We start from the raw sequence: 72,089 nt of genomic DNA, 5'->3' as shown, positions 1-72,089 counted from the left end.
TGTGCTACAAGTGTGGGAAGACCCATGGAGGGGAATGCAGGCAAGGGTCGAATGCCTGTTACAATTATGGAAAAGTGGTGCATTACGCTAACGAATGCAACGCGAAACCCGCCTGTTACAAATGTGGAAAGACGGGTCATATGGCAAGGGAGTGCACTGAAGGTGAAGCTAGGGGAAGCGGAGGAAAGGATGCTGAGCAGGCTAGGCCAAGGACCAGAGCCTACATGTTGACATAAGAACAAGCCAAACAAATCCCAGATGTTGTGACAGGTACATTTCTAGTAAACAGTATTTCTGCTTCTGTATTGTTTGACTCAGTTGCGACCAGGTGTTTTGTAGCTACCCAGTTTTGTAAAACAGCTAAGATGAAATGTTGTCGTGTGCCTGAAACTTTTATGGTAGAAACCGCTAATGATACCTCAGTTAAAACTATGAGATTGGTTAAGAATTGTAAGATATAATTGGAAGGACACGAATTCCTTGCTACCCTGTATGTTTTAACCTTAGGAGGATTCGATGTAGTATTGGGGATGGATTGGCTATCTGAATTCGAAGCTCAGATAGTGTGCAGCAATAGATTGGTAAGACTGAATTCTTCGGATGGTGGTACATTAACGGTTTATGGTGATAGGGAAAGTTTAGGGCTTTACGTCATTTTGATGGTAAAAGCTGAAGGTTTGTTAAGGAGAGGATGCAGTGCCTACCTGGCATATGTTGTCAAAGCTATGGCCGAGACGAAGGAAATGATAGACGTTCCTGTAGTGTGTAACTACCCAGAAGTATTCCCTGAGGACCTTCCGGGGTTACCACCGGAATGAGAAGTAGAATTCTAGATAGAATTGATACAAGGAGCACAGCCCGCCATGAAAGCACCTTACCGTTTGGCGACGTCTGAGATGAAGGAATTGATGTCCAACTGCAAGAACTCCTCGACAAAGGTTTTATAAGGCCAAGTGTCTCTCCGTGGGGAGCACCGGTGTTGTTTGTTAAAAAGAAAGATGGAAGCATGAGAATGTGTATTGACTACAGGGAGTTGAATAAGCTTACGGTGAAGAATAGATATCCGTTTCCACGGATTGACGACTTGTTTGATCAGCTGAAAGGTGCAAGCTGGTTCTCGCGAATAGATCTCAGATTAGGTTATCATCAGCTGAAGGTAAAAGAGGCGGACATCCCTAAGACAGCGTTTCGGACGCGGTATGGACACTACTAGTTCTTCGTGATGTCGTTTGGTCTCACTAATGCTCCTGCATCATTCATGGATATGATGAATAGGGTATGTCGGCCGATGTTGGATAAGTCGGTTATTGTTTTCATAGACAATATCTTAATTATTCAAAGAGCGAGGCTAACCACGCCAAGCATCTGAGAGAGGTATTAGAAGTGCTGAAAAAGGAGAAGTTGTATACAAAGTTCTCGAAATGTTCATTTTGGTTGCTAGAGGTACAGTTTCTAGGTCACATAATCAATCCCGAGGGGATTACTGTGGACCCAGCTAAGGTTGAAGCGATAAGGAATTGGAAGACTCTGCGAAAGCCAACTGAGATACGCAGCTTCTTAGGGTTAGCTGGCAATTATAGGAGATTCATTCCGGGCTTCTCTAAGATAGCCGCACCGTTGACCGGTATGACTCGAAAGACTGTGGTGTTCGATTGGGGTAGGTTCCAGGAAGAGGCGTTTGAAGAATTGAAGAAAAGGCTCACTCAGGCTGCAATACTTGTTTTGCCCGATGGTGAAGAAGATTTGGTAGTTGCACTAATGCTTCATATCAGGGGTTAGGTTGCGTGTTGATGCGTCTAGGCACTACTTGTATGGTACCAAGTGTACTATATATACATACCATAAGATTTTGAAATACTTCTTTGAGCAGAAAGAGCTAAACATGAGGCAGAGAAGGTGGTTAGAACTAATAAAAGATTATGACTGTGATATCAAGTATTACCCAGGAAAGGCTAATGTGGTTGCTGACGCCTTGAGCCAGAAGAATGCAGAAGATATCCCAGCAGTGAATAAGCTGATAATCAACTCAGACTTCTTTGAAGAGATCAGCAAGGTCCAGTCAGAAGTGTTGGTAGATGAAGGGTTGATGAAGAAAGAAAGGATTTTTGGGCAGCAGAACGAGTTGAAAGACAATACTCATGGCGTAAAGACCAGATTTGATCGGATGTGGATTCCTCGTCATGGGAATCTTAGAGATCGGGTATTAGACGAGGCCCATAAGTCTCGGTACTCGATTCATCCAGGATTCACCAAGATGTATCAAGACTTGAAGAAGGACTATTGGTGGCTGGGTATGAAGAATGAAGTAGTAGATTATGTCAGTAAGTGTTTAACTTGCCTACAGGTTAAGGCCGAACACTAGAAACCGTATGGAAATATGCAGCCGTTGGAGATACCGGAATGGAAATGGGAACACATCACCATGGATTTCGTAACTAAGCTACCGCGTACAGCTAGAAATCATGATACCATACGGGTGATTGTGGACCGTTTGACGAAGAGTGCTCAGTTTCTGCCTATATGAGAGGCTATCTCGTCAGAAATGTTGACAAACGTGTTCGTCAAGGAAGTAGTTACAAAGCACGGGGTGCCGTTATCGATTATGTCAGACAGGGATACCCGCTTTACTTCAAGATTCTGGAAGAAGTTCCATGAAGCCATGGGAACAAGACTGAACATCAGCACGGTGTATCATCTTCAAACAGATGGGCAATCTGAAAGGACTATCCAAACCCTTGAGGATATGCTACGTGCTTGTGTGTTAGACTTTGGAGGAAGTTGGGATGATCATTTGCACTTGGCAGAATTCTCTTACAACAATAGTTATCATTCAAGTATTGGCATGCCTCATTTCAAGATGTTGTATGGTAGACGATGTAGAACTCCTGTTTGTTGGGGAGAAATTGGTCAGAAGGAGATTGACAGTCTAGAAGTCGTGCAAGAAACCTCTTCAAAGTTTGATCAGATCAAGGCAAGGATGAAAGCTTCTCAAGACCGTCAGAAGTCATATACGGATAAGTGGAGACGGGCTATTGAGTTTGATGTTTGAGACCATGTGATGCTTAAAGTCTCGCCTTGGAAGGGGATTATTCATTTCAGGAAGAGAGGGAAGTTGAGTCTGAGGTATATTGGACCGTTCAGAATCTTAGCCCGAGTGGGCGAAGTGGCTTACAAGCTAGACCTACCCTAAGAGCTAGAAGGAATTCACTCTACCTTCCATGTCTCTTACTTGAAAAAATTTCTAGCTGACGACACATCCCATGTTCCACTGCTGGACATCGAGGTGGACGAACAGTTGAACTATGTCGAGCAGCCCATTGAGATAGTCGATCGCAAGGAGAAGTAACTTCGTCGTAAGGTTATTCCCTTGGTGAAAGTGCTATGGAAGCACCGTAAGGGAGCAGATGCCACCTGGGAGGTCGAAGAAGAGATGCGCAAGTTTTACCCGCATTTGTTTAGTAATAATTGTTAGGTTTCGGGGACGAAACCTCCCGAAACCTCTTTTAAGGAGGGTAGACTTGTAACATCCAACTTTTATTAAATAATAAATAACAGAAAGTTTTGTTATTAACCGTGTGTCGTTAAATTAGTTGTGTGTTAAGTGTTTGGATAATATTTGGAATTGGAATTGTGAGTGGGTTATGGGGCCCATAACCTCCCTGTATAAACCCAACCCCTCCACCCTTTCACCATTTCCTTCCTTTCACACACACACTAGAACACACATTTTCTCTCAAGACCCGAATCCGGGCTAAAGCAAGGAAGGTCTTGGTGTTCAAGTGTCTTCAAACAACAAGAACATGTCTAGATCTACGTAGTGTTCAGTTCCGAACCGAACCTGAAGAAAAAGGTGAGTTTTGGTTAAAAAGGTTAAGTTTTATGGTCGAATTCGACATGCAAATTGATAGAACGATAGATCGGGTTGTAAGATGTAAGAAAAACATAAACTTGGTGAGTTATAACCTCACGGGTTGTTATAGGAAAAAAATGTGATGTTCGGACCTCTTAAAACGCGGGTATGCAAAGTTGGTGCAACCCAAAACCCATAAAAAGGGTAAAATCGGGTCCTATGGAAGAGTCACGGAGTAAATTGGCTTAAAATGGCAAAAAATGAAGAAAAGGATGTATTTTCTCACAAGTCGATTTCGCATCGCATAGCAATGCAAAGCGAAATCAATATTTCGCATCGCACAGCCAAGTGAAGCGAAAAGTCAGGCAAAGCGAAATGGCCATGCGAAGCGAAATGGGCCAAGCGAAGCGAAATTCCATGAAATTCAACCCCAGTCAGGGGCTCTGCCCCTTGGACCCTGCTAGTGGCTGCCGCCCCTAGACCCCGCTACCAGGGGCGCTGCCCCCGGACCCCCGTTAGTTGAGGGATTGATTAACATAGAAGTAGGAAGTAGTAATAATAGATAATTGACACGCGTAATGTATTGTACAGTTAGCCGTGCACAACTAAGGAGGGGCATTACCATTAACGGCGATAGAAACCGACTCCAGGTGGGTTCTAGCCCCTTTATCTGTTATGTTTTCGGGGCTGTGTGCATACTCTTATGTGATTGCAAATACATTTACTTAATTGATAAGTGTATTTTACGTGTATGACCATGTATTGAACGCTATTATTATATGATAATTGTATGAATGAACATGTATATATATATAATATATATATATATATATATATATATATATATATATATATATATATATTATACATAAAACAGGTAAAGTATGCACGTACGATAAAATGTATGGATGCTCGACGAGACAGGTATAGTTGTATGCCTAATCGATACAGAAAGGACCAGTCCTTTATAATATCTGAGATGATAGGGACCAGACCCTTATAATATCTGAGATGATAGGGACCAGACCCTTATAATATCTGCGATGATAGGGACCAGACCCTTATAATATCTGAGATGATAAGGACCAGACCCTCATAATATCTAAGAGGATAGGACAAGACCCTCATAATATCTGAGAAGTTTTAGATAGAATAGCTTATGGTATACCATAGGGTGTTATGAAAGAAAGTATGTAAGTACGTATGCAGGTAAATAAAGTATGTATGAAAGAAGTGATAGTAAGTAAGGTACGAATACGTATCTTCGGAAACGTATGAGTAAAGATGTGAATGTAATGTATGTTAATTGATTATCTAGAACTCACTCATTGTAGCTGACTTTTAGTATGCACGCAGGCAAATAAGTTGAGGAAACTGGCTTGAGGAGGGACACATGACATGAGCTAGAGAGACTGGCATCTACGAAGAAGTGTCATGAATGTTTATGGAAAGACAATTTGTATGTTTAGACAAAAAAGAATGTTTTTTAATGTGATGTTTGAAGTTTTAAAATTATTCCGTGAAAGTTTTAATTAACTCTGATTTTGGAACTGTGTTTTATGAGTAAATCCAACACCAAAGTAGGGTTACCGGGAACGGGGCCTTATAAGTTGGTATCAGAGCATAAGTTCGAGAGAATAAGCACCCTTCATGCTTAGATTAGAACAGAGAATGAGATTTAAAAAAAAAGAAAGAAAGATTCCAGTCCGAGAATTCCATGTGTCACCTGAGCAAGCTTAGTAAGTTGATTGTGTTATGTATATTAAAAGAATTAGTAAGAAATTTAGTTTAATTGCTAGAAGTAGAATAATTGTTGATATCTGATGATGTGGGTTGTATGATGGGTTAACTATTATAAGTAGAACCTAGCACAAGTGGACTCACAAAGGGAAGTGTAAAGGACTCACAAAGGGAAGTGTAAAGACAAAAATGAATGTTTTGTAATGTGATGTTTGAAGTTTTAAATTATTCCGCGAAAGTTTTAACTAATTCTGATTTTAGAACTGTGTTATAAGTAAATCCAACACCAAATTAGGGTTATCGGGAATGGGGCCTTACATTTAATTGGGTTTTGAATTGCTTGTATGGGTTGGGCTTGCATTGGTTGGGCTTGATCGGCTTGAGCTTGATTGACTTGGGTTTGTGGTTGGATGGTTTGGGCTTGATATATTTGGAGTTGGTTGGTTTGGTTTGGGTAGGTTTGGATCTGATAAACGAGTTTTGGGAATGCGTTGCGTTGATGGTTTGGGCTACCACAATGATATCAGGCTCGTATGATTTGGAGAGTGGGGGGGGGGCATGTGTTCGGACATATGGTTGTTGGAGTGGTTTGAATAACGGGTTGTGGGATGAAGGGTGGTGTTGGGTATGCATTGGTGCTCAGCATGTGTTGGTGAGGTGACCGAAAAGATCACAATTGGAACCTTTTTAGGATTGAGCGGCAGTGGGGTGGTGGAATTTACACGTGTTACACAAAGGGTGTGTTCCCGTGTAAGGTTTTTTGTTAGGTTGGATTTGGGTATTTTGGGTTTTGGTTGAGTTTGTGTTAGTTAATGCATAGTTTTTGTGTTTTTAGTTGTGGTTGGTGTATAAGGGTTTGGATGACTCAGGCTCGGTTTCTTTTGGTTCGGGAAGTGATATTTCAGTGTTTTTTATTCGAACCCTTCATTGTCAAAGTCCCGACATGACATGATTATCAGTGAGGGTTGCAGCAATGTTAATGGCGTCACCGAGTTTTTTAGGAGAACTACTGAGGACACTGTCTTGGATTTCTCTTGGTAGTCCTCTAATGTACTTGTTGATGGCACACGAAACAGGGGTAACAAGATGTGGCACCAACACTAAGTTCATTGAAACGGGAGGTGTAAGCGGTGTGCTCACCACCTTCCTACTTAAGGTTCCAGAATTCTTCCTCCAAGTTCATGAGTTCGTTTGGAGGACAAAACTGTTGGGTCATCAGGTCTTTCAGTTCGTTCCACGGCAAGGCCATGGCAGCTTCAGCACCGCGGGTCGACTTTTCCTTGACCCACCATGTAAGAGCACCTTTCTCGAAAACACTTGAAACGAATCTGGTTGGCTTATCATCAAGATACTCAATGTGGAGGAACACGCTCTCCATCTTTTTGTACCACTGAAGTAGAGTAGTGGCACCTTGAGTTCCATCAAAGGCGCTAGGTTTAGCATCGGTGAAGTTTTTAAAGGTCACAATAGGAGTTGAAGGCATGGGAGGAGCAGGGTTAATGCTAACTATGATATTCTGGTGCATCTAGGTTATTATAATCTGGTAGGACCGCTGCCAGTTGCTTCGTGATCTGAGCAGTCATCTTGCTGCTGGAGGTTCTAAATGAACAATGCTGAAGGTGACGGGAAGCCATGCTGCGAACAAGGGTAACGGAAATCGTGAGACTCGGAATAGAGCATGATATATAAAGAAATACTTGATAAAGTTTGTTAAAATATGAAAACCATACTAATAATAAGTGTTATGAGGAACTTAGAGTTTTCATGAACCACCATGGACTCGTATGTTCCAACACAAATCAAAATTTTGAAAATAAGTCGAACCAAAGCTGGCTATTCGTCTCTCACCACGACTTGACACACTTTCGATTAAAACACATTGTAAAACATTGAGGATCGGAGTCATACGTCGCATGAATCACCATGACTTGTGTTACATCTTAAGAGTGCAACCATATCCTTATCACAAAGGGGGCATGGTCACGTTTGAAAGCATGAGGAGGCGATTTATGAGAAAGAAATATCGGAAAAACCCAAGTAAAAATCGATTTAAAAGTTTTTGAAAATCTTTGCTTTAAGCCTAAGCCTTGGAGTTTGTGTGTGAACATGTGTGCAAGCGACGCTTTGAAATATTATAAATATAATAAAAGCGAATGAATGAACTTGTAAGTACGGGCGCATAGCACATAGAATATACATGCAGTTTGGGCCCTATATAAACTATAACAATACTAGGCCGATATGTCTAACAACCTATCTTATAGTTACGGCTCTGATACCAATCTGTAACGCCCCGGGCTTTAAGCGGAATATGCCCGTGTGTAACGTACAGATCACTCATAAGCTCGTAACGCTATTAAAATGACAATAATTATATTTATTTCTTTTCATTTCATTACATCACAAATACCAAATACACAATTTGGCATCAATCTAGTAACTATACAATAAAGTTTGATTGTCGTTATGATATGTTTCTAATAACCTAATGGTCTAACTAATCTAGTCTTCAATATTTAAAATTCAACTTGTAGTACGTTTAAATTATATATTTTGTCAACAATAATGTTAGTGAGAATTCATAAAGTTTTGCATGTATATAATATGAAAAGTGTAAAATTCACAAGTGTAAGTGTATTGTCTCAATCATAAAGTAAAAGAAAAGTAAATACATGATATTCCCGCTCGCTTGACATAAGTCAGATCTACTAAGGAACCCTCGTTTTCCAAGCTACTTGGAGTATAGAATATGATAATGATACCGCCATTTATTAACAACGGATGACACAGGTACGTCTCGTCGGACCCTCCAACTTTGACTATGTGTATGAGCCTCCACCAACAAAACAATAAACAAGTAGCACATAATCACATAATTTACAAGCAATATGATTCGAAACAAGTACATGCAAGACACGCATGTGAATTTTAGTTTGAAACATGAAACAAAGTTTGGAACGTACTAAAACCTAAAATGTGTAAAAGAAAAAAAATGGGTTGTGAAAATTCACCTTGAAATTGAAGCTCAACTTGAAATAAAAAGCGAAAGCGCGCTAACGAAATCAAAGCAACCAAACTTCACGAACTATAATTGAAAAAAAATAAAAATCTAACTAACGGGATTGCAAAGGTTGTAAATATTTGGTTAACGGAGTTAAGCATTATTTAATGTAGCTTTTATTATTTTATGGAATTTTTATATTGTAATAATATTTTTAAGCTTTAATGGGTTTTAACGATTTATATTATTTCAATATTATTAAATTAACACTTTAATATTAATATGGGAGAATAAGAAGCACGTATTAGAATTAATAAATTAAATTTGATGAGTTAAGGCTAACGGATTGTAATATAATCTATTTTTAATGATTTAACGAAACATGTTAATTACTTAAGAAAATGAAAGCATTTGTGTAACATCCGTATTTGGAGATTAATAAATAAAAGAAAATTTATTATTACATGTGTGTCGTTAATTGATTGTGTGATAGTGATTTGATTATGTTGGGTTTGGGCTTGGGAAAGGTTATGGGCCCTAGAACCCATGGACCCTATATATAAACCCCAACAACTCCTCATTTCTCCATTTCATTTCTTTCACACACACTTAAGAAGCACACACACACACACACACACACGCTCACCCAGATCCAGATACGAGCAAAGAAATGACGAGTCTCGTGTGTAAACACCATCAAACACCAAGAAGCACCACCAAATCCTCGGGATAGCCCATATCTGAACCGAACACAAACCAAAAGGTGAGTTCGGCTAAAAGGTTAAGTTTTTAAGGTTGGTTTTGACATGCAAACTGATAGAACAATAGATTGGGTTGCGAGATGTAAGAAAAACATAAACTTGGTGAGTTATAACTTCATGGGTGTGTTATATGACAAAAAGGTGATGTTTGGACCTTGTAAGACACGGGTATACAAGTTGGTACAACCCAATAACCCATAGAAAGGGAAAGATCGGGTCCTAAGGAAGGGTAGCGGAGTAAAGTGGCTTAAAAATGGCAAAAATGAAGAAAAGGAGGTTCTATTCACATAAAACGATTTCGCATCGCACAAGTCATGCGAATCCATGAATCCGCATCGCTCAGTCATGCGAAGAGAACTTCCATGCGAATTTTTTCGAACTGTTCTGAAGCGTGTCCCGATTAATTTTCTGATGGATTTTTGATAAAGGGCCTATTAATGGAAATAAAAATTTTCTAAGTTGACCTGGAAAATCGACCACAGCCAGCTGCCCCTTGGACCTTGCTAGGGGCTGCCATCCCTTGACTCCGCTACCAGGGGCGCTGCCCCCGGACCCCCGTTAGTTGAAGGGTTCTTTAACATAGATGTATGAAGTAGTAATAATAGATGATTGATGCTCGTAACTTGTTACACAGTTCGCCGTGTGCAGAAAAGGAAGGGTGTTACCATTAACTCCGAGAGAAACCGGCTTCAGGTGAGTTCTAGCCCAATCTCTCTTGGAAATGTTTTTGGGGCTGTGTGCATACTTGTAAGACTAGTAGAATTTACACATGCATGATTAATGTGCATAACTGATGTCAGAATGAAGGAAAGTCGTAAGAACTTGTATGTGCCTAGTTTGTTAACTCATCATGATTGTAAGAGTATAGAAAGAATGTGATGTAAGAGTCAGGGTGGCAAGCCCTTATAATACCTAGGCAAGAATAGTAAAGAGTCTAATGTAAGAGTCAGGGTGGCAGCCCTTATAATGCCTGGGAAAGAATAGAGTTGCCGATTCTTCGATATCGGTGCAAGAGGTCGGGTGACAGACCCTTATAATATCTGTGCAAGAGGTCGGGTAGCAAACCCATAATCTGTGCAAGAGGTCGGGTGGCAGACCCTTATACTATCTGTGCAAGAATGTAATAATAACTGTATGTTTGTAAGAAAGTGTAAGAATAACGTATGAATAATACAAGTAATAATTGTTTGTACATAAAGGAACGTGTAAGAATAATTATTTGTAAATGAAAGAATAAACTAATGTGAATGTAAGACGAAAGGACATAAGGACAGGACAAAGGTAAGAACGGTACCTACGGGTACAAATGTGTAAGAATAATCCTGTATCTTGTTAAGCTAGAACTCACTCATTGTAGCTGACTTTTAGTATGCACGCAGGTGTGTAGGATGAAGTAGGTTGCTTGAGGAGAGACGTGACATAGATATGCTAACCACTAGACTAGAAGTGTTTATTTGTTTTAGAACAGAAAGAGAAAACATATGAATTATAATGTGACTTCATCTACTTCCCAAAGTAAACCCTAGAATTCTTAATCTGTTAATCGGTTCCTTGTTTATTAATTTACGTTAGGGGTTTTGCTTTTCGGCTAAAAATGAATCGAAAGCACGTATTAATTACCTGGTAAGGTGTTGGGATGATAGTGAACTCGGGTTGGCCGGAAATCGGACTTCGTCGGATTATTTCGTGATAAAAGATCGTATGTTTGATTGATTTGAGGGCTGATATGAGTTTACACGAAGTATTAGATATTATTTATAGGCTCAATTGGAGTATTTAGGGTTTAAATGCATGTTATTGAGTTTTCATCAAATCCGGTGGTTTGTCCGGGTATGATTCGTGCGTTATAATTCGTTGTAGTGCGATAGGGTCGTTGATTAGGAACTACCGTTATGGTCTAAGGTCATTATAGCTATTAGTTTGGATTTATGAGCAAGTTTTGATGGGTTTTTAGTGTTGCCGGAATATGCGCGAGTTCGCCGCCGACCATGGCCGCCGGAAAACCGGGCTGACGTGGAAGGGGGGCTGGGTTGAACATGGTATAATTAAAATTTATAGGTTTAGTCCCTCCAATTTCATACTAGTTTAAAATTAGAATTAAAATAGAATTTGAAATTTGAACCTTGAACTTTTGAAATGTTATCTAAATGTAATGATAAATTATAAACTTTGTATGTTTACGTAATAAACCCGAATAGGTTGTGAACTGTGTAAACATCACAATATTGAAATCCCGAGGTTTCGTTAGTTGAATAAAACAAATAGAAAGACGAGCGAACGATGATCTTTAAATCTTCGGGAATATTATATAATAATAAATGGATAATACATCGAAATGAAACTTTAGAATCTATATATATATTATATATATATATATATATATATATATATATATATATATATATATATATATATTGTTGAACTCGGTCTGCCCAAGACACATATTATAATTGATGTGGCTAGTACGTTGTGGTCCAAGTGGGGTCATACCCAATAACAAGCTAGACAAACATCAATTATATTTGTTTATATATGATATGATCATAAGTAAATAAATATTGACACTTATGTTATTTGGAAAGGGTTTCTAAATACAATGTACTTGTGAAATGAATAAATCATATGGATGATTTATACTTTGAGAGAGAGAGCATTCTATAGTGTTATTTAAGATGGTTAAGTAACAATATGTGAAAATTGTTACCTAGCATGTTACCTATAATGTGTTATATTTATAACACAATATATATATATATATATATATATAAGTTATATATGGAATGTTTGAAAAATAATAATAATAAAAGAAAGGAAGGGGGCCGGCCCCTCCCCTCTTTCCCTCTCTCCTTTCTTAGTTTATTATTATTTAAAAAGATAGTGGCTACATGCAAGGATACTCATTGGACCTTTGGGTAGTGCTTTGAAAGACCACAAGACTCTCCCTTTCACATGATCAATTTTTTCACAAGTAACAAAAATTTTCTCCTCTCCTTTTCTCTCAATATTTTCGGTCAAGAGGGAACCAAAAGGAAGGAAGAAAGTTTTGAACAAAATCCTAGCTAAACCAAGGGTGTTTGACAAGAGCTTGGGTAACTTGAGGAACTCCCCATTGAAGTTCTAGCCATCAATTCATCACCACCTTCACACTTTTCCTTGGTTTTGAAAGGTAGTCTTAACATGCATGGACTTATAGTGACATGCATGTGTTTGTTAGTATGTATTTCGTATATGGATCCGGGATTGCGTTTTGCATGTATAAAATTGGTTTTATACACCTTATATTAACAAGATTTAAAACTTTATTCCGCTGCGTTTTTCATAAAAATGGCATTTTATGACTTTGATAATCTTGTTAAAACCCAATAATGGCATCAACAGCCGCTTATACAAATGCATGCTTCATTAAACCCAAAAATTTTCGCGTTTATGGTGAGTTTTAACATTTGGCCGAAAATTTTAGGGGTTTTGGTTACCCCATGGTTTTTCATAATTATACTTTACATGCATGTGGTGATCTTGAAAAACCAAGTCATTTGGATGATTGATTGTGTTGTTTGGACCAAACCTGAAACTTTTGGTTTGGTTAATGTTTGGGTAGAAAGTTTAAGGGAAAGAGGAACCATTTTGGTCTTGTGATTATTGCATATTTGGATGTGTAATAGATGTTCATAACCTAGCCATGGCCTTGTGTTTGGTTGAATGTTTGTGTTGATGTGTTTGTTCATTCAAGTGGTTGTTTGTTCATTCGATATGGTTTTAATATTTATTTGGGTTTGTAATCTATTTATTTATTTCATCTGAAAATGGGGTTTTCAACTAAGTATCATTCATTTGAATGCATGCAAATGGAAGGTACGTAAATTGTTTTCCAATCTAGAATTTAGAAAACGAAAATCCCTTTTATAAAATAAGTCGAACACCATCCTTTTATACAACACTCGAATCACTTGAGAACTCGATATAGGATAAAGGTCACCTAACCACATTGGAGGAAACTTGTGAGTTTGAGGTGGGTTTACCATATAAGTGGGATAAAGGTCACCTAACCACTTGTATAAGTAAACTCACATGTGTGTATAAGAAGGACAACTTAAATTGGAAACCATGTGAATAGGGTCACCGAAGCATGTCGTATAATGGTGTTGATGGGATTAAACATGCCAACTAAACATAAGATGTTTAACCAATCCCATAAAATTAGAAGTTGCAAAGGGTTGCAATCGTCAAACGTTGACTACCTTGTTAATTTAAATAGTAAGATAAAGGTTACCTAACCACTATTTAAATGTAACGTTGGGTTCTAGATTTTAATCATTAATTGTCTAGGAGACATAAAGGGTATTAACGATTAAAATTAATTATTGAAATCAAAAATACTAAAATTGAGCTTTGTTATATTTGTAAATGGCCGCAATCAACAATCCACCTAACGTTATTATCCCACCCGTTAATAACCTATCACTAAGATCTATTCTCGATAAGGATTGTCTAAACTATAACAACTTTATGGATTGGTATCGAAACATGAGAATCATTCTCAAGCAAGCAAAGAAATACTACGTAATAGAGGATCCTATTCCCGATGAACCTAGCATTGACGATGCCGATAACTATAACAATTGGGTAAAACACAACGAGGATTCAGTGCGAGTTTCTTGCCTCATGTTGGGAACTATGATTCCCGAGATTCAAAAGGATTTTGAACTTCATGGGGCATACGACATGATCACCCAACTTAAGGAAATGTTCCTTACACAAGTTAGGGTGGAATGCTTCGAAACAGTTCGAACGTTTCATGCATGTCGTATGGAAGAAACCCAATCGGTTTCCTCCTATGTGCTTAAGATGAAAAGCCACATTGATCTTCTCGAGCGCCTTAATTGTCCCATCTTAAAAGAGTTAGCCACAGATTTGATCCTAAATGGCTTAACTAAGAAGTTTGAGACTTTTGTTATGAATTATAACATGAGTGGGTGGGACAAGAGCATTTGTGAGCTTCACGCAATGCTCAAGACGGCCGAGACGGGAATGGGTAAGAAGGTTTTACCCATTCTCACAATAAATGAAGGAGGAAATAGGAAGAGGCATCACCCGGAACCCAAGGCAAAGGTTGCGAAAGGAAAGGGACAAGTCAAGGGTAAGTTTAAGGGAAAGGCGAAATCGGAACCACCCAAACCGAAAGAAAAGAAGCCAAAGGTTTGTGCGGAGGATCCGTGCTTTGGATGTGGGGAGATAGGGCACTGGATGAGGAATTGTCCAACATATCTAAAAGAGTTGAATGCTAAGAGGGATGCGGGGCAAACCTCGGGTACAACTTTCATGATTCATGTTGATCTTAATATTTGTTCCTCTAACACATGGGTATTGGATACCGGATGTGGAACTCATATTTGCAACTTGTTGCAGGGGTTTAAAGGAAGTTATGGATTCAAGAAGGGAGATATTAGTCTCTTCATGGGCAACAGAGCAAAGGTTCTTGTCGAAGCCCGAGGGGACTACTTTTTGAAGCTTCCAAATGGTTTGGAAGTTATTTTAAATGATGTTTTGTATGCTCCTAGTTTGACTAGGAATATTATCTCCATTTCACTTCTAAGACAATATGGTTATGATTTTATATTTATGGATGATTGCATTTGTGTTTTCATGAATGATGCCTTTTATTTTAAAGCAATGCCGTCTAATGGCATTTATGAATTACTTCATGATAACACATCTTATGATAACACGTTGTACCAATCAAGCACCAAGAGATTCAATGTCACACCCCAAAAACCTTAATTAAACAGTGAAAGACTTAGTCAACTAATTTGGGCGGTGACATATGCCGTTTAGCCATCAACATTTAAGCACAACATTTTCACATACAAGTTGGACTATTATTCCGTATAAGATGTCATAAAGTACATGTGTCAGAGTACACATTTTTTTTAAAATGGAAGTCCAACATTCAAGTATTACACTCGTTTTTCCCACATCATCTTCACGAAGCGTTCACTTTTGATTTACCTGAAAAATACGTTTAAAAATTTTGTCAACACAAAGGTTGGTGAGTTCTCAATTTAAAAACCATGATGTAATAGCTTTCGACTTTTACATCAATTATTTCTTCATTTTAATCAATGAGAATATAATTTTTAACTTTAAATCTTGCATTTTAATTCATTTTTATTTCATTGAAACAAAGCTTTTCTTTGTTTAATTATTTCCGTAATTACCACTTCGTCCGTATGGACCGAAGGCAACTTTCTTTTTAATTGCGAAAGCGTAAGAATATATGTCAGGACCGTGAGTCGTGTGAAACCTTAGAAAAGATTGACAAAAACACAATGACTCTATAACCCAAAGGCCTATTGAATATCCCGGCGGAATCAGGATATCCAATAAGTGGGAACGAAGGTGTGAAATAACAATCACGAAAAAATAAATGATAATCGATAAGAACACAATGAAAGACAAAGATTCACTGCACTTTATATGTCATTTAATACAATAGTGAAAGGAATGTGAGGGTTTCGTGTATGATGGCGGCGGCGGCTGTACGAGGAAACAAATTGAATATTCTTTTGGAATGTTTCTCGTATTGTGTGCGTCATTATCTGTGCCTTAAATGGAAACCTAGGACCCTAATTATAGACCCTGACTTCTAGAAGTTCCTAATCATTACATAATGAAATACAAAAACAAATACAAGTGTTGAGTCCTCGAGCAAGGTAACAATCTTGCTCGAGCAGACTCACTATGCTAGGTGTGCTCGATGAATGTCCTCGAGCATACTTTACTTAGAATATCTTCAGTGATGATATTCTCCTCCAGCAGGCTTCATTCCTCTTGACCAATCCTTGCTTTGCTCGGACTAGTCCATCGAGCAAACTCATTCTTCTTGATGTCTTCAGTCTTGTCCTTAGACTTATTGAGAAATCTTTAGAATGCTTAGATGTAAATCTTGCTCGGGGAACTGAACTGTGCTCGAAGTCCTTGCTTTGATCACATGACATCTTCTTATTGCATCCATGCTTGTCCCCATGTGCTCGACCATCCTGTGCTCGTAACAGTTGGTTAAAACTTGTATGATCAAGCTGTTTGCTCGATTGACAATCCATGCTCGATAGAAGAATACTCTTGCTCGTTGAAGTGTAGCTTGCTCAAAGCCTTAACACTTAGAAGAATTAACCATTTAAGGTTCTGAAGACCTTGCTCGAAGTAGTAAAACCATGCTCAATCGTCTGGGCTTGCTCGAAGTCCATTCTTAGCCGTTTTATGAGGAGGTTGAGAAGATTCCAATCTTCCTTATAGAAAATCTGACCCAACAATATTCCCCCAGATTGGAAGAAGCTCAGATGCACCAAAACATACCTGCATAGACTTACACATGTACCAGACATCAAAGATATATCATTCAAGAACATGTCATTTCATTACATAATTAGGAATTCTGCCACTTGGGCATTACACATCAAATATTTACATCAAAATACAACTTAAACAAAATTACAAAGATAAACAGAAACCAAATAATCATCATTAAGTGTCTTTTCTGCTATCTCCTCCTCCTGCTCCTTATGTCAGATTTTTCTTTCTTAAGTTTGACAAGGTCTACCTTTTGTTTAATCATATCAAGCTCCAAATCGTCATAGGAGTCAATTGGAAACTTAGCATCTACTACGTCTTGGAGATCTCGAGGATGCATGAATTGAAGATCCCCATTATAACGGATTACAGCTATGGTTATCTCCGATTCATTTCTTAAGGAGATTGAGTCATTGTGCTGGTTGTAGCTGATGTAGGTGATTCTTCCATTATGTTGCACAACTGAATTTGGTTCTCTCATCTCCTCCCTCATAGCCAAGCTCTCCTTCAAAGTCTTTTTCTTTCCATGTGAGCTACTAGCTTGTGTTTTTCTTTTCTTATTCTCAAACAAAGAGAGTTCCAATGTATGTACTTCATTAATTCTCTTGTTTCTTTTATCTCTTTCTACTTGACTCCGGATCTCTCTTCTCCTTTGATTTAGAAATGAAAAGCCCTTTTCTGATTGTTCTTTAATGAATTTAGGGAGATCGTTTCGTTGCTTCCCTGCCATTTGACTTCTGTTTTGATTATCGTAAAGATCCAAGGTAGCCATCTTCTTTAATTGTTCTTTTGAAAAGTTTCTCAAATCATCTCTAAAAATAATAAGGGTTTCTTTTTTGTCTTCAGTAACAACCCTCAAGGTCTTTGATCTTTTATCGTAGTAGAGATGTTTGGGCAAATTCAGATTTTGTGTTGGTTCATGCCTCACAATCTCAGACCTTGGGGTTCGGCTCAAGCTTCCTTGAGTATTTGTCTTTGTCTGATGTAGCCCAGCCTCTTCATACCATTGTCTGATTGTCTCATCTGTTTGTACTGTCAATCTTGACATTTTTGCCCCTCTTTTATGAAGAGCACTCATCATTTCTGCTCTGACTTCTTCCTCTGATCTCTGCTTAGCTTCTTGCAGTCTTCTTTGGGTTTCCAAATACAATTTCTGCTCTCTATTGTATATATCAATCAATTGTTCATGAGGCGTGTTTGAAACTGTTCTTCGGTCATCCCTTTTTCTATCACCATCTCTTTCAATGTTTGTAACCTTTTAGGGTCTTCAAACCATCTTTTGACTTCCTCTTCTTTCTTCCTAGCTTCCTCTCTCTCCTTCTCCATTCTCATTCTTAACTCTTGTTCTCTCACATACTCTTCCTGGCTCTTCTTATCTTTGTGAGAATCTTTTACCAATTGGATTTTTCTTTTCAGTTCTTCAAGAGAAAGGTTTATCAAGGACTCATAGCTGTAGCCATGTAATTGAATAAACGTTATGTCTTTATGTTTTGCCTTTAGTGTTTCATATTCAGTTTCATCACTGGCTTTCTTTTCAATTCTCCTTTTGCTACTGTCAGATTCTTTCAACACCTGTTCTACGTTTTCTTTCTTCTTAGTCACCTTTTCAACATAATCTGAGATATCATTCACAAGGACATTCTTGAAAACTCTGTCTATTGTGTCAAAGGATTGCAAGTTTAGGAATGCAGGCTTGTGACCAGCCTTTATTAAAAATTCTCTTTGTGATTTCCTCATTTTCCACCCTTCAGCCTCTTTGGCTATTTCTTCTTTTGATAGCCTCTCAAGTTATCTCAAGTCATACTCCAGGCTTATTAGATAGTCTCTATCTTCATTTTCATTCTTCAAACCTCCTTCAACTTCTTCATCCAGATCAACTGTTTCGTCAAGGTCGTGAAGTGCTCCAATAATTGGTTCTTCAACATTTACGGATTGAGCCCTTTTGATTTCTTCAAGTTTAGCTAGTCCTCTCTTGTACACCATTACTTTCATCGATTTTTGTCTCTTGGATCTTGGTGTTTCAAGCTCAGCTTTTCCTTTTCGTTTCAGTGATTCTCTCACTTCAGGCTCTGGTTCAGATGGTTCGGATGGTTCAGAAATGGTAGCTTAAGTCACTTGAATATATGGTTCTTCAATTGGAATTTCTTCAACAATCGGTTTAGAGGACTTGGGTTCTTCATCAATGATTTCTTCTGTTATTGGCTCCTTTTCTTGAGTATCCTCAACTTCTTTAGTAACTTCATTGACAACAGGTTCAGTGGTCTCAACTGGTTCTTCAACCACTGGTTCTTTTTCTTTGCTCATGTCAATTAAATCTCTTTGTGCCTTTCTTGCAACCATTATTATCTCAGGATGATGCCCTTCTGGTTTGTTCAGAATGTCTATCAGATCCTTCATTATAACCAGTTTCACCATTGAGCTGGCAAATATTTCAATAGTTTCATCCTCTTCTTGATTAACTGGCCCTAGACCAAGTTCTTGTCCTTTATCAGTCTCAACCTCTGGATTTGTAGGTTCAGTTTCAGTTTCGGTTATCACTGGTTTAGATATGATTGGCTGAGATTGTGTGGGTTCAGGTTCAGCTTCCACAGGTTCAGTTTGCATAGGTTCAGTTTGCATAGGCTCTTCAGGCTCAGTTACCACTGGCTCATCAGTTTGTGTATGCTCTTGATCATCAACATTTTGTTTTGCTTTCAGAGCTTCCAGTGTAGCCTTGATAGCATCATCTGCCTCCTTCCTCAATCTCTCATTCTCCTCTTCTTTTTCTTTCATTTTAATTAGTGCTTCGAGCACTTCTTGAGGAATTTCATCATCTTCTTCTTGAGCCTTTTGGTTTAATGTATCCAGATCTTCATTCATTAGTCTCATTGCTATTTTGACAGATTCCACCTTAGCAATGTCAGGATCAATCAAATTATCCTTTTCTAAGATCTCATCACCAGATTTATCTTTATGGGTTGGAATAGGTTGAAGATCTTCTTCAGATAGAGCCACCCCTTTGCCTTTAATTTTTGGTTGGGCTATTTGCTTAGGGGTCTCTTCTTCCACTTCTGTCTCTTTCTCTCCTACCTCCCTCCTCATCACCAGAATCTCCATCCTTATATTCTTGATTTATCATGTTCAGTGCATTTTATGTTCCAACTTCTTCCACATCTTCATCGGTACTGGCATACACATCTTCAATTATCTTCAAGCCCTCTGTATCTTCATAATTCTCACCCTGTTTTGGTGCATCTGAGGTCTTCTCAACCTCAGAGTGCCCCTCTAGGGTTCGAATCTTCAATAACGCTTCTTGCAGTGTAGCCTCCAATGCCCTGTTTCTTGTTTCCTGGATTGCATTCTTCTCTTTTAACAACATATTTTCAAATTCCAGGTTCAAGTTCTCATTTATAAGATCATAGATGTCTAGACTGGATGGTGGAGTTTGTTGGGTAGGCCTTTGGGCAGGTTCAGAAAAAGGTTCAGATTCAGCTGTTTCTGGAGATGGTAACTTATATGGCTCAGGGTCTGTGGGAGTGGATTGAGTCGGTTGACTGGTTGCAGCAGGTTGGTCTTGTACTGGAGAGGATGGTGGTGTTGGAATATGTTTGTCTTGAACGGGTTGGGCTGGTTTGGAAACAGGTGGTGAGGTAGTAATAGGTACAGTTAATGGTGATGTTGGTGGTGAAGGGACATGAGTGTCATGAATTGGTTCAGTATCAGATAAGGCTGGTTCAGTGGTAGCAGGTGAGGAAAAGATGTTATCATTATCATCATCAACTTCCACAGAATCATTGTTGTATACCTCAGGAGGTGGTGAATCTGGTGGAGTGATCTTGTGTATGGTATCAACAACATTTGATATGACATTTGCTATAAATACATCATCATTTATAGGCTCAGTAGCCATGTTGCTCGGACCCACAACTGGCTCATCAGTTTCATCATTAATCTCCAACTCTGCATTATCTCCTTCATGAGTAGACTAATCAATCAAGGGACATCACCAACAACAACATCTTGGGCATGATCATCATTACCCACAACCATAGCGTTATCACCATCTGCACCATTGTCCCCTCCATCATTCTGATCACTATCATCATCTGCACCATCATCATCCTCATCATCACTGTTTCTTGGGGTTCTAGGCACATCAATTGCACCTAGAGCTGGCACAAGCAGCCATGGGAGAACATCCCAATCATCATTATCTTCAAACTTGCTCTTTGCATCTTTCATTCGTTTGCATATATTAGGATCTTGTAATCTCAAAATATCCCCTGTTCTTTGAAGATCTGGTAATAATCGGTTTATCAAAATCTGCAGGAACCTTGGATACATAAGGAACCTCTGATTTACTTCCTTCTCCACATTTGACACCAATCCTTGGAAGATGAATCTTGAAATATTGAAAGGCTGTTGGTACAAAATCACCACAGTAAGAGTGCCAAGCTCTCTGCTCAATAATGTCCAAGTCCATCTCCTTGGAGATAAAGACTGGATGACAAGATGGATCAAGAAATGGTATATCAGTGGAAAACTTCCCTTTTAGAACTGTCCCTCTTTCACACCGCCTTGGTAACCCATAGTCTCTTGAAAGAATCTTAGTAGTCTTGGGACTAAGTAAGATGGTTGAGCATCAAAATTGTCATTCAAGTCCAATGCAGCTCTTATTGAGGCTTCAGTAATCTCAATATCATGATTTAGGATAGAGGCCTCAATCCTCTTCCCATTAACGTCATTGACATAAGTAGCGGATCCCCAAAAATCTGAGATATGGTTCCTATAAATTGTGGGACTTTCGGTAAGAGCTACTCTCAGGTTGGAGTTTCTTAGAAATGTGATCATCAGTTCCAATTCTCTGTTATCATCGTCAAGCTCCAACTGAGCGCACATATTGTGACTCTTCTCGAATTTTAAGGCCATCAGTTCTGCAAAATAAGAAAATATGTTAGTACACAAAGTTGCAGAACTAATATTCGAGGATAGTTTGATGATAATAGCTTCTTCAATAACCTGTTCTGTAGTAACATGCGTACCTGCAAAAACAAGTAAACAATTAGTCCGTAAGTCAATTAGAAACCCTAATTTCAAAATCGGTGTGACGATTATCAAATAACGATGTCTTACCGAAGTTGAAACAGAGCTAATGGCTGTATTCGAAGAATAATTGAGCAAGTAAAGGAGTATTCGAGTAAGCAGGGAAAGCACGAGCAAGAGGGGTTTGCGTCTAGGTTTAAGAGAAGGAAGAAGAAATATGTGAAAAAGTTTCTAAGTCCCCCTTTATAACTAACGTTTGGGTAGTACAGTACCTCCTTTTGTCTTCTAGTTCATGACAGTTGTCATTTAATTCAAATTTAATGTACCTCCCTTGCTCGAGCAAACAGCCAAAATAAAAGCTGGCTCCCACTGTACTCGAGTACATAGTACAATCCTTGCTCGACGTACTTGGAATATAATACTCTAGAGCACTAGTATACTTGAGACAGTGTACTCAAATACACTTTTGCTCGATGCCTTAGCTAAATGTCAATTGAAAAGTTTGTTTGCTCGAGCATAGGATCATGCTCGACAAGAAGTGTACTCGACAATACTTGATAAAATTTTCTTAATGTATAAGTGAGAAACACTCATTACTGAAATTTACTTGAAGATGCATCATACTCGACACACTTAGAAATCTATCATGACCACAACATATGCTCGAGATACACCCTTTTAACAATATTGTAACTCTTGCTCGACTCACTTAGATTACTACAATTCAATGTGCTCGATGTACCCTTATGCTCGAAAGCCTTAGTAGATTTAATCCTTCCTATGCCTGTACTCGAACACACAACCTAAGGGTCTAGAAGACAAGTTTGCTCGATCTACTTAACAAATTGATCCATTAAGTTCTTAAGCTAGGGCCCTCATACCTAAGTGTCTAGCACACAACTATGCTCGAATCACTTAGTGGTTTTGTCACTTCTTTGCTAAGCTCGAAACTCACAGACCATAGTGTCTAGCACACAACTATGCTCGAAACACTTAAACGTTTCCTATCGTTTAGTTCTTTGTGCTCGAAAACGTAAGTTTGACTACTTACTATGCAATCATGCTCGAAACACATAACATCAATTTTCATATCATAGCAGGTGCTCGAATAATACGATGCATGCTTGAAACTCTTAATAGCAAAATTTCATATCATCAGAATGCTCGAAGGTAACATACATGCTCGAGATACATAGATGAGTCAAACAAGTCATACAGCATACTCGAAGCATTGTTATTACACAAGCAAGCAAAGTTTCTTTGCTCGAAACACTTAAATGATTTTCAGTTCAGATTTTGAAATCAACAAATCTTATGCCACAAGGTCTGGACATGTTCACTCATGTCCTTTACTCAAATTGCAATGTTGCATAAACGATAATCATTTCATAATAGTGAGCTAACCTAAGCAATTTGTTTAAGGTGAAGCAAGAGATCAAATTTCAGTTGAATATTCTTTTTAAAACATTTTCATAGAAAGATCTCAACATGGGATCAGATTGTTTAACAGCTTTCACACCATATCATGGTAAGCCTTATTACAATTTAAGTTAGGTTGACAGTAGGTAATTGCACTTAGCATGATTACCATGACATTTGTGATATACTTAAAGTTCAATTTAAAGCATAAGTGAAGAATGGTTACATTTTGGATTTCAGGTTGTTCCTTATCTCTTCTCAAAGCTTATTTAGCTTTCCCAATCACCCCAATTTGACTTCAACCCCTGATGCCTTGGTCAAAATTTGTTTTTATGAGCAGTTTATTTAGTAACTTATATATAGATATCAGACTATAAGGTTGAACGTTGGACTTACATTCCATCCGGACTTACAAGCCTTACATTCAGGGTGTTTAGGACTTACTTGAATGCCCCACCCCTGTAGTTCCCTTAGTGCCCCTTAAGTTATAATATATTATTATTTGATATACTATGTTGAGGCAATTTTCTTTTTCTGTAAGTTTCCTCTTTCTTTTTCTTCTTGATAAGCTTTTAATTATTTATACTTTCATATCTACTCGAATATTAAATAATTTTGGTGACCAAAACACCAACAGGCTCGTGTATGATTGGATAATCACCTTTCTGCCTATCATTCGGAGAGATATTCGGAGAGATATGCAAGGAAACATACCTTGGTCTTCAAATGAGTCACCACATCAGACTTAGCAATTTTATCATGTTTGTATCACTCATGTCACTACACTCATGAAAACATACTCAAAGCAAAATGTCAATTTACTGAACAGAAATTCTTTAAGCCTACATTCCATGGGTTAGAGGTTTTAAACAATGTACTATCATTTCCCAAAGGTTGGATGCAATTTCTATCCAAAAACCTTTAAGCTTCTATAAAGGTTATAACTGAATAATCTTATCATATCTCTTATGAGATCACCAAAAACAGTGCTGCTTAGTTAAAAACATTTCACAGTTTCAAAAACCATTTCTTTTGAAAAATTCATTTTAAGGATTGATTCTGAAAACAGTGATATCAGTCAAGCAAATTTAACAAGCACACACTCAAACTATGTCAAGCACATTCATTCAGACATCATAGAACATTCAAATAAACACATTAGTCTGTCGAGCATGCTCAAAAATTCATCGAGCATACTCGAAAGTCTATCGAGCAACCTTAAATTCTATCATTTCAGTGCTTGTGCTTTCGAAGGACTTAACTGTGTGCTCTAGCAGTAGACTTGTGCTTGGAATACTTGGAAAGTCTTCCAGAACACATCTCCATGCTCGACCAGTAATAACATAACATTTGTGCTCGAATTACTTAAGAGATCTCAAGTATGGTTTGTTTGTGCTCGAAGAACATCAAACACGCCATTAAGCACAGAGTCATGCTCGAAATACTTAAAAAATGTTTTTCAAGGCAAGAAACTATGCTCGAGCAGCTGAGCTATGACATCTGTGCTTGAAAGACTTAGAAAAGTCTTACAAGTACAACTTCTTGTGCTCGAGAAGCATCAAGCACAGATTCATGCTCGAAGTACTTAAATCCACAAAAATACATCATTCAAGCACATATCAAAGTACTGAAATTTGTAATTGACAATTATAACACAGTTGTCATACAAAAACAGTCACATACATGATTCATGCAATTAGAGTGATCAGTTAAGCATAGCAAATCATCATACAAACATTCAAAGTGAGTAACAAAGATAATTAGTAAGTACCTCACTAAAGCACACATCATTAATTAAACTTAATCAACATTTATCATTCCTAGGCATTTTAACAGAAAGTGAAACCTGGTTTTATTTAAAGGTTTGGCGAACAAATCAGCCGAATTATCAGATGTCTCTACCCTTTTCATTTCTATTAAGCATTTTTCTTGACAGTCCCTAATGAAATGATGTCTAATCTCAATGTGCATAGTCTTAGAATGTTGGACTGGATTCTTAACAATGAACATAGCAGCAGTATTATCAATTAAAATAGGAGTAAGTAAGAAATTCAGACCAAAATCCAGCAGTTGATTCTGAATCCATAGAACCTATGCACAGTAGGCAGAAGCAGTAATATACTCAGCTTCAGCAGTAGAGATGGAAACTATTGTTTGCTTCTTGCATTGCCAAGACACCAGCCTGTTCCCTAGAAACTGGCATCCTCCTGAAGTTGATTTTCTACTCATGTTGCAACCATCATAGTCACTATCTGTGTAGGCCATCAAGTCAAAGGAAGGGTTCTTTGGATACCAAATCTGGTTTTCCTTTTAGATATCTGAAGATCCTCTTAACTGCTAGCATATGTGAGACTTTGCGGTTAGCTTGGAATCTAGCACAGACACACACAGCAAACATAATATCTGGCCTAGATGCTGTAAGATACATCAGTGATCAAATCTTGGCCCTATATTCATGCTGGTCCACCGGCTCCCCCATCTCATCAGGTATCATTTTCTCATGTGTGTCCATTGGTGTAGACACTATCTTGAAGTCTTGGCACTTGAACTTGTTAAGAATCTCTTGTACATACATTGATTGATTGATGAAAATTCCATCAGCTTTCTGTTGCACCTGAAGTCCAAGGAAGAAATTCATTTCCCCCATTGAGCTCATCTTGTACTTGGATTTCATCACTTGCTCAAACTCTTTGCACATTTGTTCATTTGTAGCGCCAAAGATAATGTCATCCACATACACTTGCAACAGCAGTAGATCCTTGTTCCATCTTTTGTAGAGCAGGGCGTTGTCAATAGCTCCTCTACAGAAGCCGTTGTCTAACAGACGGTTTGACAACTCATCATACCAGGCCCTTGGGATGAACTGGATCTTCAAATCCTGGAGTTTGAGTAACATAAACTTCCTTATCAATCTTTCTATTTAAGAATGCAGACTTCACATCAAGTTGATAGACTTTTATGTTCATTGATGCTGCATATGCTAGAAATATCCTGATAGCCTCTAGTCTTGCAACTGGAGCAAAAACTTCTTCAAAGTCCACTCCTTCTTCTTGTAAGCATCCTAGAGCCACCAATCTTGCTTTGTTTTTTTTATCACTATGCCTCTTTCATCTTTCTTGTTTCTGAACACCCATTTGGTTACAATAGCATACTTGCCTCTGGGCTTGTCAACTAAGTCCCATACATGTAATTCTCTGAATTAAGCTAACTCTTCCTGCATAGCTTCTACCCAGCTGTTGTCCTTTAAAGCTTGATTGATGTTCTTTGATTCAACATGGGATAGAAAACAGGCATACATGCAGATGTTTGCTTTTTCAGAAGAGCTTCTAGTTACTCTCTCATGCAAGTCTCCTATGATATTCTCTGCAGGGTGATTTCTTTCAACAGAGGTAGTCTGCACACATTGTTGTGCAGACAATTCTGTCTCAAGATTGGTCATATTGAACTCAGCAGTTTCACTTTCAATTCTTTCTTGGTTTTCACCAGCTTCTTGAAGTTGATTAATCTCGGATTATGATGCTTCATTTGACCCGATTTGTAGAGAGGCAAACAAAGACCGAAACCTGTCTTCAAATTGATTTGTCCCTTTAGGCTGAGCAGGTTGCTGACTTTGAATGGGTTCACTCTCCACATCACTTGGACCTACATTAGAAACTTCATTTGCAGCTTCTTGTCCATTTACCTCAACTTCAGCTGCTCCTTGGTTGCTTTTCTCAAAGTTAAATCCTTTTGGTTCAGGAGCAACAGATGACCATAGCTTGTCCAGATCAACTTGTTTTTATTTTCCTTTATTTTCAAAGCTGGTTCTGTACATGCTGTCATCCAAGTCAAATAGCCATTTGGGACCTTCAACATTGTTAAAGTGGTTTTCATTGAATATTATGTCTGAGGACTCAATGACCACCATGTGCTCCTTCACATAGATTTTGTAAGCCTTTGAATGAGATGAGTATCCCACAAAGAAACATTCCAGAGATTTTGACTGGATTTGTTTAGATAGTCCTTTGTATTTAACAGTGAGCATCTACATCCAAAAGGCTTTAAGAATTTCACATAAGGCTTTCATTTCAAGATAACCTCATATGGAGTCTTATTTTGAGCCTTGTTTAGTAGAACCCTGTTCTGCACATAACATGCAGTGTTGATTGCTTCTGCCCAGAAAGTGACTGGCAGATTTGCATCAGCAATCATGGTCCTTGCAGCTTCAATTAGTGTTCTGTTTCTTCTTTCTGCAACACCATTTTGCTCAGGAGTTCTAGGTGCACTATATTGTTGAAATATTCCCTTAGAAGTGCAGAATTCTTCCATTCTTGAATTCTGTCCCATTGTCACTTCTAATGACTTTCACCTTCCTTTCAAGTTGATTTTCCATTTTCAGCACATAGGTTCTGATCAATTCTAGTGTTTCATCCTTGCTGCCCATAAAGTATACCCAAGTAAACCTTGAGTAATCATCTGTGATCACTAGGAAGTATCTCTTCTTTCCAATACTTGGAAAACTTACTGGACCAAACAGATCCATGTGTTGTAGTTCCAAGACCTCATCAATGGTATTTATCACTCTGCTCTTATGTGAGGATTTATATTGTTTCCCTTTGAGACAAGTTGTGCATTTTTCTTCAAGCTTGAATTCTTTTGTGGGAAGGCTAACAACATGTTCACCTTTCACTAGCATGTTCATGTTCTTCAAGTTGACATGACACATCTTCCTATGCCACAGTTTGGTCTCATTCTCAGTGGCTTTGGAAACAAAGCATGAACCACCTCTAGATGTAGCAGTACCTCTAGATGTAGCAGTATTCATTCTCAGTTCATAGAGGTTGCCATTTCTTGGAGCCATCATCATGATCATTGCAGTTGGAATCACAAACTCAGGCTTCAGAATTAGGCAGTGTTCATCATTGAAGGCTACCTTGTACCCTTTGTCACAAACTTGAGAAATGCTGAGAGGATTTTATTGTAGTCCTTCAACATGCAGCACATTCTCAAAGGATAACTTGCCATTGGTAAGTGTTCCTCCTCCAACAATCTTCCCTCCATTTTCGTCACAACCAAAAGCAACTGGCCCTTCATACTTTCTTTCATAATTGATAAGAGCACTCTTGTCACAGGTCATGTGCCTGGAACATCCACTGTCCATGTACCATAAGTCATTACTGATCAAGGACTGTTCCTGCACATACACACAAAAAGAGAATCAGTTAAATTCTTAGTCACAAACTGCATCAGTTTGTAATTCAGTTTCAGGTGAAGATTCATCAGGAGTTGGAACTGGAAGTGGAAGTGGGTCTTCAAAGACAACTTCACATTCTTCTTCTGAGTCTGATTCTGATCCAATCTTCACAACTTGTGACATGATTATGTTTTCAATTTGCTCAATCACATAGTCTTTCTTTTCTTTCAACTCCTTCTTAGTCTTCCATTGAAACCCTCTTGGTTCAAAACCCTGCTTTAGCAAGAACTTTTCATCCCCTTTTAGAACACCAGGTCTCATCTTTGCCTTTCCTTTGTCAGTTGACCTATTGTTTTTTGCAGATTTGCTTGATACCTTTGCATCATCCTTGATTTTAAAAACTTGTTTCAGTCTCTTTTCCAAAACTGATCTCTTCTCTTCATCACTTGAACTTTTCATTTCTTCACTCAGGTATCTTTGATACATCTCCTTGTATCCTTTCATGTCAAATCCACAAACCACATCCGGAACCACAAACTCTTCTTCTTCAAACCAACAAGAGTCAGTGTGATGACCATAGGCATCACACTTCTTGCACCAAACCTAGGCATATAGCTCCACATGGCTTCAAGCAATTGCTTGTCTTTAATTCTGTCACTTGGTTTGGGAAATCAAAGCCTAGGGATGTTTTTGGACATAGAGAGTTGCTGAAGTTCATTTTGATGGTTTGTTCAGATCAGGCTCCAGATGATATTTCTCTTTAACAAACACTATTGGCTTCAACTTGGATGGGGTTGTGGAACAGCTTCCTCCTTCTTCTTTACCAAATCTTTTCATTGGTACATACTCCACATCTCCAATGTCAAATAATTCATGATTTGAGAAGACTGGATAGATAGGAGGATGAGACCGATCATAAGAAGATTTCATTGCCACTTCATTTCTTCTCTTGATTTCTGGCTGTGATCTTGCACAAATGTCAAAAACTACATGTTCTTTCCTTATCTTTCATAGTGCTTTTTCAACTTTGGGGTCATTTTTGGCAGCAAAGGAATCTTTTCACTTTTCTTGTTGCTTGATCCCTTCTTTTTCTTCTTGCCCTCAGACGATCTGGTACTGCAACAACTTCAAGTACTTTCCTCACTGGAGTATTCACTCCACTTCTTTTTCTCACCATCCTTCTTTACAACTTTCTTTACTTCTAATTTCTCATTCTGCTTCACTGCAAACTCTCCATTCTCGTCAACAATCACATCATCATACTGTTTACAAAATCAGCTTTGTCATCAAACACATTCTTGAATTGTTTCAGATATTCATTTCTGCTTTCCTTGTCTACTTTTAAAGGATAGCTATCACAGAAAGGTGGTGGCACCTTTTTGTTCTTCTCTTCCTCTGTCATTTTATCCACAAATCCCACTATATTTCCTGTAGACACAAGGTTTTTCAAGAATTTCATTTGAATCAACAAATCAGCGTTCTTCAACTTCTTTTTAGCATACAACTTTTTCAAACCCTCAATTTCAACTGTCATTTTTTATTGGGTTCTGTATGCTTGCATACAATCTTCTTCAAGCCCCTTGATTTGATTCTCATAGGTTGCTTCACTGGCTTCATACACATTTAAGAATGCTTCCTTTCTTCCACATTCAGTTTTCCATTTTCCAACTTCCTGATTGAGTTCATCAATTGTAATAAGAAGATCAGAAATTGAAATATCAGAATGTACACGTGCATTAGAAGATTCTGGCTTGTCCTGCACTTTGGCAATAAAGGCAATATTTTCTTTCTCAATCTCAGTTGCGTGGTTACTCCAATCAAACTCCCCATCCTGAAGCACCCTAGTCACTTCAACGTTCCCTTGATCCCTAACCTGATTAACATTGTTCTGATTGACTCTATTCTGATTAGTGTGAATATGTAGTTGGTTGTTCCTTTGAGGCTGAAAGGGTTGTTGTTGGGTTCTGTTTTGGTTTTGATAGGGGTTTGGTTGATGATTTGATTTCTTTGATGCTGGAAGTTCTGGTTCTGATTTTGGTAAAATTGATTTTGATTCACTTGGTTTCCAGCTTGCTTAGGCATGTTGCACTCTCTTGCAAAGTGTCCTGGTTGTTGACAGTTGTAGAAGAGTGCTTTTGATTTGTTAGAACCTATTCTCTCGTTCGGTCCATTGAAGCTTGATCTTCCAGTTCTTTTGTATAATCTCTTGCTTCTCACATCTAACATGGCTGCCTGCCATTTTATGTCCGTATCCTCCAAGTCATCAGCATCTATTTGTTCAAGATCTTCCTACACAATGCTTGTGTTATTAGGTTCTTGGCCACAAATGCATGATATGACTCGGAAAACATGGAGAACAAAGCTTGGTAGTCTGTTCCTTGAGTTGTATTGTTCTGCATAAATGTTGACTGACCACTTGCTGTTGAGGCTACATTATCTTCTATCAGCTGACCATTAAATCTTGGCTGACCACCACATGTTGAATTTGTCTTAGACGGCTCTTCAATGATAGGTTGCTGATTCTTGATTGAGAGATTTCCCATTGGAGCTACAAGAGCATTGTTCACTTGAAAACTGGCTTATCTTCTCTAATCATGTGGTTTTCGATCATCTCATGTTCTACAGCCTTGAGAAATGCAATTACATCATCCAAATTAAAGTTGGGGAAACTCACCTTTTCCTTGATGAATTTGCTGGCTGTATACCACTCACCAGACAAAGATGACAAGAGCTTCTTGTTTAGCTCAAAATCAGAAATCTGCAAGTCAGTTGTTCTTATGTCATTAACAATCACCATGAACCTTTGTAGGACTGATTTTAGTCTTTCTCCATCTTTAAACTTGAACCTGTCGAGCTATTGTTTCAGTCTATCTTTCTTGATATCTCTCAGTTCTGTATTTCCCTCAAACATATCAATAACTAAATCATACATTTCTTAAGCAGTTTTGTGATGGTTGACGGTTGTCAGTATCTCCCAAGACATACCTAACTTCAGGATAGACAGAGCCTTATCGTCCCTTTTCTTCATTTTTAGCTCAACAGTGGCGTTGTTGTTCGGAGCAGTTGAAGGAACATAGTTTCCGTCAGTGATAGAAGTCCAAAGCTCTAGGTCGTTGTAGTTTACAGCTGCTTCGAAGAGCACCTTCCAGTTGATAAAATTTTGTTGTCCAAGAAATCTGGGAATTTTGTTGGTAGAAACTTCTTGATCTTCCATTTCAGTAGATCTAGGTTTTGCAGCAGAAAACAGAGTAAAGCTTCAAGCTTTTTCACAAACCTTCAGTCCTGTGGCCTTCAGCGAGCATCTAAAGCTTTGATACCACTTGTCAGGACCCTGAGTCGGGTGAAACCTTAGGAAAGGTTGACAAGAACACAACGACTCTGTAACCCAAAGGCATATTGAATATCCCGGCGGAATCAGGATATCCAACTGATGTGTTGTAAAACACACGTATTTTTCGCACCTTTTATCTACGTATTATATTATATTTTATGTATTTTAACTTATTTTATATAGGTTTTACATAGTTTTTATTATCTTGTAGGCTAAGGGTTAAATGGAAGAAAAACCGAGCTTTTGGAGCAGTTTACGAGCCTTTTCGCATACGTTTTCAAGTAAAACTCAAAGCCCGGCCCATATGCAATATGGACAAGCCCAAGTCTTGCATTATATTATATAATAAAAAAAAAATAAAACCCTAGCTGGGCAGCCCCCATCTGCGATCAGAACAGTGGCAGCAACAAAGGGAGAAGAAAACTTTTTTCGGCTAGGGTTCTTGGGGTTTTGACGGCTAGGAAGGAAGAAGAACACAAGAACAAGCCTCGGGGACGTTTATCATCGGTTTTTACAGCCAAGAGCAGCCCCGGAACAGCCCATATCCTTTCATCTATTTCATTGTTCATACACTTTGATTTTCTTGTTCAATTGTTAATGAGTTTTGCAATTGCTTAAGAGATTGAATTGTTTATGAGTAGAATTGATTGTTGGATGATTATTATGATGATTGGTATGAGTTATATAATGTTTTTATTGAGTATTTGCTGCTGTCCAAATAATATGCGAGGCTAAACTTGTTAGTTCTACCTAGGAATGATGATAATTGTTAATGTTTGATGAGCTTGTTGGATTGTTTGATTGATAGACATATATTGTTATTGTAAAGTTTGAATTAGACATGAAATAGGTTGTGTTTAAGGGCTGGAAATTTTGGGTAATTCATTGCTTAAACCCCGTGTGTCGGTTAATTAGTTTTGTGTTGATTGATCGGTGCATTGTTTGATTCTAGACTTTGTGTTTAGGGTTTGTTTGTGGTAGGAACAACCGTAGGGTTTCGTTGCATAAATTTGAGGTTAAAGTACAGTGGTTAGACACCTTCTTAGAGACCGAGAGGTGATAAGAAGTTAGGGTTGTCTCATTGCCTTTGTATGCTAGAATAAGAATTGCGCGAGAGCGAGTTCGTTTCTTGTCAGGTTTAGGTGTTTTGAGTGATTAGTTGATCTATTTTGGTTTAAGTTGAATTGTTCCTCTATCCTTGGTTGTGTAGTATTCATTGCCATTAGGGTCGAGTGTTGGTGAGACCGAAAGGTGAGTCAACATTAGAACACGTTAACAATTGTTTCCCAATTTGGTCGTTTTAACCGATTCTGAGTAGTTAAGGCTTGTTGAGTGAGACCGAGAGGTAATCCAGTGAGCCCGAGCGATCCTTAGTCGTGTCATCTTTAGGAACCGGTGTATAGATATCATTAAATCCATTAGCTTGTTAGGCCTACAATTTAATTCAGGCTTAGGTAGACGTTTTTCTCCATCCAAAAGTAACATAGTTAGTTTGTCGTTAAGTTTTCTATTTTAGGTTACTTTTGTCAGTCATTTTAATTAGTCCAGTTAAGTAATTAAAAATAAAAAATCAATTAAATATATTTCTTAGGTAGGTCTTGTCTAGGGTTATTGATAGTTAGCATCCTTACATGTCCACGTGTTTGATACTCGGACTTCCTAGGTCTATACTCTTCTTTTAGACATATCCGACGCACATCACCAAGAAGTGGGACCGAAGGTGTGAAATAACAATCACGAAACAATAAATGATAATTGATAAGAACTCAATCAAAGACCAAGATTAACTGCATTTAATATGTCATTTAATACAACAGTGAAAGGATTGTCTGGGGTTTCGTGTATGACGGCGGCGGCGGCTGTACGAGGAAACAAATAGAATATTCTTTTGGAATGTTTCTTGTATTGTGTGCGTCATTATCCGTGCCCTAAATGGAAACCTAGGACCCTATTTATAGACCCTGACATTCCTTCTAGAAGTTCCTAATCATTACATAATGAAATACAAAAACAAATACAAGTGTTGAATCCTCGAGCAAGGTAATAATCTTGCTCGAGTAGACTCACTATGCTAGGTGTGCTCGATGAATGTCCTCGAACATACTTTACTTAGAATATCTTCAGTGAAGATATTCTCCTCCAGCAGGCTTCATTCCTCTTGACCAATCCTTGCTTTGCTTAGACTAGTCCATCGAGCAAGCTCATTCTTCTTGATGTCTTCAGTCTTGCCCAGACTTATTGAGCAATCTTTAGCATGCTCAGATGTAAATCTTGCTCGGGGAACTGAACTGTGCTCGAAGTCCTTGCTTTGATCACATGACATCTTCTTATTGCATCCATGCTTTTCCCCATGTGCTCGACCGTCCAGTGCTCGTAACACTTGGTTAAAACTTGTATGATTAAGCTGTTTGCTCAATTGGCAATCCATCCTCGATAGAAGAATACTCTTGCTCGTTGAAGTGTAGCTTGCTCGAAGCCTTAATACTTAGAAGAATTAACCATTTAAGGTTCTAAAGACCTTGCTCGAAGTAGTAAAACCATGCTCGATCGTCTAGGCTTACTCGAAGTTCATACTTAGCCGTTTTATGAGGAGGTTGAGAAGATTCCAATCTTCCTTATAGAAAATCCGACCTGACAATATAACATTTTAATCCAAGGTGTGACAATTCATATTCACACAAAATTCTCTTCGAATTATTACGAAGGTAACCTTTAATCACAACTTTCTCAAAGTTTATAATATTAACATTTTATTTCTTTAAACAAACCGTATTACTCATAAGCTAGCTGAGAATATGACGCATGTATGACTATTAAATCAATAACCCGACACATACCATACTCAAAATATTTGCCCCCAACATTTAACCAGAGCTCCTGGTCGGCAGATAGGGGGTCACCCCGATAGATCTATCATTATTTCTGTGCCTAGACCAAGGTTAACGGTTATAACGACTGGGCGGTTGTTTCCTCACCTTCGCGTTCATACTGTATATAGGCAGTTGTTCCCTTACCTAAGTATTTCACGCCAATCTAATTTAACTCATCCCATTTAATACATTTGTAAAAATAAAATGCAATCCATGAAACGTGCTCGTCCCCCAAAACATTTATAATTAATTAAAACATTTAAAAAGTGGGGATTGTGAGAAACTCACCTTTGTCTCAGCACAATTAACACATACGAGATGATACACAACCAGTTGATGCAAGATCATAGTAACAGTCATCCAATGATAACTGGATTCCTATGGTTAATACAAAATATATTAACACATAACACATATACAAGTAGGAACGTATCCTAACTTAACTCGTTTATCCTCACGTGCCTTTTATTATAATTGTAGTGATTAAATTACGAAGTTCTATCGTTTTAGAAAATCCTAACCGAATCAGATGTTATTTAATAAAAAGTATATATATATATATATGTATATATATATATATATGTATATATATATATATATATATATATATATATATATTTATTGTAACATTATAATAACCTTTTATTTACCGGTTATATGAATAATTAGATAAATCATCTTATTGTGAGAAATGTAAGAAGTCATTCCAACCAATCACAAGTTTTCTTTTAGTTTTCTTATTTATTTAATATTGAGGGCATATTAGTCAAATGGTTTAGTGTTATATTTAGAAACTCATACTAACCAACTGATAGTTACAAATCAGGTTTTTTTAATGGATCTTTATATTAAAAGTAATTCTTAAGCAAAATTCTTTTTAATTATATCTTCGATGGCTTTCATTTTTATTTTTTCTTATGCATCACTCATATCATAGAAAATACATAATTTCCTATCCAGAAACAATATACGCAATTCACAATTTGTAACAAATATTGGGTACTAAAAAGTCACATATAATTTAACGAAATAAAGACAAAATTACATATATTCAGTTAATTGATTTCACTAGCAAATTTTATGTTTATCTAGTCTTCTTCGTTAATGCTATTTTGCATATATCATTATTCAAAATAAAAATAGGTGGTATAAATAGAAATATTTCGTGTTGAATTAATTTAAAGAATTACACCGAAGGTTTCATTGTTGTAATTTTATTACTTCAAAGAAACACTAAATAACAAAATAAAATATAATAAATAAACAAGTCTAATCTTACTACAAGGGTAAACACTTTAACCACTTCTTCAACACTTTCTCCAAATTGTGATTTAGGATTCTCTGACAACATGTAATGTTGGTAATCTCAGTCATGCTAAGTCATATCTGATTCTTTAGTTGTTATGTCTTAAATGAGCATCCCTTTTTATTCGGTAGCATTTTGAATGTTAATATAATGTCATTATGTTTCTTCAATAACACAAACCAAAGTTTTAAAAAGCATTAAACATGTCACTTTACTAAAAATATTATTACCAAACACTATAAACTCATATATACAACACCACCTACCATCCCCAAACCGACGGTCAATCTGAACGAACCATTCAAACCTTAGAAGATTTGTTTCGCGCTTGTGTGCTAGACTTCGGTGGAAACTGGGATCAGCATCTTCCACTAGTCAAATTTTCGTACAACAATAGCTATCACAGTAGCATTCAAGCGGCACCGAATGAAGCGCTGTACGGACGGAAATGTAGATCACCCTTGTGTTGGACTGAGGTTGGAGATACTCAGATTACACGATCTAACTTGATTCAAGAAACCACCGAAAAAATCCATAAAATCACAAACAAATTGAAAGTTGCCCGAGATCGACAGAAAAGCTATGCTGATGTTCGTAGAAAGCCGTTATCCTTTGAAATAGGCGACAGAGTTTTTCTGAAAGTATCCCCGTGGAAAGGCGTCATTCGATTCGGAAAAACCGGTAAACTAGCCCCGCGATACATTGGGCCATATGAAGTCATTTCTAAGATAGGTCCGGTTGCTTACCGACTGAAACTTCCTGTGGAGTTGAGTTCTATTCACGATGTCTTTCATGTTTCGAACCTGAAAAAGTGTCTTACTGACGGAACCGAAATCTTGCCATTAAGAGACTTAAACATAAACGAAAAACTGAATTTCGTTGAAGAACCGGTGGAAATATTAGAGGGAAAAATAAAACAATTAAGACACAACAAAATCTCTCCAATAAAATTTCGGTGGAATTCATAAAGGGGACTGGAATTCACGTGGGAGTGGAAATCCGAATTCAAAAAGAAATACCTGTCCCTGTTTCCAAACAAAGAAAAATTTTAATAATCAAATTTCGGGGACGAAATTTTCTAACGGGGGAGAATGTGACATTTGAGCCAAAACAAGGTACACCTCAGTACGTAATTACCGATTAAGCAAATAAACGCCTTTTGCGTAACAAACGAATGATCAACCGAACGGGTCGGGTTATGACCCAGAAATCTCGGGGGGGCCATTTATAAGTGATATACGATCTATACAAGCTAAAATATTAGAAATATGGTCTTAGTTTGATAGCAAACAAGTTAAACGAAAACATGCTCGTTTAACCACCCGCTATAGATTTAAACGCGAAAGATAGTTACAAACTAAGCATTGTATCATCCGTTAAGCCGAAAAAGACTTACCAAACACTTATTTGAAATGTTTTAAGCGATCCGTGAAAATATTTTTGATTTTTACAAACGTATAGTATGTTTTTATAATTTTACACAAAACTAGCCGAAAAACACTTGTTTTCGCGTTGTTTAACGCACCCGATAAGTTTTTCGCGCCAAAAACCAAACTCGAACTAAATTTGGACCGGGCTTTTCGTGTTTGGGCTTGAGAAATCAGAAACTTGGGCCAAAATGGGCCCAAAGTGGGCCCATGATGGTCCGATCACAGCAGCAGCCCCCCCCCCCTTTTATTCTTTCACATTTAAACTAGATACAAGATATTTTCAACATTATTTCTTGAAAATTCTGGGCATAAACTTCTTCTCCAGCCAAAAACTCAAGAAACCCTAAGGTAAACAACTTAAATAAGCTACTTTTATACTTGTTTAAACTTGTTTAATACCATAAAAACATGTCGTGGTTACTAAAAATCATTCCTAACTGTGTAAAAATCCTAAAAATGGTCCATAAACATGTTTTGATCATACATATGGTAAGGAACCTGTTTTTATAGTTTTTTTTTGCCATAAACACGGATTAAAGGGTTGAAACGACGTTTTTACGGTTCAAAAGTTCGTTTTTGTACACTAGCCGAAACCCTAACTTAAGGGCTGTTATGTTGATGAAATATTGCTTGGTTTGTGATATAGGACTTGTACCTAGCTTTCTTAGAAACACAAGAACCTGAAAACTTGATTAAAAAGTCAGAAACGAGCCAAACCCGCTAAGGTAATGCCGAAACACTCGCTTACGGGCTATTTAGGTTAAGGTTGTGATTTGCATATTGTTAAGACTTGAAATTTTCAGGGACATCAGGACCATGTCAATGAGTCCCTGTTCAAATTTGGTAATTTTTTTGACCATCCGAGAATATTTGGCGAATTTATTACCGAATTGGGATGTTTATTTGGGAAAAATAGCTAAAATACTTCAAAAACTATGAAATTTTTCTGGGAACTCATATTTGATGTATTTTGATCACATATTAATTTTGGGATCATTTGGAGAAGTTTAAAGGTGTTTTGTTTATTTGCGTTCGTGTGAATTTTTACAGCCGAATTTGGGCCAAAAGGAATATTGCACGAGCTTTTGACATTCTGGAATTGATACAGGTTGTTTTGGGACATGATTTTAGTATTCAAGAATTTTTGTAGAATTTTTGGAAATTTTTTGGGGTAAACGGACGATTTTTAGGCGAAATATAGCTGATAAAATAAATTTTTATAAATTAATAAATCAGTAAATAAATTCCAGAAATATTTTTATAAAAATCTACATATTTTAATTGATAAGTGGTTAAATTTTCATAATTTAATGATTAACGGTTAATTAATTATGCTAATATGAATATTAAACAAATTCAGTTTTTATAAAACCGGCAAGTTGCCGACTAGTGAATCTGCGGGAATAACAAAACACCAAGAGTGATCAAAAATCATATTTTTGGGCTAATAATGTAAAAATGAACTTTTCTATGAGAAACCTGGACAATCCGGGTGGATTGTGCGCGTTTCTTCTCAAATCAAACTGTATAAACGGGAAACGGGCCCCGTGGCTAATCTGGGACCCCAGTATGTGATCTTTCTTTATAACTTTATCATTTTATTAACCGATACATTTACCCAAGCTTATTTTCCCATAACTGTTTTCTGAACGCGTAAACGAACAACTTGGCCCAGCTGGGAAAACGGGAATCTGAGCCAAGTTCAGTTTTAAGTATTAGACGTTGAACAACATCACAACCTAAGCCTATTGCCACTTTCTGGGCGTTCCAGCTACACCCATATTAGTTATACAGCCCAGTTTAGTATTGAGATTATAATAATGTTAAAATATTAATATTATTATAATATTGATTATAGGAACTACTGATAGCGAACTGAACAAACCGCGAGTTGATACAGTACTGAATATCTACTAAACCGTGAGTTTCATGACCCCACTTTTAAACTGTTTTACGAACTTTTGGGGTGAAAAGCATGTTTGATTATATCTATATACTTATCTGAAAGATGTGATGATGTGAATTATCTAAGTGCTAACACACGAAAGTCCCCACGATCACAGTGATTAACTTCGAGCCGGTGGCTTGTGAATAGTACTATTGGTTTGAAAAACCCAAACGGAGCCGGCACGGTTTGCCGAGACACCAAAACCGTTTGCACCTGACATTAATTATACAAACACGCTATGTAGTGTTAGACATAGCTACCGGGGCATGTTGTGGGCGGAAAAGGGCCACAGTGGTTGATTGAGCGTGGGAAATGGAGGCACCAGCACGAAGAGTCCAGGCTTCACTGTAGCTTAGCATAATTACATCACATACATCATTTACATACATACATACTTATCTCATGATTACAAGTGCTGACTTGTGAATACTCATTACTGTTTTCTTGAAACTCGTGAAACTCACCAACTCTAGTAGTTGACCGTTTTAAACTACTTTTCAGGTGTACCTAAATCGGAATGATTGGGTGATCTGTCACGTGCCTGAAGTGTGTGGTTGATGCTATGTGAATAGAAGCAAGGGTGTTAGTAGTAAGAATGTATAGTTACGAACTAGTTTTGTTTGTATCGCCTAGACTGTAAAACAATGATAGAACGAAAGAAATGTAATATATTGTAAATTAGTTTGTAATGTTTCTTTATAAACAATGTGTTGATATCAGAGGTGTGTTACATTCCCGTTTTACGCTTCCGCATTGTGCTAGTCGGGGTGTGACAGTAACAATCAATTTGAAGACAGATTTCAGTCTTTGTTTGACTCCCTGCAAATTGGGTCAAATGAAGCATCATCAACAGAAATTAATCAAATTCATGAAGATGATGAAACTCAAGAGAGAAATAAAAGTGAAACTGCAGAGGTAAATTTGACCAATCTAGGGACAGAAGTGTCTACACAACAATGTGTGCAGACTACCTCTGTTGAAAGAAATCACCCTGCAGAGAGTATCATAGGAGACTTTCATGAAAGAGTGACAAGAAGTTCTTCTGAAAAAGCAAACATCTGCCTGTATACTTGCTTTCTATCCCAAGTTGAACCAAAGAACATTAATCAAGCTTTAAAGGACAACAGCTGGGTAGAAGCTATGCAGGAAGAGTTGGCTCAATTCAGAAACTTACATGTATGGGACTTAGTTGACAAGCCCAGAGGAAAGTATGCTATTGGAACAAAATGGGTGTTCAGGAACAAGAAAGATGAAAGGGGCATAGTGATCAAGAACAAGGCAATATTGGTGGCTCTAGAAAGCTTACAAGAAGAAGGAGTGGACTTTGAAGAAGTTTTTGCTACAGTTGCAAGACTAAAGGCTATCAGGATCTTTTTGGCATATGCACATCAATGAATATTAAAGTCTACCAACTTGATGTGAAGTCTGCATTTTTAAATGGAAAGATAGATGAAGAAGTTTATGTCACTCAACCTCCAGGATTTGAAGATCCAGCTCATCCCAACAAGGTTTATAAACTCAACAAAGCATTGTATGGACTGCATCAAGCACCAAGGGCATGGTATGATGAGTTGTCTAACCATCTGTTGGACAATGGCTTCTATAGAGGAGCTATTGCAATACCTTGTTCTACAAAAGATGGAACAAGGATCTGCTGCTGTTGCAAGTGTATGTGGATAACATTATCTTTGGCTATACAAATGAACAAATGTGCAAGGAGTTGAGCAAGTGATGAAATCCAAGTACAAGATGAGCTCAATGGGGGAAATGAATTTCTTCCTTGGACTTCAGGTGCAACAGAAAGCTGATGGAATTTCATTAATCAATCAAAGTATGTACAAGAGATTCTAAACAAGTTCAAGTGCCAAGACTTCAAGACAGTGTCTAAACCAATGGACACACATGAGAAAATGGTACCTGATGAGAAGGGGGAGCGGTGGACCAGCATGAATATAGGGCCAAGATAGGATCACTGATGTATCTTACAACATGAAGGCATATATTATGTTTGCTGTATGTGTCTGTGCTAGATTCCAAGCTAACCCGGCCTCACATATGCTAGCAGTTAAAAGGATCTTCAGATATCTAAAAGGAAAACCAGATTTGGGGATTTGGTATCCAAAGAACCCTTCATTTGACTTGATGCCTACACAAATATTGACTATGATGGTTGCGACATGAGTAGAAAATCAACCTCTGGAGGATGCCAGTTTCTAGGAACAGGCTGGTGTCTTGTCAATGCAAGAAGCAAACTACAGTGCCCATTTCTACTGCTGAAGCTGAGTACATTGCTGCTTCTGCCTGCTGTGCACATGTTCTATGGATTCAGAATCAACTGCTAGATTATGTCTGAATTCTTACTTACCCCTATTTTAATTGATAACACTACTTCTATGTTCATTGTTAAGAATCCAGTCCAACATTCTAAGACTAAGCACATTGAAATTAGACATCATTTCATTAGGGACTGTCAGGAAAAGGGCTTAATAGAAATGAAAAGGGTAGATACATCTGATAATTTGGCTGATTTATTCACCAAACCTTTAGATAAAACCAGGTTTCATTTTCTACTAAATGCTTTGGAATGATAAACGCTGATGAAGTTTGATTTAGGATGTGTGTTTATGTGAGGTTCTTACTGATTATCCTTGTTACTCACTTTGAATGTTTGCATGATGATTTGCTTTGCTTACCTGATTATTCTAATTGCATGAATCATGTATGTAACTGTCTGTGTGTGGAAATTTTGTCCAAACTGTTAATTGTAGCTTTTGGTACTTTGATCTGTGCTTATGTGACGTATTTCTGTGATTCTAAGTACTTCAAGCATGAATCTGTGCTTGATATTGTGATTGTTGCTCCTCGAGCACAAGCAAAGGTACTTGTCAGACTATTCTAAGTCTTTCGAGCACAGATGTCATAGCTCAGATGCTCGAGCATAGATTCTAGTCTTGAAAAACTTTCCAATTTTTTTTGGCATGGCTCTGTGCGTAATGGTGTGTTTAGTGTTCGTCGAGCATAAACAAACCATACTTGAGATTTCTCAAGTAATTCGAGCACAAATGTTACGTTACTACTGGTCGAGCCCATGTGCTCTGGAAAACTTTGAAGTATTCCAAGCACAAGTCTACTGATCGAGCATGGAGCTAAGTCTTTCGAGCACAACCGCTGAAATGATTAATTTTGAAATTACTCGGTAGACTTTCGAGTATGCTCGATGAATGTCTGAGCATGCTCGATAGACTTAGATGTTGATTTATCTCTTCTATGCTATCTGAATGAATGTGTTTGACATTGGTTAAGTGTGTGCTTGTTAAATACTCTTAATTGACATCACTGTTTTCAAAATCAATCCTTGAAATGAATTTTCAGAAGAAATGATTTTTGAAATTTAAAAAAAAAATGTAACTAAGCAACATTGTTTTTGGCGATCTCAAAAGAGATATGATAAGATTATCCAGTTATAAGCTTTAAAGAAGCTTAAAAGTTTTTTGATAGAAATAATATCCAACCTTTGGGAAGTGATAGAAAACTGTTAAGAATAACTGACCCATGGATTATAAGTTTAAAAGGCTTTGAGTACAGTCATTGGCATTGTATGGTAGCTTTCTATAATATGTAGTTGTCATATGTGATATAAATCTAAATCTGCTAAGTCTGATGTGGTGAACCATTAGAAGATAAGGTATGTTCTCTAGAATATCTCTTCGAATGATAGGAAGAAAGGTTATTATCCAATCATACACGAGCCTGTTGGTGTCTCTGGTATAACAAAATATTTACAAAATATTTGAGCAGATATAAACTATTGCTATATAGCAAATTTATCAAAAGAAAAGAAAAAGAAAGTTATTGAAAAATATAAAAAGCTCAATAATAGTATAAAGAAATAAGTTGTTTGATATAATGACTTAAGGGGCACTAAGGGAACTACAGGGGTGGGCATCCAAATAAGTCCTAAACATTCTGAATGTAAGGCATGTAAGTCCAACGTTCAACCTTATAGTCTGTTATCTAAACAATTATATATATATATATATATATATATATATATATATATATATATATATATAAAGTGCTCACTATATGAAAAGCAATTTAGACCAAGGCATCAGGGGGTCGAAGTCAATTCGGGGTGATTTGGAGAAAGCTAAATAAGCTTTGAGAAGAGATTAGAAGCAACCAGAAAATATAGTGATAACCATTCCTAACTTATAGCCTAATTGAATCCTAAATATATCACAGAAAGCAATGACCATTATGCTAAGTGTACCTGCTGTCAACCTGACTCAAGTCATAATAACACTGATCATGAAGTGGTGTGATCTTGCCTTAAATAGTCTGATCCCATGTTGAGATCTTTCTATGAAATTGTTTTCAAGAGAATATTTCACTGGAATTTGATCTCTTATTTCACCTTAAACAAATTGCTTAATTCAGCTAACTGTTCTGAAATGATTATCCTTTATGAAAATTGCAATTTGAGCAGAGAACATGAGTGATCATGTTCGAAATTTGTGACATAACAGTTGTGGTTACAAAAACTGCACTAAAAAATCAATTAAGTGTTTCGAGCAAAGAATGTGCTAGATGTTTAGGTATGAGGGTTCGAGCTTAAGGAACTTAGTGAGTCAATTTGTTAAGTAGTTCGAGCAATCTTGTAGATGGACCCTTAGGTTATGTGTTCGAGTACAGGCATAGGAAGGATTCAATCTGCTAAGGCTTTCGAGCATAAGGGTACATCAAGCACATTGAGATGTAATAATCTATGTGAGTCGAGCACAGGTTATAACACTTCTAAGAGTGCATCTAGAGCGTAGGTTATTGTCATTATAGATTTCTAAGTGTCTCGAGCATGATGCATAGTCGAGTAGGGTTAGATTGCAGGTGTGACTCAGGCGTACATATTTTGAGTAAAATTTGACAAGTACTTACGAGAACACTACTCCTCGAGTAAGACTCAATACTCGAGCAAGTAATAATCATTAAAACATTTAGCTAAGGCATCGAGCACAAGTCTATTTGAGCACAGTGTCTCGAGTATACTAGTGCTCAAGAGCATTATATTCCAATTACATCGAGCAAGGGTTGTACTATGTACTCGAGTATAGTGGGAGACAGCTGTTCATTTGGCTGTATGCTCGAGCAAGGGGGTATATTAAATTTGAATTAAATGACAACTGTCGTGCACTAGACGACAAAAGGAGGTACTGTACCACCCAAACATTATGTATAAAAGGGAGACTTAGAAACTTTTTCACATATTTCTTCTTCTTTCTCTTAAACCTAAACGCAAACCCCTCTTGCTCGTGCTTTTCCCTGCTTGCTCGCATACTCTTTTACTTACTCGATTATACTTCGAATATAGCCATTAGCTCTGTTTCGACTTCAGTAAGACCTCATTGTTCGTTAATCGTCACACCGATTTTGAAATTAGGGTTTCTAATTGATCTACGGACTAATTGTTTACTTGTTTTTGTAGGTACGCATATTACTACGGAACAGGTTATTGGAGAAGCTATTATCATCTACCTATCCTCGATTATTAGTTTTGCAACTGTGTGTACTGACATATTTTTCTTGTTTTGCAGAACTGATGGCCTTAAAATTCGAGAAGAGGCACAATATGTGCGCTCAGTTAGAGCTTGATGATGACAACAGGGAGTTGGAACACATGATCGCCTTTCTAAGAAACTCCAACTTGAGTGTAGCTCTTACAGAGAACCCCACCATTTATAGGAACCATATCTCAGATTTTTGGGGGTCAGCTACGTATGTGAATGATGTGAATGGGAAGAGGATTGAGGCCTCTATCCTAAATCATGACATTGAGATTACACAAGCCTCAATAAGAGCTGCATTGAACTTACATGACAACTTTGATGCTCAACCATCCTATTCAGTCCCCAGATTATTGAGAGTCTTCCAAGAGACTATGGGTTATCAAGGGGGTGCGAAGGAGGGACAGTTCCAAAAGGGGAGTTTTCCACTAATATACCGTTTCCTGATCCACCATGTCATCCAGTCTTTGTCTTCGAGGAGAGGAACTTGGACACTTCTAAGTTGGGAATTGGGGCACTCTTACTGTAGCGATCTTATACCGGCAACCCTTCAATGTATCAAGATTTATCTTCCAAGGATTAGTGTCAAATGCAGAGAAGGAAGTAAATCAGAGGTTCCTTATGTATCCAAGGTTCCTGCAGATCTTAATAAACCGATTGTTGCCAGATCTTCAAAGAACAGGGGAGCTTTTGAGATTACAAGATCCTAATGTCTGCAAAAGAATGAAAGATGCAAAAATGCAAGTTTGAAGACAATGATGACTGAGGTGTTCACCCATGGTTGCTTGTGCCGGCTCTAGGTGCTATTGATGTCCCTAGAACTCCCGGTAACAGTGATGATGAAGCAGATGATGATGTGAATGATGATATTGGAGATAATGATCAGAATGATGGAGGGGACAATGGTCCAAATGGCGATAATGCTGTAGTTGTGGGTAATAATGATAACACTCAAGAGGCTGTTGGTAAATGTGCCTATGATTGAACAATCTACTCAGGAAAGAGATGTTGCAGAATTGGAGGTAAATGAAGAAACTAATGAACCAGTTGAGGGTGGAGCTATAGAGGCTATGGATGATGATGTATTTGTAGCAAATGTCGTATCAAATGTTGCTGATACCATCAGTAAGATAACTCCACCAGACTCACCACCACCTGAGGTTTACAATGATGACACAGACTCCATTGAACTTAATGATGTCAACGACAACGTTCCTTCCTCACCTGCTACAACTGAACCTGTCTTATATGTTACTGAACCAATCAATGACACTCATGTCCCTTCACCACCAACATCACCACTTACTGTACCTATCATCATGATGTGCGTCGGATAACCATATAATAATGACCCTCACAACTAAGCTTTAAATATAAAACAAAAATCCAACCACACACAACCGGCAAGTGTACCGATCGCAAGTAGTATAGATCTAGGAAGTCCGAGTATCGAACACGCGGACACGTAAGACGCTAACGATTACAAACCCTAGACAATACCTACCTTATAATAATATTTAATTGATTTTTGATTTTTATTTACTTAACTGAACTAACCTAACTGGGTGACAAAACTTACCAAAAATAGAAAACTTAACGGGGAACTAACTATGTTAACTTAGGATGGAGAAAAACGTCTACCTAGGTCTGAATCAAACTGTAGGCCTAACAAGCTAATGGATTGGATGACTTCAAGACACCGGTCCCCTAAAGATGACACGGCTAAGGATAGCTCGGGCTTACTGGATCACCTGTTGGTCTCACTCAACAAGCCTAAACTACTCAAAATCGGCTAAAACGACCAAACCGGGGAAACAATTGTTAACGTATTCTATGTTGACTCACCTCTCGGTCTCACCAACACTCGACCCTAATGGCAATGAATATTACACAACCAAGGATAGAGAAAAATTCAACTTAAACCAAAATAGATCAACTAATCGCTCAAAACACCTAAACCTGACAAGAAATGAACTCGCTCTCGCGCAATCCTTATTCTAGCATGCAAAGGCAATGAGACAACCCTAACTTCTTATTACCTCTCGGTCTCAAAGAAGGTGTCTAACCACTGTACTTTAACCAAATAATCATGCAACAAAACCCCGGTGGTACCTACCACAAACAAACCCTAAACACAAAGTCTAGAATCAAACAATGCACCGATCAATCAATACAAAACTAATCAACCGACACAAGAGATTTATGCAATGAATTACCAAAATTTCCAGCCCTTAAACACAACCTATTTCATGTGTAAATCAAACTTTACAATAACAATTAAAGTCTATTAATCAAACAATCCAATAAACTCATCAAAACCTAACAATAATCATCAATCCTAGGTAGAACTAACAAGTTTAGCCTCTCATATTATTTGGACAGCAGCAAACACTTAATAAAATAGTCAAAAAACTCATCCCAATCATCTTAATAATCATTCAATGATCAACAAATATCAATAATAGATCGGCCGCATAGGGTTTTTGGCTTTCCTTGGGTTTTTTTGTTGCTCTAATCTTGTTCCAATCCTTGGTTCTGATTGCTTAGTAGGTTTGTTATTGATCACGGCTATTGTTATAGTTTAGTTAGATCGATAACACCCTATTAATTGATTAAGGATCTTGTGGTTTTCAAGGTTAGGGTTGTTTCTTGTTTCTTGATCTTGTTCGTTCTTGGGGTTGTTAGATCTTGGATCTTTGGGCAGATTTGGATTAAGGTTCCATTCTCCTCTTGGTTCCTTGGATTCGGCTGGCTTGGGTTTCTTGGATTCGGCTGGATTAAGGTTCTTGTTATTGGTTCTTGATCTTGTTCTTGGTTTCTTCGTTCTTGGCTGTTACGTGAGATCTTGTTCTTGGCTGAATCTTGCTCTTGATCTTGATCTTGATCTTGTTATTGGCGGACCTTGTTCTTGATCTTGATCTTGATCTTGGTTTGGCCGAATCTTGTTTTTGATCTTGTTCTTGGCTGATTTGGTTTATTGTGAGTGAGATATTGTTCTTGATTTGGTTTGATCTTGGCTGATTCGTGTTTCCTTATTTATTGATCTTGATCTTGATATTGATTTTGGGGTATCTTGGCTGGATTTTTATTGGGGTTGCATGGAGAATAAGGGTGGCATTGGTTCTGTTGATCAGGTTATACATGGGTTTCCAGCGAATCGGGTAACGAACATTGATGGGGCTCCCCCTCGTAGGGGGGTTCTGAAAACTGGTTCTTCGGGAAACCCTAATGTTACGGGTTCTTTTGGTTCGTTTGCTGCAAACACTACATTCACTGCTCCGTTAAATGACGTTATCCATAATGTTGGTGGTTGTTCAGCCGTGGGGAACAAAGATAGTGGTTGCTTGAGCGATAACAAGGGTATTGGATCAGGTTCGCTAAAGAGTCAACAAGATAAGGGTTGTTCAGCTTTTGTTCCGAACGAAAATAAGGTGGTTGGAGCTGAATCGTCTAATATTCAGAGGGATGTAGGGAAGGAAAAACATATGGAAAATTCAAAGCCTTCCTACATGAGTGTTGTTCAACTTGAAAACAAAACATCGAAGGCAACTTTAAGAAAAGTAAATGTTGAATCAACGATGGATGGAGTTGATGTGGTTATACCGGTTGATTCTGTCAAGAAAGTTAAAGAGAGGTTTAATAATACTTTGTTTGGCTATTTTTTGGGTAATAGACTCCCTTTTCCGGTTGTTGAGGATTTTGCTAAGAAAAATTGGAACAAATATGGGCTTACGAGACTAATGATGAATGCGAAAGGGTTTTTCTTTTTCAAGTTCCATACGGAAGCTGGGATGATGAAGTTGATTGAGGATGGTCCTTGGATGATTAGGAATGTTCCCATTATTCTCCAAATTTGGACTATGGAGTCAGATTTGGAGAAGGAGGATGTACGGTCTGTTCCGGTTTGGGTCAAATTACAAAACATTCCCCTGGGTGCCTTTACTGAGGAGGGTCTAAGTATGCTCGCGTCAAGAATTGGGGATCCGATAAGTATGGACTCTTATACTGCTAATATGTGTAAGGAATCGTGGGGAAGAAGTAGTTTTGCTAGAGTACAGGTTGAGCTCCATGCAAATCAGGAGATTAAAAGGAAGCTTGTTGTTGCTGTTCCGGATACGTGGGGGGAGACAAATAAGATCTCGGAGATTAAAGTTGAATATGATTGGGAGCCCCCCAGATGTTCTTTATGTGAGGTGTTTGGCCATTCGAACGCCCAGTGCCCGAAACAAGTTCACGATAGAAAGTTAAATGACGAACAAACGAAAGTCACTAATGATGATGGTTTCCAGAGGGTGAAGGGAAAGAAAAAAGTTAATACGCAAATCAAGAAACATAATCTTGTCTACCGACCGGTGGTTAAACCTGCTGTGCCACAAACTAGAAATAAACCATCCGCTCAAGAACAAGACAATAATTATCCTGTGGGTAAACCTACAACTTCCATGGCTAAGGGGGTCCAGTTAAAGGAAAATCATACTGTCCAAACCAGTAACAGGTTTGGTAAGTTGGCGGACGAGTCGGAAAGTGATGAAGATGATGATGATGTGGAGGAGTTGGTTACGGATGTGGCTAAAGCTATGAAAGCGGATATTTTTTCTGAGGGTGCAAGCACACCCGGTGAATTGGGTGTTTAATGGGTACCATCGCCACTTGGAATATAAGATGGTTGAACCGCCCTCTTAAACAAAAAGAGGTTCGTAAGGTAATACAAGATAATAATATTCAGGTTTGCGCTATTCTTGAGTCTCACGTCAAATTAAACGCGGTTTTTGATGTTTGTAAGAAGATCTGTAATAATTGGGATTGGACCAGCAATGGTAGTGTTTGTGATAAAGGTACTCGGATTATTGTGGGGTGGAATACGGATTTGGTTGATCTTATGGTTATTGATTATTCGAATCAGGTTCTTCACGTTCAGTTAAAGTTTAAGCTTGATTGCAAGGTGATGTATGGTTCTTTCGTGTATGCTGAGAATTGTTATTTGAAAAGAAGGGAGTTATGGCGTAATCTTCTTGTTCATAAACAACTCACTCGTGATAAACCTTGGGCTTTACTTGGTGATTTTAATTGTGCTCTTAGTTTGGAAGACAGCTTGCATGGTTCTTCCAAAATTTCTACTGGAATGATTGATTTTCGTGATTGTGTTAACAACATTGAAGTTGAGGATATAAAGGGGGTCGGACTCAAATACACTTGGAGCAATAAACCGAAAACGGGTATGGGCCATTTTAAAAAGCTTGATAGGGTGATGGGAAACTCTAAATTCTTGGAGATTTTTAATGATTCTTCGGCGGTGTTCCTTCCGTACCGGATTTCAGACCACTCTCCATGTCTATTGAAATTCCCCTCTCTTATTAAAGGTAAGCCTAAACCGTTTAAATTCCCTAATTTCTTGATTGAAAAACCGGGTTATCATGATATTATTGCTAAAGGCTGGAATATTGAGGTGAACGGGTATCACATGTTTCGCGTGGTAAAGAAACTCCAGAACTTAAAACACCCTATTCGTTCTTTGCTGTACCGGCAAGGCAATCTCCATAAGAAAGTTACTGACCTAAGAACCCGTCTGGATGCTTGTCAAACCCGCCTTGACACTGACCCTACTAATTTGGAGTTGATTCGGGAACAGAGTAATTATCTTAAGGCTTATCATGAGGCGGCTAAGGATGAGGAAGAATTCCTTAAACAAAAGGCTAAAGTTGATTGGTTAAAGCTTGGTGACTCTAATACTGCATACTTTCACAATTCTTTGAAAATGCGAAACCATAGGGGTCGCATTGATATTATAAGTGATGCTCAGGGCCGTTTATTTGAGGGGTTGGATGTTCCTTCGGTGTTTGTTAATCATTTTACGAACATCTTTGGCTCTGATTTGAAACCATTGAGGAAACTGGATAATCAGATGTTTACTACTAAACTCTCGGCCTCCCAGGCGGAGTTTATGATTAGACCTATCTCCGATTTGGAAATCAAGGATGCGGTTTTCTCTATTGAGAATTCCAAAGCGCCGGGACCTGATGGTTTTTCCTCGGCCTTTTTCAAGAGTTCTTGGGATATTGTTGGGAAAGATGTGTGTTTGGCGGTTCGTGAATTTTTCAGCAGAGGAAGTCTCCTTAAACAGGTAAACCACACCATTATTGCCCTTATTCCTAAAGTGACTAATATTGTGACTCCGAATGATTTTCGTCCCATCTCGTGCTGCAACACTTTATATAAATGCATTACCAAGATTATCTCGGTTCGTATGATGAAGGGGTTGGAGTCGTTAATTGATATTAATCAGTCAGCGTTTGTGCCTGGGCGTAGGATTTCTGATAATATCCTTTTGACCCAAGAATTAATGCATAATTACCACACTAATACTGGTCCGCCTAGATGTGCTTTTAAAGTTGATATCCAGAAAGCCTATGATACGGTCAGTTGGGACTTCATACGTGATATTCTTTTTGGGTATGGTTTCCACGATAAGATGATTCAGTGGATAATGGAGTGCATAACCACTTCTTCTTTTTCGATAGCAGTTAATGGGAATTTACACGGGTTCTTTAGTGGTAAAAGAGGTCTGAGACAGGGTGATCCGATGTCCCCTTATATTTTCACGCTGGTTATGCAAGCTCTCACGTTGATTCTGCATCGAAAGGTTCGTATTGATGGATCGTTCCGTTTTCATCGATGTTGTGAAAAGTTAAATATTATCAACATTTGCTTTGCGGATGATTTGTTCCTGTTTGCTCGTGGTGATGTGAATTCTGCTAAAATTATTATGGGGGCTCTGAATGATTTCAAAGATATGTCCGGGCTTACTCCGAGTGTTCCGAAAAGTACCGCGTTTTTCTGTAATGTCCCGGACCGTGTTAAAGGTGGTATTTTGAATATTATGCCCTTTGTTGAAGGAAGGCTCCCGGTTAAATACTTGGGGGTTCCTCTTATATCCACGAGGTTAAATTACCGGGATTGTAAGAGGTTGCTGGATTGTATGGATAGTCGGATTGGAGATTGGAAGAATAAAACTTTATCTTTTGCGGGTAAATTGCAGCTGGTCAGGTCTGTTCTTTCGTCTTTATATATTTATTGGGCTGCTGTGTTTTCTCTCCCTTCTAGACTTATTGCTGATCTTGAGAAACGGATTAAAAACTTTCTTTGGGATTATGGTCAAAATAAGGGAAAGCATAAAGTCTCTTGGGATATTGTGTGTCGGCCGAAGTGTGAAGGTGGTTTGGGTATCCGGCGTATACGGGATGTCAATAACTCTCTGCTGGTTTATCATATTTGGAGCTTAATCAATGTGCGTAACTCGTTGTGGGTTAAATGGATTTATGAGTATAAAATGAAGGGGCGAAATTTTTGGAGCTTGCAGATTCCTAACTCGTGTACGTGGGGATGGAGGAAAATTCTTCAGTTCCGTCCTCAGATTAGAAAATTTATATGGCATGAAATTGGGAATGGGAGATCCACTTCAGTTTGGTATGATAAGTGGGATGAGATTTGTCCTTTAATTGAATATATTAACCCTAGAGCTATTCATCGTGCTGGCTTGTCTTTAGAGACCTGTGTCAGTGATGTTGTTCATCATAATAACTGGGGTTGGCCGCCGGATTGGATTTTGAGGTATCCAATTCTTTTGAACCTAAAAGAAGTCAGCATTTGTCCGGATGAGAGGGACAAGATCGTGGTAATGGATGAGAATGGGACTTCAATGAATTTCTCGGCGTCTGGAATTTGGAATCTTATTCGGAGACCGGCTGATAAGGTGTCTTGGGTGCATGTTGTTTGGTTCTCTCAATGTGTTCCAAAACACTCCTTTATGTTGTGGATTGTGCTTCATGATAGGTTGAGCACGCAGAATCGTATTATGGGATGGAAAATTGGTGGGTATCCAAATTATAACTTGTATTGCTGCCCTCTTTGTAATGGAGAGCCGGATTCTCGTAACCACCTCTTCTTTGAGTGTAAGTTCTCTGCTGAGGTTTGGAGTATTGTAAGAATGAAAGGGAAGTTTCAGGGATGTAGGAATGGTTGGGCGAATATTCTTCAATATGTGTCTCAATTTGGAATGTCCAACTCTATTGAAAATGTTGTTAATCGGCTGCTATTTGGGGCTTCGGTTTACGTTATCTGGAAGGAGCGAAACAACCGGCTTTTCAAGAACTCTTTGAAGACCCCGAAGATGGTTGCGGACGAAATCATTAGGGGGACGCGCCTAAAGCTTATGACTCTAAAGTTCAAGAATTCTGAACGGGTTAATCGGGTTCTCGAGGATTGGCACTTTCCGCGGGGAGTTTCCCACCAGATTGATGATAATGGTTGATTTGTTTTAGTTTTGTTTATTTACATTGTTCTTGTGTAAGCTTTGGCTGTGTTTACCAATGTTTGGTGGGTTTTGGTTTGTTTACTCTTGTATGGCATGTCATACATGAGAACTAATATGGCACTCTGTCATATTACTTGTACTTTTTGATTGTGTGGAATGCATTTAACCGGGTGAATCCCTTTACCCAAAAAAAAAACAAATATCAATAATAAGTCAATATCTCAAGCAATTGCAAAACTACTAATCAATTGAACTAGTATATTAAAGATGATGAACAATGTTATGAAAGAAAGGATACGTAGATGAATAGGGGCTGTTCTTTGCTGCCAAAACCGATAGTAAATGATCCCGAGACTTGTCCTTGCCTTCTTCTTCCTTCCCTAGCCTCCACAAGACCAAACCCTAGCAGCCACCTAGCTTTTTCTTCTTTCTCTTCCTGCCCTAATTTCCGATCGGAAATCTGCCCTTGCTTCAGTTTTTTTTATTTTTTTTTATGTTATAATATTATGTAGAGAATGGGCTTGTCCATGATGCATATGGGCTGGGCTTTGAGTTTTACTTGAAAACGTATGCGTAAAAAGCTTGTAAACTGCTCGAAAAGTCCGGTTTCTTTCTTTCTTTCACCCAAAACCTACAAGTTATTAAAACTACGTAAAACCTATATAAAACAAGTAAAAATACATAAAATATAATATAATACGTAGATAAAAGGTGCGGAAAATACGTGTGTTTTACAACACATCAAATATCCCCACACTTAAGACTTTTTCGTCCCTGAAAAAGAATACTATACAGGATCATAACCTAGTTCAACCGACAACTCTGGGTTTTATTTATTTATTATTATTATTAATATTTTTGTTTTCTTTTTAAAGTATTAGAACAAGTGACCCGTTACCCAAATATCTCTTCCAACTTTCACCTAATAAGTTAGATCAGGTCGATTGCCGGTATTGCTGTCCACTTAAACTCATGCCCCCAATACTTACCGAGGCAAATAAGGCGCGGCAATTTTTTCAGTTTGAATAATAGTGGGACCCAACAACGAATAACCATACCAGACCCGAGTCGCCCCAAGTTGACTTAAACCTTATATCGAGTTGATCAAAACATGAAGTGCCAATTTTTATGAATAGCTAAAGACAATCAAGGTATTGTTTATCCACCTAAACTTAAGCATTAAGGTCTACCTAGCAGCCATTAGATATGATTAATGAACGTTTAAGTAGCTAACTAGTAAGTGTTCCCCACTACATGGCATACCCCCGTTATCAAGCAATACCCCAAAGTTCATATCCAAGGGTGAGTATATACACAGATTCATCTATAGGGCTTACATATGACGTGTCCCTTGTGGCCCGTTTCTTAATTGTAATAAGGCGCGAGCAAGGGGACCCCATATGACTAACAGCGTGTATGATCAAGTCAGTAGTGTATTTGTACTTTAAAGTACAAGGTGATCATGTTTATTGACTTATGTTTGGCAGATAAACTGCGGGTTTGCTCTTTGAGCTCTTTTAATATTCATAACTCCACTTAGGAGATGTGAATACCCAGATGATAAATCGCATAAAGACCCATGGTGTCTGTCCCCTGGGGCATCCCATCAATATAGGATTTAAGGTAATAAAACCATACACCTATGAAGTGTTTAACCACTAAAACTAGAAGCATGAAATTTATGTTTATATCACAAGCTACTTTGCATACCCTAATGTTAAGCCTACCCAAGCATCGTATGATTAGTCTATTCCAATTTCTATAAAATTTTTAACTTTTACGATCAAACTAAACATAAGGCTTGAGTATGACCCGCCTTTTCATCCCATTTTATAAAGTTAAGTCAACAACCAAACCGCCTTTTCATTCTTGAAGGCTGAGTCTACCAGCACATCGATTACTGAGTCTAAACCGTTCGGTTGCCATACATTACGTGCGGGTCTAATAAGCACTGTTCTTATTTATTATATATATTTTTGAAAACACCAAGAAGTTATAAAATAACCACTACTCGGTAATAATATCATTTCCTGTTTAATGTAGAGAAAACATGTTTCAAGGGACTATTTTTTTCAAAATTTTTCAAATTTTTTTTTGTATATATATATATATTTTTTTATTTTATTATTATTATTATTATTATTATTATTATTATTATTATTATTATTATTTTTATTTTTAATTTTTTTTTTCTACAACTAAGTAAAATAAACCCCATCCCCACACTTAGAATGAAGTCGTCCTCGATGAGAACAAAGAAAAGAAATAAAATAAAAAAATAAAAATAAAACAAAAATTAAAAAGATAATATACAAGACTAAAACAAAGAACGGGTTACTCCCCTGTTTTTGTGTGCAGAATCATCAACAGTTGTGTAGTACCCAAACGACCGTATCGCATTTCATTCGTGGCCACAACCTCGGGAGAACCTATTTCAAGACGCCATCGTAGCTACCATGCACATAATATAACATGCAAAACTCAAACTTGCTCGCATGTAGCGGTGTACAACACGGAAAACAAAAACATAAACAAATAAACATATTTTTGTGTTTTTGGTTTTCATAATTTATTTATTTATTTATTTTTATTTTTATTTTTTTAATTAGAAGAACACCCCTTAAATCGACCGACTCGAATGGAGATTAAGTACAAGCGGTTACATCTTGGAACATCCTGAAATAGAAAAAATAAATAAAACAGATATCACACTAATACAAAAATACAAACTCTACAACTCGGGCAGTCTCCGAGTGATGCATCCACACGTCTACGTCTCGGAGAGTGAGTCGAGGTAGAATACCTCGACCGTCTGATCAGCTGTCGGCTCGCCAATGTAGTGCTTCAGTCTATGACCGTTCACCTTAAATGTTCCGCCTTTATCCTTTATCTCAACAGTGCCATACGGGAAAACCTCAGTAATCGTAAACGGACCTGACCAACGGGATCTCAACTTTCCCGGGAATAACCTCAACCGGGAATTATACAATAAGACAAAATCCCCACACTTAAACTGCTCAATACCCTTCAACTTACGATCCTGCAGTTTCTTCGCCCGCTGCTTATAACGATATGAATGCGCGTAAGTATGGTCCCGTAACTCCACCAACTCATGCAACTGATGAAAACGATGATCTCTAATAGATAACTCATAAACAAGGGAGGACGACTCAGTGTCAACATCAAAGGGTTGTTCAATCGAGGCAACCATCTCAACCTCTAGAGTTCCCCTATCTAAAATCTGTGTGCTTGATGTGTTGTAAAACACACGTATTTTCCGCACATTTTATCTACGTATTATATTATATTTTATATGTTTTAACTCATTTTAGATAGGTTTTACATAATTTTATTCATATTGTAGGTTTTGGGTGAAAGAAAGAAAGAAACCCGAGCTTTTGGAGTAGTTTACGAGCCTTTTACGCATACGTTTTCAGGTAAAAACTCAAGGCCTGGTCCGTTACATCATGGAAAAGCCCAAGCCTACTATTTTATTATATTATAAAAAAGAAAAAAAAAACCCTTAGGAAAGGGGGCTGGCCGATTGCAGCAGGGCAGCAAGGGGAACCAAGAAGAACAAGTGTCGGCTTAGGGTTTGATCTTGTGGCGGCTAGGGAAGGAAGAACAAGCAAGAACAAGTGTCGGTGATCGTTTTTCACCAATTTTGACAGCAAGGAGCAGCCCCATATTCATCCATATCCTTTCACTTATTTCATTGTTCAACACTTTAATTCTCTTGTTTAATTGTTAACTAGTTTTGCACTTGATTGAGAGATTGAATTGTTTATGATTAGTATTGATCATTTGATGATTGGTATGATGATTGGAATGGTTTATATGATGTTTTTATTAATCAATAGTTGCTGTCCAAACAATATGCTAGGCTAAACTTGCTACTTCTACCTAGGAATGATGATTATTGTTAGTGTTTGATAGGTTTTATGGATTGTTTGATTAATAGACGTATATTGTTATTGTAAAGTTTGATTTAGATATGAAATAGGTTCTGTTTAGTGGCTGGAAATTTTGGTGATTCATTGCATAAACCCCGTGTGTCGGTTGATTAGTTTTGTATTGATTAATCGGTGCATTGTATTATTCTAGACTTTGTGTTTAGGGTTTGTTTGCGGTAGGTACCACCGTAGGGTTTTGTTGCGTGATTATTTGGATTAAGTACAGTGGTTAAACACCTTCTTTGAGACCGAGAGGTGATAAGAAGTTAGGGTTGTCTCATTGCCTTTGCATGTTGGAATAAGGATTGCGTGAGAGCGAGTTCGTTTCTTGTCAGGTTTAGGTGTTTTGAGCGACTAGTTGATCTATTTTGGTTTAAGTTGAATTTTTTCTCTATCCTTGGTTGTGTAGTATTCATTGCCATTAGGGTCGAGTGTTGGTGAGACTGAGAGGTGATACTTCATTAGAACACGTTAGCAATTGTTTCCCGGTTTGGTCGTTTTAGGCGATTTTGAGTAGTTTAGGCTTGTTGAGTGAGACCGAGAGGTGATCCAGTGAGCCCGAGCAATCCTTAGTCGTGTCATCTTTAGGGACCGGTGTCTTGAAGTCATTCAATCCATTATCTTGTTAGGCCTACAGTTTGATTCAGACCTAGGTAGACGTTTTTCTCCATCCAGAGTTAACTCAGTTAGTTTGTCGTTAAGTTTCCTATTTTTAGTAAGTTTTGTCAGTCAGTTAGGTTAGTTAAGTAATTAAAAAAGCAAAAATCTATTAAATATTATTCTTAGGTAGGTCTTGTCTAGGGTTAGTAATCGTTAGCGTCTTACGTGTCCACGTGTTCGATACTCGGACTTCCTAGGTCTATACTACTTGCGATCGGTACACTTGCCGGTTGTGTGTGGTGTTAGGATTTTCATTTTACTATTAAAGCTTAGTTGTGAGGGTCATTATTATAGGGTTATTAGACACACAACAGTGCCTGAGGCGGAGCCTCCACAGGGGTCACTGGAAAACTCCCTCACATGAGTCATGATCGTATCAATGAAGTATAGGGAGTCATTAGCAGATTTTGGATGCTTAGGTGACTGTCGAACGTCAAACGTGACGTTCTCATCCCTGACTCGAAGAATCAGTTTGCCCTCGCGAACGTCGATCAACGCATGCGCGGTGGCTAGAAAAGGTCTGCCTAGAATGAGTGGAACATTATCATCTTCGTTCATATCAAGAATAACGAAGTCCACCGGGAAGATGAACTTACCAATGCGAACGAGCATGTTCTCAACAATCCCACGCGGATACTTCACAGAACGATCAGCAAGCTGGATACTCATCCTGGTAGTCCTCGGTTCGCCTAAGCCCAGCTTGCTGTACACGGAATACGGCATAAGATTAATACTGGCCCAAGGTCGGCCAGCGCATGAATCACCGTTTCATCACTCAAGATGCAGGGAATTGTGAAACTCCCTGGATCGGCCATCTTCTCTGGTTACTTCCTCTATAAGCCAACAGAACAACTAGCACTCAAAGGGATGGAAGCGACATTAGCTCACTTCTCCTTATTCGAGAGAATATCCTTAAGGAACTTCGCCTGTTTAGGCATCTGAGTCAGTGCCTCAAGGAATGGAATATTAAGGTAAAGTTGCTTCAAAAGATCCAGGAATTTGGAGTTCTGCTCCTCATCTCTATCTCTACGGGGTCTCCCGGGGTATGGCAATCTAGGTTTGTAGACTCTAGGTGTCTCACTCGGTAACTACTGTCTCTCGGCCTGTACTGAACTCCCTGGGCTACTCCTCTGATGCACCTGGGCCGGTGGAGACTCCATCACAATCTCCTCATCCACATACTCCTCTTTATCATCAACTACAGGCTGCTCGACAACTCCTCCTCTAGACGTTTCTTGAATCACGGGCTCATCTTGTGCCCCTGCACCACTCATCGTCGTCACAGCCTTCACGAATCCTCTCGGGTTTTGCTCGGTATTACTCAGAAGTGTACCCGGCGGCCTCTCATTTAAACGACTAGCTATCTCGCCCATCTGCCGCTCAAGATTCTGAATCAACGCTCTTTGATTCCTCATGAACTGCTCGTGCTACCGAAACTTCTCCTGAGTCTCCTTATGTCGGGAATCCTCTCGTGTCATAATCTGTGACAACATCTGCGTCTGCTGCGCCATCATCTCCTCCAAAGTGGGCTTCTTCTTCCCACTACTCCCTCCCTCACCGGCATCCTGGAATAAACTCTTATGCTACTGAAAACCGGACTGATTACCGCCCCTCCAGTTGGAATTCTGGTTGCCTCTCCATCTTGAATTATAAGAATTGAAAGAATTAGGATTTCGGTTTGAATTTCCTATAAAGTCTATGGCCTCCTCCTGCGAACTGACTGGGCACTGAACGGTATCATGCCCTCCTCTGCATATCTTGCACAGCTTGCTCTTCGTCTGCAAGTCCTTCACAATCTGCGCTGACGCCTTTACCAGTGCCGTGAGTGCGGTAGTCGTGTCCACCGAATGCATGCCGCGTGAAATAGAATCGACGTTCTTGCCTCCTTAGGCAGGCGGTCTCTGGTATCCACTCATAGCTAACCAGTTAAACAAAGCAATGCACTCATCTGGGTCCTTCGTCGTCAGCAGATTTCCTCCCGCAGCTGTGTCGAGCATGTTCTGCGTCACGTACGTCACTCCATTATAAAACTTCTCGACAACCGCCCAATCTTGCAAGCCGTGGTTCGGGCACAACACTAAAAGATTTTTGAAACGCTCCCATGCCTCGTAGAAACTCTCGGTGTCCTCCATCTGAAAAGAATGAATCTGGTTACGCAAACGAGCGGCCTTAGCCGGAGGATCGTTTTTCTCAATAAATAGGGTCTGCATGGCAGCCCAAGTAGCTATGGAGCCCTGTGGGAGGGACTCGAGCCACTGACTCGCTTTATCGATGAGCGAGAACGGAAAAACGCGGAGTTTCATGGCGTCTTCGGATACGCCAGCAAGATGGGAGGTATCGCAGATACACACGATGCGAGTGAGATGATGATGTGGGTTTTCGTGAAGTAACCCATGGAACAGAGCAGAATGAGAAATGGTGTTCAGAATATTCGACAGAATCTGCCAGTTCATGTTAACTCCAATGGCGGGTGGTGCGATGCGGGATCTCGCGCCAGCATGGGCCGGTTGGGCTCGGTGGTGGGTTGTCGCCCATGATCCTATCCCTATCGTCGGAGTCAACGGATGAAGAAGTGGATGATGGTGAAATGGCGCGACGTCTCTCACTAAACTCTCTCTCTGGCTCGGGAAATGCTTCAGTGTCGGGTGGTCCTCGAGATCAAGTCTGTCGCATAAAACTATAATTAGAAATAAATTTAGCTAAACTATTATAACAAATAAGCAAAACAAAACAAAAATAATTTACAAGTAGCACACAAAGTAAGTCCTAACTCGAGTCGCTATCAAAACGCCTAAAACCGTGTCCCCGGCAATGGCGCCAAAAACTTGATGTGCGTCGAATAACCCTATAATAATGACCCTCACAACTAAGCTTTAAATATAAAACAAAAATCCTAAAACCACACACAACCAGCAAGTATACCGATCGCAAGTAGTATAGACCTAGGAAGTCCGAGTATCGAACACGTGGACACGTAAGATGCTATAGATTACTAACCCTAGACAAGACCTACCTTAGAATAATATTTAATTGATTTTTGATTTTTAATTACTTAACTGACTGACAAAACTTACCAAAAATAGAAAACTTAACGGGGAACTAACTGTGTTAACTTAGGATGGAGAAAAACGTCTACCTAGGCTTTGAATCAAACTGTAGGCATAACAAGCTAATGGAATGGATGACTTCAAGACACCGGTCCCTAAAGATGACATGACTAAGGATCGCTCGGGCTCACTGTATCACCTGTCGGTGTCACTCAACAAGCCTAAACTACTCAAAATCGGCTAAAACGACCAAACCAGGAAACAATTGTTAACGTGTTCTAATGTTGACTCACCTCTCGGTCTCACCAAAACTCGACCCTAATGGCAATGAATACTACACAACCAAGGATAGAGGAACAATTCAACTTAAACCAAAATAGATCAACTAATCGCTCAAAACACCTAAACCTGACAAGAAACGAACTCGCTCTCGCGCAATCCTTATTCTAGCATGCAAAGGCAATGAGACAACCCTAATTTCTTATTACCTCTCAGTCTCAAAGAAGGTGTCTAACCGCTGTAATTTAACCAAATAATCAGGCAACAAAACCCTACGGTGGTACCGTAAACAAACCCTAAACACAAAGTCTAGAATTAAACAATGCACCGATCAATAATACAAAACTAATCAACCGACACAAGAGGTATATACAATGAATTACCAAAATTTCCAGCCCTTAAACACAACCTATTTCATGTGTAAATCAAACTTTACAATAACAATTAAAGTCTATTAATCAAACAATCCAATAAACTCATCAAAACCTAACAATAATCATCATTCCTAGGTAGAACTAACAAGTTTAGCCTCTCATATTATTTGGACAGCAGCAAACACTTAATAAAATCATCTTAACAATCATTCAATGATCAACAAATATCAATAACAAGTCAATATCTCAAGCAATTGCAAAACTACTAATCAATTGAACAAGTATATTAAAGATGATGAACAATGTTATGAAAGCAAGGATATGTAGATGAATCGGGGCTGTTCTTGGCTGCCAAAACTGATAGTAAATGATCCCGAGACTTGTCCTTGCCTTCTTCTTCCTTCCCTAGCCTCCACAAGACCAAACCCTAGCCGCCACCTAGCTTTTTCTTCTTTTTCTTCCTACCCTAATTTCAGATCGGAAATCTGCCCTAGCTTCGGTTTTTTTTTGTTTTTTTTACGTTATAATATTATGTAGAGAATGGGCTTGTCCATGATGCATATGGGCCGGGCTTTGAGTTTTACTTGAAAACGTATGCGTAAAAAGCTTGTAAACTGCTCGAAAAGTCCGGTTTCTTTCTTTCTTTCACCCAAAACCTACAAGTTATTAAAACTACGTAAAACCTATATAAAACAAGTAAAAATACATAAAATATAATATAATACATAGATAAAAGGTGCAGAAAATACGTGTGTTTTACAACACATCACATCACCACACCAGTTTCCCAACAAACTCAACCCGCTCAAGATATACCTCTTCAAACCCCACCATCCTCCCCAATACAAGAAACATATGCCACTACCACTAACCAGCCAACACAATCACTTCCCACCGATCCTGAGCAATATAGATTACCATCTCCAGAAACAGCTGAGTCTGAACCCTTTTCTGACCCTGCCCCAAAGCCAACTCAAGAAACCCCACCTTCAAGCCCAAATCTTTATGACATTGTTTGTGAAAATGCCAAGCTTGAGTTTGAGAACATACTGTTGAAAGAAAAGAATGCAGTCCTAGAAACAAGAAACAAAGCATTGGAGGCTGCACTGCAGGAGGCTTTATTGAAAATTCGAACCCCAGAGGGGCTTTCTGAGGTTGAGAAGACCTCAGATGCACCAAAACAGGGGGAGAAAAATGAATGTGCAGAAGGATTCAAGGTGATTGGAGATCTATATGCCAGCTCTGATGAAGAGGTTATGGATGTTGGACCATCAGATGCACTAAACATGATAAATCAAGCATATGAAGATGGAGATTCTGATGATGAGGGGGAGAATGACAGTGAAGATGAAACTGAAGAAGACAAGTTGAAAAGGAAACAAAAAGGGAAAGGGATTGCTTTTACAAATGATGATTTACATCCCAAGTCCCTACACAAAGCTCAATCTGGTGATGACGTACTTCTTAAAGAAAATGTAATTGATCCTGATGTAGCAGAAGTTGAATCAGTAAAGACTGCTATAAGATTGATGAATGAAGATTTGGAGTCCTTGAATCAAGAAAATGAGGAAATTCCTCAAAAAGTCCTCGAAACACTGATCAAAATGAAAGAAAAGGATGACGAGAATGAGAGACTGACAAAGGAGGCAGATGAGGCAATCAAGGCCACACTGGAAGCTATAAAAGCAAAACTAAATGTTGATGATCAAGAGCATACACAAACTGAGAACCAGTGATAACTGAGCTTGAAGAGCCTATGCAAACATGAACATGTGCAAGCTGAATCTGAACCCATACAATCTCAGCCAATCTTTTCTGAACCAGTGGTAACTGAACCTGAACAAATTAAAACTGAACCTACAAATCCAGAGATGGAGATTGATCAATAACAATGAGTTGGATTGGGTCCAGTTAGTCAAGAAGAGGATGAAACAATTAAATTATCTGCAAGTTTAGTGGTGAAGCTAGTTATAATGAAAGATTTGATAGACATTCTGAACAAACCAGAAAGGCATCATCCTGAGATAGTAATGGCTGCAAGAAAGGCACAAAAAGACTTTATCAACATAAGCAAAGAAAAAGAACCGAGAGTTGAAGAGCCTGTTGAAGTAAATGAACCAATTATTCATGAAGTAACTAAAGAGAATGAAGAACCCAAGACTGGTGAACCTGTAGTTGAGGAAATGGTTGACAAAGAACCAGATATTCAAGTAACACAACCTACCTCACCTATCCCATCTCAATCATCCGAATCTTCTGAATCCTCTGAACAGTCTGAACCAGAACTTGAAGCAAAAGAATCACTGAAAAGAAAAGAAAATGTTGAGATTGAAACACCTAAGTCTAAAAGGAAAAAATCAGTGAAGGTGATGGTGTACAAGAGAAGATTGGATAAGCTTGTAGAAAGGAAAAGGGCAAAATCGATGAAGGTGGAAGAGCCAATAATTGGGGCACTCCACAATCTTGAAGAAACAATTGATATAGATGATGAAAGTGAAGGAGAGATGAAAGATGTTGAGAAAGAAAATGAAGACAGGGATTACTTAATAAGCCTTGACTATGACTTGAAGTATCTTCAAAGACTATCCAAAGAAGACATAGCCAAAGAAGCTGAAGGGTGGAGAATGAGGAAATCAAAAAGAGAATTTTTAATTAAGGCTGGTCACAGGCCTGCATTCCTAAACTTGCAATCCTTTGACACAATAGACAGACTTTACAAGAATGCTCTTGTGGATAATATCTCAGATTATGTGGAAAAGGTGACTAAGAAGAAGGAAAAGGAAGAAAATGTGTTAAAAGAGTCTGTCAGTAGCAAAAGAAGAACTGAAAAGAAAGCCAGTGATGAAACAGAATATGAAACACTAAAGGCAAAACATAAAGACATAAAGTTTCTTCAATTACATGGCTACAGCTACGAGTACTTGTTAAATCTTTCTCTTGAATAACTAAAAAGAAAAATCCAATTGGTAAAAGATTCATACAAAGATAAGAAGAGCCAGGAAAAATATGTGAGAAAACAGGAGTTAAAAATGAGAATGGAGAAGAAGAGAGAGGAAGCAAGAAAGAAAGAAGAAGAGGTGAAGAAGTGGTTTGAAGACCCAAAGAGGGTAGAAACACTAAAGGGGATAGTAATGAACAAGGGCATGTCTGAGGAAGAATTTGACAAAATGCCTCATGCCCAACTCCTGGAAATATACCACAGAGAACAAAGACTATACATTAAGACTGAAAGAAAACTGTAGGAGGACAAAAGAAGAATGGAAGAGCTGGTAAGGGCTGAGATGACGAGTGCCTTACACAAAAAGGGAGCCAAAATGTCAAGATTGATAGTACAAACCGTTGATACAATCAGTCAATGGAATGAAGAGGCTACATCAGATAAATACAAACACTCAAGGAAGCTCGAGCCGAACCCCAAGGTCTGAAATTGTGAGGCCAGAACCAACACAAAATCTTAATCTGCCTACACATCTCTACTACGATAAAAGATCAAAGACCTTTAGGGTTGCTACTGAAGACAAGGAAGAAACTCTTATCATCTATAGAAATGATCTGAGAAAATTTTCAAAAGAACAATTAAAGAAGATGGCTACCTTGGATCTTCATGACAATCAAAACAGAAGTCAAATGGCAGGGAAACAAAGAAACGATCTCTCCAAATTTATTAAAGAACAAGCAGAAAAGGGCTTCCCATTTCTGAATCAAAGGAGGAGAGAAATACACAGCCAAGCTGAGAAGGAGAGAATGAGAAAAAGGATTAATGAAGTTCACACTCTTGAACTCTCTCTCTTTGACTCCAGCAGAAGGAAAACTCAAGCAAGCAGCTCACATGGAAAAAGGAAGACTTTGAAGAAGTTCTTGGCTATGAGGGAGGAGATGCGCGAACCAAATTCGGTGGTACATATTAAAGGAAGAATTACCTTTATCTCCTACAAAAAGCACAACGGCTCAATTTCCTTGAGAATGAGTCGGGAATACCCATTGCAGTGATCAGGCATGATGGGGATCTTCGATTTATGAATCCTCAAGATCTCCAAGACTTAATTAATGCAGAATTCCCAATCGACTCCTCTCACGCTATGGAGCTTGATATGATTAAACAAAAGGCAGCCTTTGTCAAACGAATGAAAGAAAAATCTGACACAAGGAGCAGGTGGAGGAGATAGTAGAATGGAGCTTAATGATGATTAATTTTATTTCTGCTTATCTTTGTAATTTTGTTTTTGTTTGTATTTTGATGTAAAAATATTTTACTGTAATGCCCAAGAGGCAGAATTCCTAATTATGTAATGAAATGACATGTTCTTGAATGATATATCTTTGATGTCTGATACATGTGTAACTCTTTGCAGGTATGTTTTGGTGCATCTGAGCTTGTTCCAATCTAGGGGGAGATTGTTGGGTCGGATTTTTGATAAGGAAGATTGGAATCTTCTCAACCTCCTCAGAAAACGGCTAAGTATGGACTTCGATCAAGCTTAGACAATCGAGCATGGTTTTACTACTTCGAGCAAGGTCTTCAGAACCTTAAATGGTTGATTCTTGTAAGTGTTAAGGCTTCGAGTTAGCTACATTTCATCGAGCAAGAGTATTCTTCTATCGAGCATGGATTGTCAATCGAGCAAACAGCTTGATCATACAATTTTAGCCAAGTGTTACGAGCATAGGATGATTGAGCACATGGGGACAAGCATGGATGAAATAAGAAGATGTCACGTGAACAAAGCAAGGACTTCAAGCACAGTTCAGTTCCCCGAGCAAGATTTACATCCGAGCATGCTAAAGATTGCTCAATAAGTCTATGGACAAGACTGAAGACATCAAGAAGAATGAGCTTGCTCGATGGACTAGTTCGAGCAAAGTGAGGATTGGTTAAGAGGAATGAAGCTTGCTGGAGGAGAATATCTTCACTGAAGATATTCTAAGTAAATTATGCTCGAGGACACTCATCGAGCATACCTTGCGTAGCGAGTCTGCTCGAGCAAGATTGTTACCTTGCTCGAGGACTCAACACTTGTATAAGTTTCCATTTAGGACACGGATCATGACGCACACAATACGAGAAACATTCCAAAAGAATATTCTATTTGTTTCCTCGTACAGCCGCCGCCGCTGTCATACATGAGACCCTAGACATTCCTTTCACTGTTGTATTAAATGATATATTAAATGCAGTGAATCTTTGTCTTTGATTGTGTTCTTATTGATTAATTATTATAGTTTCGTGTCTACCATTTCACACATTCGTTCCCACTTGTTGGATATCCTAATTCCGCCGGGATATACAATAGGCCTTTGGGTTATTGAGTCGTCGTGTTCTTGTCAACCTCTTCTTAAGGTTTCACCAGACTCACTGTGTGTGCATGTGTTCCTTTTGCAAAGAAATTCAGCTTATTTTTCTTTTTATTTTGCAAAGAAATTCAATTTAATTTTTTCTTTATTTTATTCAAATCTTGGATTTTCTCCTACGCGATAAGATTATCCGACCTGAAGATTAAGATTTGGATATTCTGCATTATTTTCTTGGTGTATCGTATAAAGCTTTGGACTTTCTCCACGCGATAATATGGTATTATCCGACCTGTTTGTTAAAGCCTTATGCAACTTCAACTTATTTTATCTTCTCATTTTTGTTAAAATGGAACCTTATCTGCGTGTAGTAATACCGATCTTAAGGGAAAATTTTAACGTTCTAAGTTGTTCTGTTTTGTTATTTTTTCATGAGTCACAGCTAATCGATTTTGAGTAAAAGTGAAAAAGTATACATGTGAAAAATTCACTATATAAAGATATACAAATTATGTCTGATGGGTGGGGTCCAAATAAGATTCCTTTAATTGAACCAATTAAATGTATCACAGAAATTCCTGAATCATTTGTTTGGAAGGTTTAGGTGGACAACAATACCAAAGACTGACTTAACACCTGTCATAATAAACGCTGAAATTAAAACTATGTTGGAGAGGAAATTTGGTCAATATGATTCCCTGCTCAAACTCACAAAAATATATAATTGTTTACATGTTTGTAAATAGCTTTGAAGTTCATTTGTTTAGTGTCTTTATTAATTTTCATTAAAACTAAAAAGATTTTATGTTTTCCGTTTTATTTTCGACTGTTGATGTTGGAATACAAAATTTTATAAAATCAATTGGAAACGTACTTGAATGTCAGTGTTTTTTAAGATCATTAATTTGTACTTGATAAACAACTTTCTGTTGATGTCTGTGGTGGTAAATTGTCAAACGGTTGAACAATCTTTACAAGTAGTTGAGTATGCTTACATTGTTAATTAAGATTTTCAACTTTCAATTATCATGAGTAACAGATCCCATCAATACATGAAGCTTGAGGTGGAGTTTGTTAGAATTGAGGGGGAGAATTATTGAAGATTCAGTTATAGAAAGTGTCAAAGACTATACAAACAGAGACGATAATGTTTAAACAATTGTTTGAAGCTTGACGACAATTGACGATAATTGTTTGCACTTAATGAAGGAATTGATAATTTGAAAGAGATGTGTTGACAAGACAAGTGATACCCACAGCTAAAATGTTGAAGCACTTAATTTGAATGGAAAGACTCGGCAATATCCGAGGGGGAGTCTGTAAGTGCATACGTCTATTGCTTTCGTCTTTGTCAAATGAAGGTGAGCGGAGCTTTAAAGCAGCTAAAAGGTTGAGAATTCTAGATGGAGTAATATGGAGTGATAGAGAATTTGATTACAAGCACGTGGACGAAAACGGCATGTAAAATGGAGCTATAACGAAGAAGTTATGCCCAAAACAGTTTTCTGGTTTTCTAGGGCATAACATATACGCCCGGATAACATATATGGCGCATAACATATATGCCGTATATGTTATATGTTGAAAACATATACGGGGAAAACATATACGCCCAACTTATGCCAGAAAAGCAAGTTGAGGACGTATAAGCCAGAAATGTTCCAACCACCCTAATAAATAGTGATTTTGACATATATTTTCAAAACTCTTTGGTCCAGAACATACTTGTACTTATATTTGTCATATCATGTTGTAAACTTTGAGATATGAGATATATGATAAATAGAGAGAAGTTAATGAGAAACCTTGTTCTTTTCGATCACATTTAGGGATTGCGCGCCTTCATGTTGATTATAGATATCGATCTACGTCTTGTTCACAACACGAACACGTTCCTTCAGAAAGTTTCTAATTGAAAGATGTTCATAACATCCTAACTCAGTAGACTAGAGATTTTTATACGTTTTATAAATTTGTTTATATTTTTTAAGCGTTATTCAAATCAATGATCGATTCTGTCCAAAGCTGATTAAAATCCTTTTGTTTGTTTTTACACCTTAGATATGCTATATTGTTTGCTTAACCATTCTTAGCTACTATTTTATAATTAATTTTCATGTTAAAGGCAGAATGGAAACGGACTTGGTCAAATTTTCATGTCCCAGGCCAATGGGACAGAACACTCGCTTGAACCCATTTTGACGTTTACATTCAATCGTATTCGGTTAAGTCATGAGTTTCATTTAGAATTTGATTTATATAATTTTATTTTCATTTCCTAATTTTGGATAAGTTGGCACTGAGCTCGATTTGATATCGAGTGTTGGACATATTAAACCAAACACTTGCTTAACTATTAATTTGGTGGTTCCTTTTTCGGATTCGTGAACCACACACCAAACCGAACCGAATACTCAATTAGAGTTATATTATCTAATGAAACCATCTAAACCCAATAGTTAGCAACATGTTTTCCCGATTCTTCATTTTTACGATTTTATACTCATTAATTTCTTCCCACTTGTGAACTAAAACCCCAGATTTAGAACTCAAGTTTAGTTTAGTTTATTTATTTTTATTTATTATTTATCTTCTGACACATTTCTAATCCTAGACTCGCTTATTTCTAGGACTAGCCTATCAAAATAAAACCTTTCGGTTCGCCCGCTAAAAGATCTATTATGTCAGAACCGTTTGACTCAAGATTCACTAAGCTACGGACAAGAAAAGTAACTGACAAGGCTAAATTAATAATGAAGAATCCTAACTATAGCCGGCGGAATTAACTATAAATAGTAAGTTGCTAAAACAAGAAATGACAAAAGATCAATAAACTCAAAAGAATTTCATTGCATTAATTGATAATCAATTAGGTGCAAGGAAATATTAGGGTTTGAAAGAATGTTTGCACTGATATCTATATGCTCAGGTGTATAGGGTGTGCAGATGTCAGGTCAGTTGTTCAATTAATGCTATCTAACATTCTATTTATAGGGGACCCAACATTCCTTCTAGAAACCCAAATCATTAGCGAAAATAGAAAAATATACAAGTGTAACATGTCTTTGGGCAAACTATTTATTGACGAGCATGGCCCCTTTTGACCTTGTAATCTTCGAGTATGCTCGGTATTTACTTCGAGTAGGCAAACACTTAGAATATCGGCAATGTGTACATAATCATCTCAAGCAAGCTTCATCTTCTCAAGCATACCAAACTTTTCTCGGATACGCTATTACGAGCAAGAAATTTCTTGCCCGGATCAATTCAGTCTTAACATAGTTTTATTTGAACTAACCAAGTATGCTCGGGTACTGTAGGCTTGCTCGAGACTAAAACTTGTTGGGTGTAACACTTAGATGATTTTTATAAACTCCCTACCAGCAAGCTTGAGATCCTCTATAATATTATAAACCTTTCTCAACCCACTAAGTTGCTCGTGAACTTAGTTAAGAAAAGTATCTACAAAGGTTTGCTTGTTAGCAAACCTTGCTTGATCAAGAACAACTCTTGCTCAACGAAGTAGAGTTTGCTCGAACTCAACACTTAGAAGATTTAAGGTTATTGATGAAATTATAATTAAAATTCATTTTTAAAAGAACTATGAACCTTTGGGGGCTAAAATATAAATTTAATTAAATTATATTATTAAACTGAAAACCCAGCCCATCTTCCTCCTTCAATCACGTTTTTCCGGCGAAAGAATGCCGGCAGCGGTCGTGATGACTCCAGCGATCCATAACCCACGCGTTTGACCCATTTGATTTTTGTAACGGCTTAGGTCATTGATAATAAACGTTAATCAACAGATTAATTGCATTTTAACGACATATAACCGCCATGTAATCCCGTGAAAGTCGCCGGAAAATCGGCCAAACCCAATAATGACAATTAACGAGCCTACGCTCCAATTACAAGTATAAATAGACCCTAAACGTTCATCTAAACTCGCTCACAACCTCTGATCCCACTAACAAACACTCAATATTTCCGTTTTGATATTTAAAGTTAACTTTCCTGTGAGTCATGGTTCCCCGCCAAAACGCAACGATACCAAGTAAGTATTATATGGCTTTGCTTAGTTTTTCAATGGTTATTGAAACCCCTAACTTAATATAATCAAACATAGACCGAATCAAGAGAATTGAACTTAGTGTTTGTAAGATGAAGAAGATGAACATACTATTTATTTATAATTATCTTTTTTCATACATAAATTGAATTGCTATGATAGTCCACTGGTTAACTTCATTACGTTGTAAACACCAGACCTGGGTTCGAAACCAGGGTCAAGCGTTTTGTTCTTCTTTTTAAACTGTTATTATATCTATTATTAATAAATAATATGGCTTGTATCTGTTATTATATATAAAGAAATAAAATCATACTCCTAACGAATATTATACCTAGAGAAACTGGATAATACCTTGAGTTGGTAACGTAAGGACCCAGGTTCGAAACCCGGGTCGGACACTCATTTTTTTATTACAAGTATTAATTTAATTATCTTTTATTAATTAATTAATTAATCATTTAAAATCATAATAAATCACAAAAAAAAATCATTTTTAAATTAAATAAAAAATATCTAAATTAACCATAAAATATATCTCACCTTTTTACACTTAAAAACTAAAATTTCCGCTTTCGTAAACTGTGATTTAAAAAAAATCATTTGTTAATAATAAAAGTCAACTTTAACTCTTTAAAAATCATTTCGCTTAAACAATTATTATAATTCCAACTTATAATCCTTACTTCAAGAATTTAGAATGTTTAAACTTTGTGCCTTTGCCGTTAAAATGATTATAACCCAATAATACCCTAGTTGCTGTCAAAACATAAATATTACTATAATAATCAAAATCTATAAAACTAGTAAAATAATTTCTAATATTTCAATATAAGCTTATACAATACTTAACCCCGTTAGATTATCGATTGAGTCTTGTATTTATTTATCGTAGTTAGTGCGAATTGCTCTGTTGGACTTTTGTGACGCTTTCGGTTCTTTTGCCATTCTCAATCTTTTCGACGATATTGGATTTCTTTATCGCATCAATTTATAAGGTGAGTTTTCATAACCCCTGTACTTTTACATGTTTTGGGGTGTAGCACGTCCAAACTTGCTTTTCTTGTGTCAAACTAAAATTCACATGCGTGTCTTGTATGTATTTGTTTTGTATCATATTGCTTGTAAACTATGTGATTATGTGCTAGTTGTTTACTGTTTTTGTTGGTGGATACTCATACTCATAGTGGGAGGGTCCGAGGGACGTACCTGCACCATCCATTTGTTAATGGCGGTATCATACACATACTCATAGTGGGAGGGTTCGACGGGACGTACCTGCACCGTCCATTTTTAAATGGCGGTATCATTATCATTATTCTATACTCCAAGTGGCTCGGTGAAC

Source organism: Bidens hawaiensis, unplaced genomic scaffold, assembly GCF_021521415.1.
Source record: "Bidens hawaiensis isolate Kalapana, Puna unplaced genomic scaffold, B.hawaiensis_p1.1 tig00031472_1, whole genome shotgun sequence".
Lineage (NCBI taxonomy): Eukaryota > Viridiplantae > Streptophyta > Magnoliopsida > Asterales > Asteraceae > Bidens > Bidens hawaiensis.
The sequence above is the reverse complement of the archived record's forward strand: the minus strand, read 5'-3'. Positions refer to the sequence as shown.